A 72,089-nucleotide genomic window follows, 5' to 3' on the forward strand; every position below is an offset into this window, starting at 1 on the left:
TAGATAACATGCATGAAAAGTTCAACCATGATAATCAAATCACATAATACATTAAATATGAACTGATATAGGGCATATATGAATTTGATAATCATGTATCCATTTATATTGAAGAGATCCTAATTCAAATTTTTCAACCATGGTTTCACTGTGAAGATCAAGTTTATTCTGAGTTATCAATGTATTGTCAAGTTTTTATTTTAATCAACTATAAACAAAGAGTCTAGTTTTCAAACTAGATGTTAGCTTGGTTGCATTCGGATTTTAATATAACTTGAAGAAAGATAAAGTCAACTGGTTAGAATAGGAACAATGTACATAAATAATCTCACAATATGGAGCACCCTTTCGTTTTGGCATTTCACCTTTTAGTTTTTAGCAATTGGTGTTAAGGTGAAACTAGAGTTCGAGTGTGGATTCGATTGTAATAAAAGCCTTTCATATTTCACATTATACTATAGCTTTCAGTTGGTTTGGTTCAGTTTTAGTTGATGATTGGACTAAGTTAGAGGAAAGTTCAAAAAGTAGGATACAGTTTTCAGGTAAGAAGCTGGAAATAGCCCAATGGAGCAGGCCTCTAGTCTATTGGGTTCTTGCTACCATCTATGATCAATTGCATCCTCGTGAAGCCAGTTGTTATCACAATTTGTAAAAACACATTGTTAAAGCGTTGACAATGGGAGTGCCAACGTTGATTTGTAATAAACATGAAAAATGTTTATAATGAGAATGTCAACACTTTTGTGAGTTCAATAAATTTAAAAATGTGCTAACAAAGGAAGTGTCAGTGTTATCATGTGTTTGAAAATAAAAAAAGGAAAATGTGCTGACAACAGAAGTAACAGTGCATTTCTGTAAAAATGGTCAGTTAAAACTCTATTTTTTCTGTACAACACAGTAATTTCGTGCATGCTTTCCCAACAAATTAGAATGCAATTTTCAAAACTGAAAGAGGTTTTTGTTCGAAAATGACCTATTTAAAGAAACCTCTCTCGATTTTCTAAAATATATCACAATTTTGAATTTTCAAAGGGACCACTAGACCTTATTTTTTCAGTATTTCATGAGGAAAAAGCTAATGCATAGTTGTTGACTTGGATTCAATGTCACCAAATTTGACTTAATGATCCTTATATCTATCCATGACTCCAACAACAACATGATATTTCGATGCATATAGGTTTGGAAAGTTTCATATGCATGTACCTAAGATATTTATACTTCTATTGTTGGATAACTTTAATTATTTTTTAGCTATGAACCTGTTTCAGTTATTGTATTATTTATATAAGAAAATACTACAGAAGAAGAAAGGATTGGAAGTTATTTGAGGTATATCATCCCTTGTGTATTTTTTAGTAAATCATTAATGAAAACAGTCTTCATGAGCATTTATAGTGATAAGATATTGATCCATAACCTAAATGATATCTCAAATTTCAAAGTGTTCAAAAGAGTGCCGAACCTGAGCGACCGGATAGACCTCGTCTTCTTGATTCTGGCATCGTGAATGGTTTGAAAAACCGATACCGAATGAAGGAGTTATCGCAATTTGAAAAGTCCAGTAAATTGCAATTTTTGGACATTTGACCAAGATTAACTTGGTTTTTGAAATATTAAAAAAAGTATATTCCAAGGAATATTCCTTGGAATATTCCCTAAAATATTCCCTAGAATATTCCTTTTTTGGGTAAGCACTAAACCTTTCCTTAAACGTCTTTCTTAAGTTTTGTATTGAGCACGTGGGTAGTATTCGGAAAGTGGGAAACGGTATCTTGCGTGGACAAAAAGTTGTAAATGGTATTCTACAATTTCACGCGATTAACCTTAGCGGTCGACATGTAGCATGGGAAAACTACTTTTCTCACGCGCTCTCGACCTAATATCAGTTGTGCAAGAATCTGCGCGACATCCATTCGATTGGACGGGTCACATCGACGGTGGAGATTGTCTGGGTTAGTTGGTGAGTGGACGATGCGATATCCGTTGGATCGAGCGGGATAGATCGACAGTGGAGATTCCGCTATTTGAAATGCTTCCGATGTATACATGGGCCCATAACCCACAGGTCCACACGTAAATTGTGTAAAGATGCAGCTTTGTTGCATCAAAGTGGTATCAGGTGTCGATGCCAACGTAACTACCGGTTGCAAACGGTTGACACGCGGTTGCATGACCGCCAACTCTACGGAGGATTATCCCTAACCGCTAGGATTATACTGCCTCATATGCACACCCAAATAGTTATTGTAACGGTTCACCTCCGACGGTCAACTTGGTGGAGCGGCTAAACTTAGGCGCATATGCCAAGTTTAACTGGAGTTAGGTGTAGTTCACCAAATTTGGTGGAGTATCCCTAGGGGATATTGACTAAATGCACTCCAGGAGCAGTTTTCGACCAGAGAGAGAGTGAAACAAGAGGCTAGCTAGGCTAATTGGAGCCTTTTGAAGCCAATGGAATAGTCCAGAGAAGCTGAAGAAGTCATCTTCATAGAGATTTTCATCCAGGGAGATTTTGGAGCTTAGGGCCACAAGGGGTTGGAGGTAGTTGTAGGAGCTACTGGTACTTGTTCTCAGTGAACCAACAGTCATTCCTGACTATAATGAGCCCTCTGAATCCATTGTAGGGATTTGTAGAAGCATTTGGAGACCTCTAAAGGTTGAGATGCTACATGGAAGTTTTAGGCTGCTCAATGCCAACCGTGGAGAAAGGCCTAGTTTGGGGATGCAATGCTCAATTTTAGCAAATGATTAGTGTATTTTCAGTGTTTTATATGTGCTGGAGACAGTGGATGATGTTTCAGTGACAGTTAAATAATTCTAAAGGAGTCAGTGCCTTCAAGAAGCTTAGGGTAGCTAAGAGCACTGATTGATGGAATCAAGTCTAAGGGAGCTTAGATCTGTTTGCAGAGTGATGACGGCCATGATAGGGATATAGATGGTATTCTCAGTGCATTGGTTCGGTTCAGTAACCTTTGGAGTTAAGTGTGGAACTTGTAAAAGAAACTTTACCATAATCCCAAAGAGCCAAGTCAAGATGACAAAATCTCAAAGAGACGTAGCCCACGCTATTCGGGTGAACTCCTAGATTAAATGTGTTGTTATGTGTGATTTTTTATTTGTTGACTTATATGGCTATGATATGTGTTTAATATCAGTGGAAAAAAATGGACTTAAAGCACTTAAACAGTTAAAAGAAAACATACACCTATTTTAAGTATTTAATTCCGCAAATGTCATATATAAGCTAGATCATTTATTTGTTTAACTGAGTGGGAGGTTCTTGTAAGCATAACAAGTAATCAAACCCCCATTTTAGATCATATAGAAATTCTTGTGATGTATTTCCGTGTCTGTCTTTTGCTTTGTTTTACATTACCTCATGTATGAAAAAATGAGTTTATGAGATTCAAATTCATATTTTATGGTCATGTTTCTTTATTTCTCAGGAATTAATAATTGTTGTTCACTTAACCCTTACACTAATTTCTTTCATCTACCTCTAAATCACTGAAGTGTCAAAGGAATTGTTGCTACCCTGCTTTTGTGTTTTGCTCATCGAAATTGTGTTTGTTTGAAACTTGATTGGGTTAGAATCCATGCCCAATGGTAGTATTTTCACATAGCCCAACCAAATTTAAATCATTCTTCGGTAAATCTGACCATAGTACTCAATTGCAAACCTTATACTATAGTGACCTTGAGTAGTTGAGTTTTGAGGGAGAGATCCCTATCTAGGTTGAAGTGCCAGCTTTCAAGCTCAAAGAGGTTCAAGGTTATCTTAGAGGTTTTCCTGCAACCAGGGTTCCTATAAGAGATAACGGGTTAATTTATATTACTTCAAAATAATAGATTACAACATTCCAGCCATTACCGATAAGAACAATATAACAAACTACATTTACTATATTCTTGGTATCAAATCCCATGATTAATCATAGATTTTCCATTTTTCCATTTTCTCTTGTGGACGTCAACCCATCCTACCGAATTATCAAGAATAGTTGTAGATGGAACAATGACATCATTTCTTTGAGATATTTCCATTATTGAATGTTCTGCCATATTTGTCACTTCCTTGTAACTATCCGAGTGATATGACTTGTGGGTAAAAAATTTCTCACTCATTGTAGAAGCCACATTTATGGCTGAGTCCCTTTCATTTCCATTTAAGGGGTTGGTCTCCGCTGAGGAATGAGATGGGGCCATCTGAGATTGAGCAAAATTCAAAGGATTTGATTCGGTGGTAGATGTATTATGTTGTTAAGGGTTATCCTGTTTTTGACCTGAAGTATTCTTGGGCCCTTTTTCTCCCTTTGGATCTTGCCATCCATGGCTCATTTTCTTTGTATCTTGGGGGGAAGCCCCCCGTGAAAAGGGACATGAATTTTGAAGATGATCAAGGTGTTGACAAGTCTTGAAACAAAAAACAATATTTTCATAATCCAACTGTTGTAAATAAGTATTACCCCTCTTTTGAGTAGTATTTTATCTAGCAACCCTTTCGTGAGGTCCACTTCAACACATGTGAAAAAATGTGAGAATGCCTTTAGAAATATTTTCAATGTATATTTTGATGAAGAAGTCTATTAAATATCCTATGGCTTCTAAGATATCTAGTGTTATCAAATGAATGGGTATGTTAGGAAGCCTTACCGAGACTAGAGTTGCTAGAGATGTCATGGTAAATGGATTAAAATCGAGTAACCATGCTTGCATTGATAGACCAGATTAGCCCCAACCAGGGTCCCTAGTAAAAAAACCTTTTGTTAGTTGTCTAATTTTTTGAAGAATACCACAAAGAACCTTTTTGAAAATAATTTTGGTGTACCAAATCCATAACAATAGATGCCTAGGACCAAAATCCAATAAAACAACAAATAATCACTTGTTGTTCATAATTTGAAGCCCTGAAATTAGTTATAGCGATCTCCACTTCAAGAGATTGAGAAATTGTAGCATAATCTGCAACAAATGCTGACCCTGAGTGATATTTATGTGTTTGAGCATTGGGTGTTGGCTTGAGGGCATCCTTAAAGGACTTGGACTTAGAAATAGAAGGAACCCTCCACCCATGGCACCACCATTTAAGCATGTAGCAAGAGAGGTTGAAACACCCTTGGTAATGCCATAATCACTAAGTAAATGCCCCTCCTGAAGTTTCCATCCTTCGTGAAGAAGTTGCATAACACTTACAGGGATTCCTATCATTTCTTAGATTATGGAAGTGAATATAGATACTAGAACTACTGCTTTCACGTTGATGAAAAGATTCCTACTAAAGAAAGTGATCTAGGTGGATATTGGAGGCCACCCGCCTATTCCACTTCGACCCCCACCATTGTTTCTTTCATTTTTTCAGTTTCCTTAACTGTAGCACAATTTACTATTTTTGCTAGTTTTTTGGACCCTGAACTTCCGAAGCCGTTTTGAGGGCCTGCACGACGTTTTTTTAGCAATATTCATTTCAGCAATTTTATTGAAATTTCATTTTCAGTTGTAGTCCTCGGAGAGATCTTTCCAACGAGGTATCATGTGCGTCAAGCAGAGATAATATGACCAAGTTACGACCCCGAGAAATTCGTTGGGCAACTAACCCCAACGGGGCCCATAAACTCTTGGTGGTACATTTGCTCGGGTTAGGGTTTTGGTTGTTTAGGGTTTTCTCTTATTGTTCAATAATAAAAAGGCCCTTGAACCTCATTGTAACTCAGTTCAAAGGTATGTAGCCGCTACATCTCTTCGCAGAGATAAGCTACCATTGCCCGAGCTAGTCTCATTTCCATTATATTTGTAAGCATATCTAATTATTTGGTATTAATGAAAAGAAGTGTTATTTCTGTTGCATCTCTGTATTTATGGTTATATTGTAATTTGTTGCATTCATGTTTAAATTTAAATCAGAAAAACCTGACAAAAATAAAAATAAAAAATAAAAAACTACAAAAACTCAAGAGATAATTTTCATCTTGGAAAATATCACGAAAAAAATCTTTTAAAAATGGTTTCCCCTGTTTTACAACATCTAGAGATTGAGGAGGGTGGATTCGTAGGCATAGAATAGGAGCCTACACCATGGTTGAAACCCTAAAATTATCAGCCACTGGAGCAAAATATGGTTTAGAAAACCCGATCCACTATATATGAGATAACTCTGATTGCCCAGATCCATGTCCTCGGCTTCCATTTCCCTCTGAGTAGACGTGTGTGCTTCCTCAACTTCTTGTGTCATATTCTCAAATTACACCCGTAGCTCGTGTTTTCTCCTCCGTATGAACTAATTTCTTGGCAATCAAAATTGTACAAATCTTAGGACCGGATGATCAGGGGTAAATGCCTTCGGGTATATGCACAGAATATTGTACCAGAGTTACAGAGAGTGTCAACCATGGTTTTTACTACAAAAAGAAATTAAAAACAGTTTAATATTAAATATTTTTATTATCTAAAAACTATAAAAAAAAAAAAATATGGACAAATGTCATACTTTACTGAACACAGTATCTGTAAAGTTTTATTTTAATATTAATTTACGAGTAATATTGAAATTTTACGCTTAAATGGAATGTTTTTATTTATTTCAAAAGCCTTTTACATGTGGTGATGGAGAATACCTCATCATCATTTTTTTAACCAAAATTTGTTATGAATCATGTGATATGTCTATATATGTATATTTATTTTTAAATGTTTCATGCTACTTTAGTTTTATAAATTTTTATATTTAATAAAGATTTTTAAAAACCAAAAAGATATATTAAAATAAATATAATTTTAAATGTGATATGTTTAGTTTGTTTTATAAAAATTTTATTTGTAATTTTTTAAATATAAATATGATGGTAATTAATGTATATTAATGTAGCCATATAAATTAAATGACAAGTAAATATTGATAAATATTAATTTATAAGTATCAAAATACTTATTCCATAATATATCGGAAGTTGTTAAAATAAATAAAATAAATTTCAATTTTTATTATTATTATTATTATTAAGAGAATTAATATATAAGTTAAAAATATGTACATTTGAAAAAATATGGAACAAGGTTCTCATTTATGGAGATTTATCCTCACTTTACAATGGACATTCTTAATGTGTAAATATATTTTCTTACAATACTATGGCTTATCAATACCACACGCCCAAAAAACATAACTCTTTTAATATGGCACTCGATGTTATTACATATTTTTTAAAATTAATTAATTTAATTAAAAGAGAAATTTTTTATAACTATTTTGGAGATAAATTTTAATTTTAATATTTGCTTTGTGTATACCTCTAAAAATAATCTACAATATTGCATTGAGGTTAAATCCCTACCATCCTTCTAATAGTTATCGATAATTAAGATTCTGGTAGCCCAATTCCAAAATAAAGATGTCTATTTGCATGACTAAATATAATGAAAACTAAATATGTCTATCTCAATGACTAAATATAATGAAAACTATTAAAAATGGAAAACCCCTAGATCAAAGGTTCATATTTATTATAGTTAAATATTCTTTTTTTTAATCGAAATCTTTTTAAAGGTAATAAACTATATTCTCTATTTGAAGGAAAAATTAAATATAAAAAATAAAAAATAAAAAAATAAAAAACAGTTTTTAAAACTTTATTATTTTATTTTAAAACTTAAACATTTTAAGATTATTATGATTAGCTTAGTTTTAATTAATTTGTATGGAATAATTTTAGAAAAGAAGATTAGTGTGTGACTTGAAACTTGTGAAAAATAAGTAAAAAGTTGAAGCTTGTGAAAAATATAGGACATATGATTGCATTATGAAACATTTCATTACTCTTAGAATCATTGCAGAGTGTTGCTATAATTGTAAAAAGAATCACGGGTGCATCTCCCTTTCATCCAGGGGACCACTGACAAGATTGCGAGAATCCTAAGGAAGCATAATGTTCCTTCAACCTTTAGACCCCTTAACAATATTTTTAGCTCGCTAAGATCTGTAAAAGACCCATCTGACCCCAAGGATATGAAAAGTGTTTATGTTATTCCATGTTCTTGTGGGACCCCCTACGTTGGTGAAACCGGGCTCTCTATTAATCAGAGGATTCATGAGCATGCAGCCAACATCAAGCATGGGAGGACCTGGTCTTCAGCTTTGGAAAAACACGCGGAGAAGACTAATCATCATATATGCATTAAGGAGGCCTGGTTTATTGCTAAGATTTCTCATTTTCATCACCGTAAGTTTAGGGAAACCATTGAAATTGAAAGGAGATCGAGTAATCTTAATAGGGATGACGGCTGTAAAATTAGTAGTTGTTGGATCCCTGCCCTTTACTCTTATTCCCCTCCACCCACCTTTTTTTCCCTTCTACATTCTTATTTTGACTCTTTTCTTTTCTAGTTTTAATTTTAGTTTCAATTTTATTCCGTCGACTTAAGAATTGTTTGAATTTCCTGGAATATGGATCATCTTTGTTCCCTTTTATATTTATGTGTTGTCTTTTTTGTTATTTAATTTGTATTTATCACCTTTATTTATTTATTATTATTACTATTATTTTGTTAATCCTAATTTATCTCATCGTGATTCCACAATAGTATTAATTTTATTTAGTTTTAAATTAAAAATAAAATAATGATTTATCCCTTAATAATTATTTATTGGGTTTAATTCCTTCATTTAAGTATATAAATTTTACTCATATATATTTTTAGTTTTATTTAATTGAAACATGATATATTTAAATAAAGATGTTTTATATATAAACATAGATAAAGGAATTTTTAGTTATATATATATAAACAAATTAATTAATAAACTATCCCCTAACTATTGGTCCAGTCAAAAGTAGTCGTTTCTTTCTAGTTGTTCGCATGATGGTCTCTCTATTTAACTTGTTGCTATGATCTGATTCTTGATGTTGTCCTGACGATGAACCACACTTGCTAGTTCGAAACACGTCGACAAATGAATTTCGAAAACATGTCTCAAAAATCAATATATTAGTTAAACAAATATATATTTAAGAAATATCTATTTAAACAAATATGTATCAATATTTTTAACCATGGAGGTTCAACCTCAATTTGTCACTGAGATTTTTAACATGTAAATAGGTTATGTTTTGATGCTATGGGCCAATACCATGGCTTATTACTACCACATGCCCAAAAACCCATAACTCATGGGCATATAACACATGTTGATATGACATTTTTTTAATTAATTAATTTTGTGACTACTACTAAGAATATTCTAGAATATTATGCTGATGAATCCCTACAGTCCACCAAATAATTATTGATAATGAAATTAAAATTTTGGAAGCCATGTTCTAAAATAGACATGTTGATTGAGCACAACCATAGAAATCAAATGGTTGGTAAATGCAATAGGCATGAATCCACCACAAATATCAAAAAACTTACTTCATGATACATTTCACATTGCCAAGATTTAAAAAATAATAAATAATAAATAAATTATTATTGTTGCTAATTATAAAAAGAATTAGCTACGGGCCTGAGGATTTCGATCTAGGGGAGGAGTGGGCGAACAGCTAGGGTTACAGACTTCAGCAAGCGGGGATCTCCATGGAAGGATGCAAAGGAGGGAGCTCCACTCCCTCCTATAAGCAGGTTGTGGCCAGCAGAGGTAAGAAACCATTAGAAAATGACAGAGAACCTTCAGAAGAAGGGAAGAGGAACATTGAAAAGGAGCATGATTGTACCAAATCAAGGGAGAATATTAACACAAAAGAAATGGAGGAAGAAGACAAGGAACAAGGAACAAAAGACAAAGCACAAAAGGGACCATGCAAGCCCAAAGTTGTGATCATACCTAGAGTGGTTTTAAATGATCCTGCTCTGCAAGCGCACAGGGACCACATGCGGACATATGCAATCATATGTAAATTCATGGGATTATGGCCCACTGAGAAAGCTTTACAGACATGGATTAAATACCACTAGAAACCAAAAGGAAGCCAAGACTTACATCTTGGGTCAAAGGGATTCTTCACAGTGGTCTTCAAAAATATTGAAGATAAAGACAGAGTGTTTGAAGGAGGACCCTACTTCTATGCAGCAGCAGGCCTCTATATACGACCATGGATTATGAATTTTGTCCCGGAGCGGGAGATGTTCACTTCGGTCCCGGTCTGGGTAAGACTCTACTCTCTACCTCTTGATTACTAGCAAATGGAATCGTTATCTGCCATAGGAAATAAATTAGGGCGTTTTGTTAAAGCTTCTGAGGCAACCAGAAGGGGAAAATACACTTCCTTTGCAAGAATATGTGTGGAGATGGATCTCTCAGGAGCTTTACCAGATGAGGTAATCTTGGAAGTTTTTGATGAAGAATGGGTGCAAACAGTAGACTATGAACATATTCCTTTCAGATGCCACAGATGCCATGAGCATGGGCACCTATTCAGAGATTTCCCTCTCAGTAAAATAGAGAACAAGAGTAAAGCTAACACTATGAAAGATACTGAAAGCTTTCACAAAGTGGTACATAGAGGAAAAGGGGGCAAAAGGGGGCCAAAGCAACATCAAACAGAAGGGCAATAGGTCAATCAGAATAGGTTCCAAGTACTAGAAGAAGAAGAAGAGACAACAAAAGTAGATCAGGCAATGGGAGGAAGTCCAGTGGAGAAGGAAAAAGAAGAAGAAAGTGAACAAATACAGGATATTAATAAACAGAAAGAGACCATGATGAGCGAGGCAGAACTGGAAATGGACCAGGAAATGACCCAGAGCGAGATGGAAATGGAGGACCACGAATTACAGGATATTCTTGATAGAGAACACCTAGATCTGGAAGGGTTCTTGAAACAGGGAACCATGGGAGGGGTAGACTCGTTACCTCAAGAAGAGTTCAATAGAGTTCAACAGTTGTTCATATGGAAAACTCAGGCTAAAGGGCTAGAGAGGCAAAGCAACAATGAAAGGTAGAGTAACGAACGTGTGAAAACTATGAAAACCACACTAGGATTAGCACCTAGAAACCCAGGAAAGAAAAGAGGCCGGAAAAAGCAGAACGAGCTATTGATGGAATGTGGAAAGCTAATGATTGATTCAGGTAAGATGAAAGACCTAACCAGCTACTCCTTTACAAATCTTTAATGATGAAGTTCACATCTTGGAATATCAGGGGTCTAGGTAGTAAAAGAAAACAAAGATTACTTAGTAACAGAATGAAACAAGCAAATATTATCTTTATCCAGGAAACTAAATGTTCCATTCAGAAAATAAAAGAAATACATAGAAAATGGCTCAATCGATTTGAGTTTCTAGAATTCAAAGCAGATAATATAGCAGGAGGCATACTCACTCTTTGGAACCCCAAAAAGATTGATATAATAGATGCTGAGGCATCGAGGAATTATTTATCAGTGGTTATTCAGCCTGTGGGAGATAGGGAGACCTATCTGGTCACAAATGTCTATGGCCCTCAAAGAATGGATGATAAACTCAGGTTTCTAGATTCTCTTGTGATGCTCAGAGACAGACATGCAGGAATACCATGGATCATGGGGGGGGGGGGGGACTTCAACATGATCAAGTCACTTTTAGAGAAAAAAGGAGGTACCATAACTCTAAGCAAAGACTCTCTAGCATTTCAATCTTTTATAGATAATATGAAGCTAGTTGACACGGATACGAGTAATGGTCTCTTTACTTGGAACAACAAAAGAGGAGGAGAGTCTCAAGTAGCCTCAAAGTTAGACAGATTCATAATCTCATAGGACCTTATGCTCATTGACAAGGAAATGATAGCGAGCGTTCTCCCCTTTGGAGGATCAGATCACTGGCTGGTTCAACTGGAGGTTCAGGGGATTGGTACCCCCAGGAACATACCTTTTAGATTTTAGAATATCTAGCTCACTCACCCAGATTTCATCAACAACATTGCAAATTGGTGGTCAGAAGATTTGCATATTCAGGGCACAAGAATGTTCCTTTTACACAAAAGACTAAAGCACATCAAGCTCAGGCTCAAAGAATGGAACAAGAATGAATTTGGCAATATTTTTGAAGCAAAAAAATCTGTTGAAGATAAAATGCAGGAACTCAATCAAGCCCTTATCAGGGATGGCTTTGATAAAGTCACCAATTATCATCAAGACTAGGAGAATTTATGTAAACAAGAGGAAATATTTTGGAGACAAAAATCTAGAGTTCAATGGCTGAAAGAAGGAGAGTGAAATACTAGATTTTTCCATAGATCCACCATGGCAAACAGAGCTCACAATAGGATCTCCTTGATCAAGGACGAGGGAGGGAATCTTCTTAATACCCATGAAGATATAGAAGCTGTGTTAGTTCAGCACTTTCGAGGTATAGCAAAGGAAACCATTTCAGACAGAGAGAACTTCATCAGGGATTTAACAAGACATATACCTAGGCTGGTGTCTAGAGAGGATAATTTCAACCTCAATAGGCCAGTGACTGAAGAGGAGGTTAGTGAGGTCCTCAAAGAAATGCAGAATGGCAAAGTGCCTAGCCCTGATGGTTTCAATGTGGATTTCTTTAAAGCTTGCTGGAATATTGTTAAACATGATATTCTGAATGTAGTGGAAGATTCCAGAATGAACAGAACTGTTTTGAAGGTGCTCAATACCTCCTTCATCTCCCTGATCCCTAAACAGGATAATGCTCAAACTCCTGATAGGTTCAGACCCATAGCTTTGTGCAATGTGGTTTACAAGATAATATCCAAGGTTGTGGCCAATAGACTCAAACCTCTTCTTCCTACACTAGTTTCTGTAGAACAATCTGGTTATGTGGAAGGCAGACAAATTCTCAATAATATCATTCAAGTGCATGAGGTGGTGCACTCATTGACTAGCAATAAGAAGGCTGGAATGATCATGCAATTGGACCTTGCCAAAGCTTATGACAAGTTGAATTGGACCTATATCAGGAAAGTTCTCATTGCTTTTGGGTTTGATCATAATTGGGTTAGATGGGTCATGGCCCTGGTAACCTCTTCCAGCTTTTCAATATTGGTTAATGGTTCTCCCTCTGAGACTTTTATTCCTTCCAGAGGCCTCAGGCAGGGAGACCCGCTCTCTCCCTTTCTTTTCATCCTCATGATGGAAGGACTTGGTCGGTCTATCAAGCATGCAAAAGAAGATAGTAAGATTCAGGGTCTCCAACTCTCTGAGAATGGACAGGCCTTGACTCATCAACAATTTGTTGATGACACCATGTTGTAGGGAATCCCCACGGTCAAAGAAGCTCTTGCGTATAAACAAATCCTGAATGAATTTGCCATAGCCACAGGTATGGAAGTTAATCTCTCCAAATCTAAGATTTTTTTTCTTTAATACCAATATCGCTATTCAGAGGAATATCTTCATAATTTTGGGCTTTCAAAGGGATTTCCTCCCTTCGAAATATTTGGGAGTTCCTCTAACTGCTAAACCTTTGCACAAGAGAATTTGGGAGCCTGTGATTACTAAGATGCAAGATAAAATCAGGAAATGGACTACTAGATCTTTAAACTTGGCTGGCAGGTTGGTGCTTACAAACGTTGTTCTTCAATCTATCCCAGTCTTTATGCTATCAGCTCTCCCAGCACCAAAAGGAGTCTTGCAACATTTCAGAACCATCCAAAGAGACTTTCTTTGGGGTAAGGGGGAAGAAAGAAAGAAATGGGCCTTGGTAGCCTGGGAAAAAATCTATAAACCTAAAAACCATGGGGGTCTTGGATTGGATGATCCAGAGATTCTAAGCAAGGTTTTAGGGGCAAAATTATGGTGGCATTGGGTAAAAGACCCAGAGGCTCAGTGGGCTAGTATTTGGAAAGAAAAATATGCCAGCACTTGGAAAATTAATGATCACATCAGGATGTCTGGAAATATAAAGGGCTCACACATTTGGAATAAGGCCTGGGAGAATAGGGGCTTAGTTCAAAAAAACAGCTTCTGGGAAATCAGAGAGGGAGATTTAGCCTTATTTTGGGAGGATAAATGGCAACAAGAACCTCTACTGTTAATAGAGGACTTTTTGGACCTCAAGAAAGATACAGACACCAAAGGGTTATCTAAGGTAAAAGATTTTTGGGATCAAACCAATAATATAGGAAAATGGAGAACATGGAGGAACATTGAGTATAGGGATGACAGCCCCTTGAAAGATAAAGCAGAGGCACTTATGAAAATGTTAGAACAAAGGAAGATTCTAGTGGCTGGTTCTGCTTAAGAAAATTTTGACTTGGGATAACATTCGGAAGAGGGGTGTTTTGGGGCCTTCCAGATGCCAGCTCTATGAAGCCCAAGAGGAAATAATGGAGCACCTTCTCAACAATTGCATTTTCACTTCCAGGTTGTGGGATTCTTTTGCCACCATCTTCCATCAGACCGATAGGGACAAAGGGAGTATTATCAATACCCTTAACAACTGGAGGAGAAATTTTTCTGATTATGAATTTCTTAACTCAGCTTGGGCTCTTATGCCAAGCTTCATTATATGGAATATCTGGAAAGAAAGGAACAATAGAATCTTAAAAAATGAAAAGAAGCCCTCCCAACGCCTTTTTGAACAGATCTTAAAATAGCTTAAGGAGACGGTTGGCACTATAGTGCGAAATCCCCCTAAGAACCCACCTTCAGAAGCTGAATTGAGGATTCTCCATCAGCTGGGTTTGCAGGGACTTATTCCTCAGGGCTTGGACAGGAAGGTTTTGACAATGGATTCTGAACAGGATTTCTAGCACCCTCCCCCTAAGGGTTTCTTGAAATACAACATTGATGGGGCTTCAAAAGGCAACCCGGGTACTGCTAGCTATGGAGGGGCGTTAAGGGATGAACACGAAGGTATTATTTTCATCTTCCATTTCCATTTAGGTAGAGCCACTAACAATATGGCAGAATTAATGGCTCTGGAACAATGTTTAGATTTCCTGGAGCAAGATAACTGCCAAAATGTGATTGTTGAAGCTGATTCTGAGTTAATCATTAGCTCTGTCACACGGAATAAGTCGATCTTGCGGACAAGATAGACCTTCCTAGAATCTAAAGAAGACCTAATGACAAGCAAACCAACCAGACGCTATCTTTCTCTAAGTATGCTTTAATAAACAATAGCAAACAAGTGCTTTTAGGGCCTACCTTAGGTCCAACGCTAGCTTGTGGATGCCCTCGCTCCTTCGATCCAAATGAACTTCTTTTCGCGAATCTGCAAGCACAAACAAGGCAAACAAATTAAATAGCACCTGAAAAGCCAATTGCATAAAACATATTTAACATGAAAGTCAAGGAGTCCATGAAACAAATAACATAAGATACTTGTTGAGAAAAATGAGTTTGATTGTATTAATTCAAAAGAAGAAGAACCTTACAACCTTTGCCTTGACGCTGTACAAGCTCCTCCCAGGGTCCAGCAAGAAGTCTCCTCTACTTTGACAAGTTTCACTCACTCCCCAATGAAACCAAAAAGGTATGTGATCTCTCCTCTTTAGGCTTAACTAGGAAGTCTTGATTTCACCAGCATTTACCCTTAAAAATGTTCAGCTTCTAACCTCCCTAGCAACCAGCCCAATGCCTGTATTTATAGTGCAATGGAGGGAGGTTACTAGGTCCTCCTTCAAAGGGATAAATCCCTCCTTCAAAGGGATAGCTCCTCTCCTCAAGGGATTAGCTCCTTCTCTTTTGGGATGCATGAACCACCTCAGAGCGAACAATCCACGTCAAAATTCCTTCTAGAAACCTCTAGAATTAACCCAAAGTGAGTTTTTTAAGATAAAACTTGCGCCTTTTGACTTTCACAGGGGTCCGCACCTACACCGTTAGGGACAGAGCGGGCAGGTCCGCAGGTTTTGTACACAGAAGGTGCGGGACCGCAGGTGACCATGAGAGAAAGTGCGGAACCAGAGTTACATTGATTTTTAATGTCTTTCTCTCATTTCCAAAGCTTGATTTGAAGAGCTGAGGTCTGAGACTTGCTTAGGAGGACAGTACAAGTGATGATAGACCCATACTGACTGCAAATAATCATGATGACGATATTTTTGTGTAACAAGCTCGGTCAAGAGAATCAGCTGGGGTATGATGCCGGAAAAAGTATCAAAAAACTGGAGGTTGATCTAGGTCTTTGAACGGATTCTGCTTCACCTTCAAAGCATTAGAACAGTAAGTTTTAACCATGTGCGAAGAATAACTAATAAATTGGCGGATATTCTGGCCAATCAAGGAGTGATCTGCACTAAAAGCAGGGTAACGATGGGTTGGAATGGGTTGTTTGAGAACAGACTAAACGCGATTTGTCATGATTATGCGGATGAAGACAGGATGGTGTATCGGAATAGAGCCTTGGAGGCGGGGTCCAGTTGACTGGGTTTCTTCATGTATTACCATGTTTTTCACAGTCTGGTCTTTTGTGGGTTGCAGGCCACTGTCGGCCTCCGCAACCCTGGTAAGTTCAATCACAGAGGATCCAGGTGGAAGCAGCTCGGCAAACTCTGCGTATCGGAGGGTCGGCTGGATGGTTGGAGTATCATCTTACAGGGGTTCATGTACAGGCGTAGAGGGGACGATGTGAGAGGCCGAAATCCGGGCTTTCTCGGCGGCCTTAATTACCTTGGTGTTCCTTTGATGAATGCAATACCGCTCTTGGAGTGGTTTATGGTTTATTGCAAGCCTCACAAGCAGGAAGTGGTTTTTCCGGAATGGGAGCGATTCCATTCACCGAGCTACACGTGGCCAAGGGGAGGGACTGAATACTGCCCTCATCGCACGCTATTGTTCGGTGCTGTAGACCCGTGCGATATGATCCTCGGCCGTTGGATCAAGCAAGGCGGATCTACGGTCAGGATCGATCGTGCAGGTAGGTGGGTCCGGGTGGTTAAGTGTCGTGCTTCTAAGTGCGACGAAATCTTCTACTGTCGTTGGATCGAGCGAGGTGATTAGACGGTTGAGATTAAGGATGCTTGTTTCGTTTCTTGGCGGGAATCATTGATTTCCGCTCGTTCTACAGGATTTTTGTGGGAAGAACATACAGCTTCAGCAATGTTAGTCTTTTGAGGATTTTGAGGTGTTGTTGGTAGGGTTCGGGGTTTTTGTCTTTAGTTCTATATCCTTGGCAGTTAGAGAATAGTATTTCCAAAGTCCACAGTTCCTTGCGGGTTGTTGTATTTTATGTAATTAACTTTCTGATTTAATGAAATAGAAGGTACGACTCTTGCTTCAGTGAAGAAAAAAAATTTATAAAAGGAATTAATATGGAAATTAAACATACATGCATTTAAAAAAACATGTAATTAACCATGGACATTCACTTCCACTTTATCATCGAAATAAAATCGTGAGTCAATACCACAGTTTATCAATACCACATGCCCAGAAAACCATAATTCATTTCATATAACATTTTTTATAATTTATTAATTTGATTAAAAAGGTAGAAAAAACACGACTACTTTTGAGATAAATCTCAACCTTTCATATAGGCTACTACTAAAAATATTCTAGAATATTTTCTGGACTTTAAATCCCTAATGTCCACCTAATAATTATTTATAATTAGATTAAAATTTTGGGATCTATATTTTAAAATAGATACACTATATAATAATTAAAATATAGATGGGATTTAACAATAGTTAAGGAATATTTTAATAGTAGTTAGAATAAAGGGTTGAGATTTATTTAAAATATAAATATGAACTTTTTACTTTTCAAATTAATTAATAAAAAATTAATTAATCAATTTTACATATATATAATGGATTTTTGGATATAATTGTATTGAGAAGCTATGATTTTAGTCCACAATATTGTAACACATTTTATTTGCAAATTTATAATGTTTATGTTTAATAGTTTTGCTACATAATTTTTTAAATGTAAATATGTCTAATTCATATATTAATTCATTTTAATAATAATAATTTATAATAAACTAATAATTTTTCAATTTTTTTTTTAATTATTATTATTTTTAAATCTTGGCAATGAGATATTATGAAATAAATATTTTGATGCCTATAAATATTTGTTAATCATTTAATTTATATGATTGCACTAGTAATTATTGATAATTGATATTTTGGAAGCCAAACTTGATACACCTATAAAATTAATAAAAATATTATTATTGCCAATTAAACTATTAACTATAAACTAATTATAACATTAAATAAAAACTAAAAAAACACCATTAGAAACACTTAACCATTATCAAATTCAATTGTTTATTTTTAAGAATTAAAAATACATTTTGATTCATGATTGAACCTTTCTAATTTATTCAATTGTTTATTTTCAGGGATTAAAAACACATTTTGATTCATAATTGACACCTTTTAGGGAATGATATTTTTGCGAATGGATGAATCTTTCTAATTTATTCAATTGTTTATTTTCAGGGATTAAAAACACATTTTGATTCATAATTGACACCTTTTAGGGAATGATATTTTTGCGAATGGATTTTTCAAAAAACTTATTTCAGATTTCAAAGATAAATTAGTAAGTAAAATAAAATGATATGATAATCTTTAAAAAAAAATGAGTTTAAAATTTATTTTAATTTTCTTACGAAATAAAGAAACATGTTAACCACCTAGCAGCTACCCACTAACCTCACTACTCATTTTGGAAACTAAATCATTATATTTTTAATAAAAAAACGACACAATAACAATCCACAGGATTAATAAAACGAAGGGGGAGTGTACGTGGATAGATTTTTGATTCATGAGATCGAAATTTGTAATTGTAATAATCTCGCAATGGTGCCATTGGGTTCTACTAGCAGCTTCCCATCGGCCATTAATTCCCATATACGAATGAATATCGTCCCACCAAACCACCACCCCCAGCAAATATTGAAGCCTTCACTCGTACTTCAGAAAATGCCAAAATTCGGTACGGCTAGTCCAGGGCAGGAAGCCGAGCTTTTTTCCCAAAGAAAAATACTTTTTTCTATTATGGAAAAGAAAGTACATACTTAAGTGAGAATAAATTTCACTCGCTATACATGTGTATAAATTAAATATTTTTTTTCGGGTGACACAAATTGCAACATAGAAAAATAAAGAAAATATATTTATTTAAACCATAACATTTGTGAATCAAAAGACACAGTGAGAGAAAAACTCTAAGTCCAACACAGTGTAAAAACAGGATTCGCTCCAAACAAAGAACCCTGCAGTCGAAGACCCATGTTATAATGGAATAGAACCTTCCCCTGTCAAAAAACCAGAGCATAACCGCTGGAAGATGATTTGGAAACCAGAGTATAATTGCTGGAAGATGATGTGCTCCGAAATAGAGCAGCAACCCAATTTTGATAATCGATCTGCTTCACTATTTTGAGATCGATAGATGTGCAAAATGGGAAGATGAAGAAAACCCACTAAAAGATCTCTAATTCGAGATTTCCAAGTCTCGAGAGAAGGAGAATTTAGGGAACCCTTGTGGTTAGCCCAGTCAATAATAGATTTAGAGTCACCAAAGACAGAGAGAGACCAGATGTCAAGCCAGTGGGCACAATGGAGGACCCCCCATAGTGCAAGAAGTTCAACTCGAGTATTAGATCCCAAGCCATAGTGCCAATAAAACCTATAAAAGAGGTCAGGGCTGATATGAATGGCCATTCCACATCCACAAGAGTTAAAAGAGGATGCACCATCGAAAAAGCCTATTGGATAAGAGGACCAGAGGTCTCTAGGAGGGGGACGAAGAGAGTCAATGGAGGGCAAGGGAACCAAAAAATCAAAGTAATATGAGAGGATACTATAGCAGGTTCTCCAAATGTTCGGCGGAACATGGTCGAAGATGAAGGCATTTCTAGACTTCCAGATGCCCCAGATGATGAAGAAGGCCAGTGAACGATGTGATTTGTGTTCCAGAGACCACCGACCAAGACAAGTGATAATGTCCAGACCTTCCCAAGTAGCAGGGTATCTCATCATGTGGAGGACCCCATTCCAAACAGAAGAGGCAAAGGGGCAGAGAATGAAGAGGTGAAATATGTCCTCTCCAGATGAGAGGCAGTGACTGCATCGACCCAGACCCTGGAAACCCTTCTTGCATAAAATTTCCCATGTGAGAATGCGGTTATGGGCAACAAGCCAAGAGAAGCATTTCAATTTCAGGGGAAAATTCCATTTCCAAGCCCTCACCAACCAAGGGTAAACTGGAATTTGTCTTGTGGGCTTGGAGATTAAATTGTATGCTTCCTTGACAATAACCCTCCCCTACTGTGAGCCACCAAACTAGATCAACCTGTCTACTTTTGGAAGGAGGACTATCCCAGACAGTTTTAGATTGGTTATGTAATTCTGTCATTCTGGTAACAACACCTCCAGAAGTTCAGACTGTAGATCCTCTTTCCAATGAGTATAGAAAGGAGTTGATAGGGCCGCATTTGCTAAATCTTTGATCACAAATAAACCCATGTTATTTAGGCAGATGATGAGATTAGGTGATAGGATATGAGAGCCTGAGAGCGAGTCAAGGCCTATTGCAAGAGTGGAGCCGGAACCAACTGCCCACCTAAGATTACCAAAAAACCAATATATATATATAGAGAGAGAGAGAGAGAGAGATTCCTTGGAATAAGTACTTGTCTATATATATATATATATATATATATATATAGATATAGATATAGATATAGATATATTCCTTGGAATAAGTACTTGTCTATATATATATAGATATATATAGATAAAGTCCTTGAAGAAGTATTTAGACAACAAGACTTTAAGAAATTACAAAAGCACTCATTATGAGCTCAACATTACATACGCATGAATTGAACCTAATAAAAAGGATAACACTATTTCTCCCCAACTATCTATACTAAAACCAAATATATGTGCAAAACTAAATAAGTCTCATTTAAATAAAATTTATTAAAATTTATATTTATAAAATGGTTTTTTATAATACATAAATTAAATTGGATAATATAATGATTTAATATTTAATTTCATTATTTAAATTTTAAAATTAATTATAATAAATAAGTAAATAATTTCATTTGATTAAATTAACTTGAATTTCTTATAATAAAATGATAGATTTATATATAATCCAGAGGATGATTTTCCCTTCATAAATATATATACAAAATGAATTTATAAAAAAATTCAATATAAATTAATATTATTATAATAATTTATATGATTTAAATGAGAAACAATATATAAAACCAATCAAATAATATCCATTATCATTCTTTATTAACATGAAAGACAATTATTTTCAAAGTAACTATTTTAAAAATTATATATATAAAATAATGCAAAATAAACAATTATCAAAATTGCAAACTATTAAAATTGTGACAAATTATCTAAAATCGTTATTTAAATGTGAAATTGGTTATAATTGAAGACTAACCATGGCCTTTAAAGGTGTAAAGGTATATTGAAGGGATAGAATATTTGGGAAGATCGTATAGACAATTAGAGATATGAGAGTGGTCACCTCTTTTTTTGTCATTTATTTGTTGTTGGGAGCTCGAACCTGTTTTGTATTTTGATTGTACAAATATCAATACTCTGTTTTTGGGTTTTAGTATTTGGATCTATCATGATGCATTTCTAGATAGTTTAGTTGTCATTGTTGAAAATCCATAGATGGAGGTTTTATATTATATTGTTTCTCCTATTTTTATATTCTAAAGATGGGCGCTTGGTGGGAAATAACATTGAAAAAACCATATGTAATTGCAAACTTTAATTAATGAAAAAATTGTTTTTTCTTCTAGAAGAAAAAAACAACAACAACAACAAAACAAGTAAACAAACAAACAAACAAAAACAAAAACAAAACAAAATTGTGGCCTGGTGTCCACGGTTACAAATAGTATTTTCAAAATCCATAAAAAAATCATGTTGACATCAAATTTCAAAGGACCCTAAATGATCCAAACCAACCTATGTGGGCATCCTTACATTGGTCCATGTATGGAGGTTGATTGAGCAAGGCATCTCTAATAGCCTTACTAAGAACATGCAAACAACATCAACAACAATAGAGCAAGAAAATGTGGATGTCGATTTTGATGGAATATCTGAATTTTTGGAAGTGCAACTTTGTAAACTTTCGACATATAAGGTTGATCAATTTCTTTGGTAGTATCTATAAAGTGGTCACGACCAAAGGAGACTTGGCCGACTTCAAGAATATTTTGTAGGTTAAATAAATTCTTGTCAAAAGGAACAAACGATGTTTGGGTTGTGCGTATTAAAACTCTTCTTATGGTTGCGGATATTTTAGAGTGATTTGAACATGTTCCTACCAACCGAATTGAGTGTCTATTTTCTTTTAGACAAGATGTTAAGGTTGGCTCAGCATATAAATCAGTTTAATAAAAAAATTGGTTGCGGAGAAGGATTATGTTTATCGCAATGGTATGGATACTGATATGCTCCATCGCGTGTTCTACTCTAATTAATCCATCCAAATTTTCCTTGTGAGTACTGGACACTTCAATGTATAACAATAATGATGTTAGAAAATATTTAAATGTCGCGGGTAGAAGGTATATGCTCTACCTAATCAGAAATAATTATATTCTCTAGATTTTTTACTCTAATTTTTCGTGAACGACACAAGCCACGTGATAAAAAATGATTGTATTGAGTACTATGAAAATTTAAAGATTTTATTGGTCGAATATACTCAGCTAGAGCTTGTAGAGGAACACCTTTGGTGTAATTATAATTTAAATTGAGATTCATCAATATGAATTATGTTATCCCAAAAATATCAAAGATGCAGTCTTTCTTTCCCCCGATGTAGCTTTCTTTTTTCAGGTGTAGTGAACAAACATGTGTTTTTGGTATTACGACAACTAAGGGAGACAAGATCCAGATCGAAAAAGGAGGCATACCTTCGAGTTACTTAATTAACAGTCTCAAAAACTCGCTTAGAGGTTTTCAATATTTATTATATGTAGATATGTTGTTTAGTTTTAAGAGTGGATTTGAAGCAAGTAAATATAGAATGTGATTTCAAATGATTTTGATCGCTTAAATAATCTTATTCCAAATTTTAAGTTACCTAACGTAATTTTGAAATAATTTTGATGTTTTAAATATTTTTCATCAAAATTTAAACCATAAGTTAATTCAACCAATTACAAACATGTCAATTAACTATCATTCTTATAAAAGAGGAAATTTCAGCCTAAAAGTGACCTCCTAAGGAAAAATAATAAAATAATAGTTAAAATAATAAAATAAGAGATGAATTTTGGAGGGAAAAAAAAAACTTCTTTTTAAATTGTATTTTTAGCTTATCTCCTTAAAATTTTACTTAAATTTCAAGTGTAGACACTCGTTGGATGCATAATTAAATTTCGCATCCATTGAGTACCCATCGTTCATACTTTTGAGAAGACCCACATTGACAACAAGTAAAAATATATTAAAAGAATGTGTTGAACACAGTTTTTAAATGTATCTTCAGTTTTTATCAATGTGGGTCTTCGCAAAAGTATGCATGATGGGTACTCGTTAGATGCAAAATTTAATTCCGCATCCAACAAGTGTCTTCTTTTCCCTCCAAAATATTTACATGTACCTCTTTTTAAATTTAAAGGACTTTGATTGGCTTACATATTATGATATGGAAATTACGTGAAAATTTCATGGGCACTTTTAGGCAAATATATATATATATATATATATATATATATATATATATATATATATATATATATATATATCAATTGAAATCATGCATGGAGTAACTCCCAGGCATACAAATTCATGCTCAAGATTGGACCACAAGACCTGTGGGGACCAAATTTCTCCACCTAACCATTGGACCATATCCTCACGACTAAGATTCATATCAATATATATATGAGATTGAAGTCAATTGGATTTATCTAGGGTGGGTGGGAGGAATGATTGGCATCCTCCCTACTCTAATTCAATTCCCTCGAAGTGACATGATGAGATTATATATAATGATTTAAAGCCTCTTCGATGAGAATAAATAGTCCCTCAAGGACCCAAACATATATATTCCTCTTATAAAATATGCTATGACATTTTACATGTCAACATTATACTTACACTTATAGCTAATACCTATTAATGTTAATATAAATATGTTACATTTTCCTCTGTAAATTGAATATCATTGTAGGTATATCATTTATATATATATATATATATATATATGAAAAAAAAAAAAATCTAAAATACAGCTTAACAATGTGTGTAAAACTAGTCTACCACGGTGGTGCATTGTTATTTTCACATGTCAACATTATACTTACACTTGTAGTGAATACCTATTAATGTTAATATAAATATGCTGCCTTTCCTAGTAAATTGAATATTATTGTAGGTGTATCATTCATATAGATAATTGGAAAAATAAAAATTGATAAATAAATAATCGAAAATTACAATTTAATTGTGTATAAAACTACCCAACTAAGTTTTAAAGGCAGAGTGGGATAACCAAGAAACACAATATCCCTAAAATCTAATAATATCCATGAAATAACATTTTGAATATCTATTAATATGAATATGAACATATTACTTTTTCCTCTATAAATTGAACATTAGTGTGTAATAATGTTTATAAAATCACTCTATGAAGTATAAAATCACTCTGGGAGGTTTTGAAGGTATGGTTATTTGGGTGCAATGTTATGGTATTTTTAACCTAAAAACAATGTTGCTAGAATCTAATAATATCTTTGTAATAATATTTTAATGTAAATAATGTTTTTTTAATGAGAAGATCTAGTGGTTACCACAATGGGATGCTATTTTTTTGGTTTCAAATGGGGGACATATTTGGCTAACTCAACGAGTAGGCTACCCTACCCTCTTGTAGTCTTAGCATTCATAGTATACTTGACTTACTAGATGTTGGATACAGTCTTGGTGTTATAGTGGCAACATCTATATTTGATCTTAAGCTTTGCAATATTACTCTAACTCCCCTACCCTCTTGTAGTCTTAGCATTCATAGTATATTTGACTTACTAGATGTTAGATACATTTTTGGTGTTATAGTGGCAACGGCTAAATTTAATCTTAAGCTTTGCAAAATTACTCTAATAAATTACTAATTCACCAAAATATATATATACATATATATAAATAACTTACCTAATTTTTAATAATAATTTATTTATATTTTATTTAGTAGAAATTAGATTTGTTGATGGTTATTGAAAAACATTTTATTATTATTTTTACTCAAATTTAATATATATATATTTTATAATCCTTTAAAATCAAAACATGTATATTTTATAAAAATAGTATGTATAATTTTTATTTACTGCAAATTTATATAAATAGCAGAAACTACAAAACGTTCACTACATCTATGATCGAAAGGAATTGTAATTAAAAGTTTATAATATAAAACAAGCACCACCCCCTCCCCCACATATATATATATATATATATATATATATATATATATTTCAATGACTTATCAAACAAGCATGAAAGTGTTATATGTCATACATTATCTCAAGCATGAAAGACTTAACAACATTCGTAAAAATTAGCATGCTTTTTGTTTTAGTGTGGTGTGACGTTCCTCGTTGTCCATGTACCTCAGATTTAGCTGGAGTAAAATGTCATCCCAAATGACTGATATATTTGAGTTACTAAGCAGGGCCAAAATTGAAGTCTTATGGTTTTTCAAGAGTTTCCTATTTTTTTAATAGGAGGAAATACAATTATTTTCTTATAAGTGAAAATTAAAATAAAATATTACATTATTTAGTATCTTTTTAATGATTTTTTTCCATAATATATTTTATTTATTATTTATCATTAAAGTTAAGCATTTTTTAATATAACAGAACCATTAAAAGGAAAAAAAATATTATTTTCAAAGTTAATCATTTTTTATATAACATAACCATTAAACGAAAAAAAGGAAAAAGAAAGAAGTTACTAGAGCTCAGGTAATATTATTTAATTATTGAAATTATATCTCAATACCATATGGAAGATTAAAAGTTTTAGTTGTGATGAATTTTTTTTGTTATTCACAAAGGAAGAACAATTTTATTATAAATCAATTCATGGTCTCATTGCTATTTAGACTTACAAATGGTACTTATTAATTTTCCATGGCTCTACTTGAATATCTTTTTATTTCCTACTCCACTTGCTTGTATTCTTTGTCTATTTGGTATGCTTGTATTTACTACTTGTTCTGCTTGCTTGGATTTATGAATATTAACTTCATGTTTTTTTTATGTTTTGTTGACAAGTTTATATTTATATATATATTTCTTTATGTTTATGTCCGCTTAATATGAAAATATCATAATGCATTTGTATATCAATCATAAGCCTATAATTATTATGGAAAATTATTTTTTGAAAAAAAATTGTCAAACAATTTTATTATATGTAAAGTCCTCGAAATGAAAGAGTAATTGGTGCTATTGAATTCCATATGATTTCTACAAAAGAAAATTTAAAAATTGTATATTAAGATATAGAAACCAAGACAATTTGAAAATTTTATTTTATTAATATATAAAAACCAAAACCATTTGAAAAAGTTATTTTTATTATATTCCATAATAAGAAAATATAAAATTTCTCATATAAAATTACAAGCAAATCAAGTAAATCCACTTTATAAAAGTGAAATACATTATAATAATAAATAAATAAAAACCACACAATAAATTGAAATAAAACCTAAGAAAATAAAATAACCTAAAACCTAACAACTTTATTAATTCCTAAACTTCTAATATCTATTTAAATATTATAAATTCAAATTTATTTGGTATTTCTTTTTCCTATTTGGTGTTTCACACCTCATAATAACTCAAGGAAGAGATTGGGGCTTTGAACTTATTTACTTCTTGATTGTTGGGTTCTCACTAATCCAAGGTAGAAGTTAGGTTTTGAACTTATTTGCATCTAATCCGTTAGCTTGGTTGACTTTTCTTTAATGTTAGGAACTTTGTTGTTTTATTGTTCTTGATTTCACTATCTAGTAATTTTATTAGATTTTTCTAAATCCTTTGTATAATGGCGATATTCTTCGAACAAATTACATTTAAGTGCACTTCATCCCTTATCGAATAGGTTTACTTTAATTTAATTCATATTTATTTTAATATAAAGATAGTAGTTTTTATTATTATTATTATTATTATTATTATTGAATAATACATTTATATATATATATATATTTAATACTATTTTATTTTAGAATACCAAGGTGAAAAAATGATCATTTGATTTAAATCTCAAAAATAAAATATAGAAATTCTCTACGAATATGATAGGCATTTTTTTAGCATTTTAGAAACTCTCTAAGAATATAATAGGAATTTTTTTAGCATTTTTAGATATTGTTCAATTCATTTCAAGAACAAATATAATACGTAGTGTTGTTGTTTAGTACCTACTTCTTATGCAAAAAGTAATCGATAGAAATTATTGAATACTTAACAAATTCATAAACTTAATAATGAAACACACTTGAATAAGACCAAGGGAAGTAATGGAAGTAATTAATGGACTAGATAACCTTGGAGCAAAATAAAGATAGGTGCATAGATAATTTTGGATGAAACATTAGCCCCAACATCATAGTTTGTTACAAAAGTTAAGAGTTTATTGTAATGTGATTGTGCACATTTTATTACATCTTTAGTATGGATCAAATATGAAAGAAAAATTACAATGTCAAGTATCTTTATATTAAATAATGTATATATACGACATAAGTAAAATAAATAATTTAAAAAAAAATGTGTTGTAACAAACTATTTATTTAACTTTAAATTTATATTCATCATAATTCAAGGGCAAATAAATAATCTATGTAGAATTTCTATGTAGAAAAAATCAAATTAAATTTGAAGTATGGTGCAGCAAAAAAAATCATATGCAATAAATATCTAATATAAAAAATTACAATGTCTACTAATTTAAAATAAAAATTTTCTTACACAAAGGCTTAAGTGTAAGTGCAAAAGATTCCTTAAATTTTATTTTATTTTTTTTTATTTTTTTTTTAAGTTATGATTAAAATTGTGGAGACAAAGGAGAAAAATATATTATATTATGCATTGAATTTGTATTAGTTTGTCTTTGACCAAAAATTTATACTGTTTATTCATAGTTTAACATTGGGAATTCATTTATTTTTATTTTTATTATTATTTAAATTTATTTATTTATAAGTTGATTGGTTGAAGTAGTTGTTTAGTAACTTCCATTTATATTAGTTACTAATTTTTTGTTTTATTTTTTGTTTTATTTAATTATAGTTCTTTTTGTCCATATTTTCAATTTAAGATAACTTATTATTATATTAAAAACTTATTTTAAAAAATTTAATTATAAAAAACTATATATATATATATATATATATTAAAAAAAAAAAGCTCATATGTGTGTGTTAATATAAATAATATTATATTAGTTAATCATATTTCTTAGTTTTTGGTAATGGAATTCAACAATACAATATTTTATTATTTGTTTTATTTTTGTGATGAAATCTTTGCTTTATTTTTTTTAGTTTAATTAAGCTATATTTAAACTCAGGGACAAGTACTAACTACTATATAACCTTTATATTAATTAAAGCTATATTTAAACTCAGGTACTAACTACTATATAACCTTTGTATTAAGAATATATTTTAATAAATTAATTATATATGTGTGTGTGTTTTTAATATAAACAATATTAGTTAATCATATTTCATAACTTTTGGTGATGACATTCAATAATACAATATTTTATTATTTATTTTATTTTTGTGATTATTTTTTGTCTTAATTGTCTTTTAGTTTAATTAAGCTATATTTAAGCTGAGATGAAAGTACTAGCTACTATGTAGTCCTTGTGCATCATGATTTAAAAATAAATTGTGAAATATATAATATAGGTAAGGTTTATTGAGAAAAATGATTGAACTAGTCCATTCAATAATAAAAATCAGCAAAGCAAAAATAAGAAGGGAAAAATCAATGTATTTTGTTCTTTGAAACGGAAGTTCCATGGTGATGCCCGAAATGTAATGGCAACTTTTTTGGAAAAGAAAACATTAATTATGAAAAAATCTATAAATTTGTAAATAATAATAATAATAATACTAATAATGGATAATTAATTTATGATAACATTTTTTATAACAAATTTTAATTCTGGAAAAATTGATTTTAATTTTATTTTAAATCACGTAAAATTAGTCATCCACCAATCAAAAATTAGAAATTCAAATTAATAATAATAATAATAATAATTAAAATGGGCATTTTGATGAGAAATTGATTACAATTTACTTTTAAGGAATAAAAATCTAGCAAACAAGATGTTTTAGTTAACCTTAACCTTTAACAAGTTGTTAAACATGTAGCATATTTCTAAATTGAATAAATAAGAATTAGGAATCTATTTTCCCTTAAAAAGACTATTTCTGTTATTATTTTTTCCTTTCCACATGTTGTAGTGGCTACAACCACCCTCCAAAGTTTTGCCTTAACCTGTTTTGGAGCTTCCCTACCAACCTTCACAGTAGCTTGCCTTGCTTCATCAAGTCCTCAAGCTTCAGTGTCTTTCTTGCTCAAAGGCAGCCTGTTGATCACAGTTTGATCTTTCCCCTTCACGGGATGCTCACCCGGACTAGGTCCAGCTGCAGGCTGAGCAGCTTCCCAGTGAAATTTGCGCATTTCTAGAGGGAAACCAGTCATTCCATCCAAAAATTGCACAATTCCCTCTGACAGCATACTGGGATCCAGGACTGTGCAATCTTGCCAACCAACCCTCCCAGCAGGAATTGTGCAATTTTTCCCATCAACAGGCAGTTCTGCCCAAGATTTGTGCAAATTTGGGTAGCAGTCAACTATTGGGCCCTGAAATTGTACAATCCCTTTGGGTAGTCAGCCCAAATTATAGTCAGGAATGCGCATTTTCCCCAAGCAGTTGAGCACTGGCATGCATGGACAGTCTGGTTGACTAGTTCCACTTCGGACCGAGGAAACTTGACTTGCATGCATGCATGACTTGATCTTTCTAGAATAGCAAGAGATAACATGCAAAAGGAATCCCATGATTCAGGGAGCTATTTTTAGCAGTCGGGGGTTACATGCAAAGTTGTTTTAGAAGTTTCCCTCCAAGTGTCGCTTTTTCCTAGATTTGTGGCATGCGCGTCCTGAAACCAAAATTATCTATTCGATGCATCAGAGCTCATTCATTCACATTGATCTTGGAGCTCTGACATCCCATAGCACATCCAGGACTCTTCGACACATCTGGCTCAGCTATTCACGGGTAAGTGGCCTCAACTTGTCTTTTTTAGCATTTCTGTCGCTTTTTGTGTATTCGCTTGTGTGAGTGTTGTTTTCTTGATTTATTTGAACGCCTTTTTTTGCTTACATATATTCTAGCTTATCCTAGCTCTGTTTCAATTTTCGTTGCTATCTCACTATTGTCGCATGCATGAAACTGTTTTTCACGAATGTTCGCCCAATCGGCGAACGACCTCACCCACATGCATGTTGATATGTTTGCTCAATCTTCCATTCATGTTTTGTATGCATTGTTTATCACTTCTGCTATCACTTAGTGTCGCCATGCACTTCATCGACTTACTTGCTTTCAGTTGCTCGTTGGCAATTCAGGCCAACCTTGGCCCAGTCTCTGCCTTCACCAAGGCTGCATTGCACAATCTGGATATGAAAGGATCACATTCCCCTCCAAATTTGTGCATTTTGGCCCAGCAGTGACCTCCTGGACTGAATTGCTTATTTCTGGAGGTCAGTGGCTGCTTGGCCCAAAAATTTTCGTAAATCTGTCCTTGGGCCAACAATCTTTCCCAGCTGGAATCACACATTCTGCAATCCCAGCAGCCAACTGCCCAACTGGATTGTGCATTTTGCAGTTCCAGTAGTCAGTTAGTCTCCCAGCAGCCCGAATTGTGGCTTGTACAGTCTTGACAGTCGGTCTCCCGACCTCCCGGCCGAAATTGCACAAACTTCATGATCATTCACCCAAGTATGTTGCAAGTCATTTCCCATGTTCATTTTGGTTTTCCACTGATAGATTTCTTGCTATGAGTGTTCCCATGTCTCCAGTTATCACAGGTGTTCATTTTCCTCTCAGCAGTACAGGTACAGTGGTTTCCAAGAGAGTAGAGATGAAGACACCATTCAGAGCACGCTTGAGGATGTAGTCGATCAAGTGTCCATGGGCTTACCTACTCATGAAAACATCAAGTTTTTCATTGACAAGGAAATCAAGCAGTAGCATCATAGCGAGCAGCATCATGAGTAGCAGCTGAAGGCAGCATACCAAATGCAGTGAACACAGCAAATAAAGTGAATGCAGTGAATGCAAGAGGAAGGTTGTTAACAACATAGAGGTGGAGCAAAGTTTCAAGATCAAGCGGATCCACTGATAATGAAAGCAACTTTGGAGACTCATGCTATGAAGTGACGGCGTGACATGAAGATCACGTGAAGGCAGAAGATGGAACAAAGAAGGAGTTGCATGTGTTGAAGAAACAACTCTGGAAGAACATGAAGCTGCATGAGTTGTCGCAGGGTCAGGAACAACAACAGGCGCAACATGCACTCACGGATGAAACTGAGCCACTACAAGTTAAGGGTCCATCCCAATAGCTAACATAGAGCAAACATGGTGAGCAATGTTGTTGATTGCATGCAAAGGATCCAACAGCATACATGCAGGCAATCCAACCCATTCAACACACTCACCAAGGCGAAGACAAGAAGCAAGTCCAACTGGGGTTGAACATGTACTTTGAAAATTTGATGCACATGACTACTAGCACGCACTTTGAGATCAGCATGGACACTATGCGTCAGTGTGTTGTCGGTTCAACCATACCCAAGAAGACCATGTGCATGTTAGCAGACAAGTTGGATGAAGGGGCCAAACCAATGCACCGTTGCAACAGAGGCAAGAGTTCACTTTAGCAAGATGTCACCATGAGGTGCATGCACATCATCACGGATGACCAAGCTTGGCATCATCTCACCACCTTCACCATCACAAGCATGTTAAAGAGTTGGTCTCATCATAACGGACCGAGTGTCAGTGATGTCTTGCAAGGCTTACTCAAGCCATGTTGTCTCACATGAGCACATGTGCATTGTAATGTTGAGTCATGTCAAGTGTAAGTCAAGTGTCAACAGTTGGATGTAATAGCCATAGAGTAGGTGAAGAGTCATGAGGGTAGTTGAGTTGTCACAAAGGGGAATGTCAAGGGTCACCCCACCCTTTGCTATAAATAGTCCCTCATAAATCATTGTATAGGCTTTTGGTTAGCAAAGCTTCTACTAAGACTCTCTTGAAGAAGGCTTGGACAGTGTTGTAACACGCCTTGGCTTCTCCACTACACAGAGCTAGTACATCTCTTTAGAGGAGCAGACGGATGTGGTTGTAATGTTCTACTGATAGGGCTAGCAGTTTACATGGTGTATTGTATGATTGTGACTTACACTTCTTTATATAATAAAAACCAGCACATTTTCATGCATATGTTGTTATTGTAGTTAGACTACTCTGGTTACCTTAATGATATATGTTTTTTAACTTACATACTTGTATAAGAACTGATTTGTATGCAATTATATGAATCTTGTTGTTAATGTGTTGCATATGTTATTAATGTTGTCATCGTCCGTGTCGACTGCTCTGTTGGACATCAGACAGACCCTTCTCTGAACCTTGTTATATCAATCATCACACTCGTCTCGAACTGATCTGTGAGTGTTGTTCGTGTTATATTACTCTATATGTTGGTACTGCCACATCTGTGTCGACTACTCTGCCAGAAGTTGTGCATGTCCTTTGTGTTGTTTGTTCCTAGTTGAGTTGGGACTGATCCCTTTCAACCTGGAACTCACCTTCACCTTCCCTCCCTTTGAAGTGTTGGAACCTCTCCTACTCATTCCTTGACTCACTGCATCAATCACACCCTTACTACTGACAGAGTTATCTTACTTGCCTCTATGCAACATCGTGGGCAAGGTATTACCTTACGACCCACTGCTCAGACTCCTACACCAAACGGTCTAAGGTCTAATTAGGAATTCTTACCGGGGAGATCCCCTTGACATGTTGGCGAGTCCAGCACCGTCAACATTTCTAGCACTAGAAGGAGGGCCTGATGACAAGCAGTGTCCTCTCATCCAGTTTTGAACCTTTGCATATCTTTCATGGAATCTTGCATTCTTCTTCCCCCGAGGTGTTTTTCTAAGTGTGAAGATGTCTCTATCTCGGGGAAGCTTTTCAATCTCTTGTCCACTCACACGTACGATGGTAAAGGCGAAGTGGCCTGGCTTGAGCACTTACATAACTTCCTTTCCATGATTTATGAGGAAGATGAGTTTACTGACGAAAAAGTTAGTCTGTTGCTTGCATTCACACTTCACGAATCCCCATTTTGTTGGGTACTCAGCCTACCGGCTGACACCGTGCACTCATGTGAGCACTTCTGTGATCTTATTGAAGACATGTTCCATCATTTTGATCCATACCATCTTGACCGGAAACTATTACAGCAATGGAGGGATCCACATGAATCCGTTGAATTATTTTTGGCAGCGCTTTCATGACTTACCGTTTCAAGCTCCAAAGATCTACATGAAGTTCGCTTATCTCTGGGACTAGTTCAAGTACTGTCTTAAGAAATCTGCCCATCCCAAGAGAAAGCTTGATGTCAAACCTCGCTCAACCTTCTCCATTGATGGAACTGCGCAATCCCATGTGGGAGCAGGCATTGTCTTAACAGACTGTCTGCCTCCCTCCTATTCAACAGTTCCACCATCGCCCAGTGATGCTGAGGATTGTAATTACCTATCTATAAATATAGAGAATGCAAGAATAATAGAAGGCATACGATGCATGCATATGATAGCTACATATGCATGTGTCGTGTACCCCGCACTAGTATTTATATACTAAATTAACTATAAGTAGTAAATATCATGACACTTCTTCGAATAGAGATTCTACTTATCCATCAACACCCATATTGCTTAATGTATCATGATTAATGGATAAAAACTAAAAGAGGGCTATATAAATTATATATTTCAGATTATTAATAAAAAAATTATATTAATAAATTAATAAAATGAAATATATATCTATATATATATATATATAAGAAATTAATTAAAAGGGCACTTAGTATAATGTTATAATCTTAATATTAAAAAGTACTTTAATAAATCATAAAGAAAATTAATTAATTAAATTATAAATGAAATAAACATATACGTGACCATAACAGAGATATGTGATACGTGACATGGGAGGTGTCACCAGAAGGCTGAGCGGTGGTCTGCTGGTGGAAGAGCGGCCACCGCCAAGAAATCAGATAAAACCACCGAACAGAAGTTTAGAAGGGGGCCGAGAGGAAGGTAAAGAATGGAAGAACTGAAGGAGGAAGAAGATCATAAACTGAAATTATCCACAAGAAGGGCGAGGATTGTTCTGAGGTTCTAGGCATGGGAGAATAGTCTGCTTCAACTCAGAAGCTTACTGGACTGAGTAGCCAGGTTCTGCTCGGTTTGGCTGGGTGGATTCAGTCTTTTGGTAACCTAGCAGAGTAGCTAGAGACATCAGCAACCGCAAGTGCACAGGTAAGTACCTTCATTAATTCTATTAGTTAATTCTGCAAAAAAAAATCAAGAAATTAGTTACAGGTTCATGAATCTGCTTTAATGACCCTTACAAGGATCATGTTCGCACATATGTTCATCCTTCACACCCTCCCAACATCACTCCACTTAATTTTCGCGCAAAGTTGGTTGTTAGTCCTTCGAGATCCCATATGCATTCTTTTCTTCAACCTCCATCTTCTCACCCAGGTGTTCCTCCGGATGATGTTGTCTTGTGTTCGTCCATTCCAGACTCTTCACTTGTTGTGAATGAGGAAAAACCCACTAACAGAGTTGGTGTTGCACAACCAACATGTGTTGTCATTCATGAAGAGTATGAGTGGGAGCTTGAGCATCAACACTCGGTGAAGAAAGACTCCCTTCCATCCAATCCCCCTCCATTCCTTCCTAGCTTCTTTGGTGAACCTGCCATCCATGATTTTGTATGTGTCTTCATGCAGGACTCATTGGATGCGAATCCATCATTCGAAAATGGAGAGGATAAGTTATTCATTGAAGATCCACTTGATCCTTCATTTTTCTTTTCCGGAAAAACAGAGGATGAGTTCGTTCGCTTTTCGTCTACCGCTCTGTTTCATTCATCTGATCATGAGGATGCCGAAGAATTCATTGATTTTTCTGATTGTGGTGGTCGTGATTCATTTGCTTCCGTTTTTTATCACGATCATGAGTCTATCGCAATTGATCTTTCGAAGCCACCGGTTTATGATGATCTACCTGATGATGAAATTGAGACACCCAAGACTGTCGAGGCACTTTAGCCTAAGCTTATCGTTATGTCAGGTCCTTGTTCTCTTGGGGTTAGTCTCACTTCCGATCATGAAATTGTTCAACCACCCAAGGCTCCTCATCACTCATCTATATGCATTGAAGATCCATCTCACATACAGGTCACACTTCCTCCACTCAAACTGCACGATCCCATTTCTCATGCATTGGAGGAGTCTTACATTGCAAGCACTCGTGCGCGATGAAAATTATCTTTGTTTCTTTTGTTTTCTTGCATGTCTCAGTCAAGAGTTTGCTTTTGTTTCAAAGTTGCACATAGTGTCACACAACACCATGATAAATCCCCGGATTGTCCGTCATGCACATGCACTCACTTATGTCATGTGGGCACTTTGAAACATGAAGTGTGGTTGTCTTCACTATCATATATTTCTTGTATGCTGGTCTGCACAACTAGGTTACTCGTGGACCAAGCCTTCACCAACATGGGTCTACCAATGCGTCAATGGCTGCATTGGAAATATCACTTCACGTGATCAGGCCCATGCACCGTTAGTGTAGGAGTAGGAGTAGTGTTTTCTTTCAGTTGTTTACTTGCATGCTTGTATTCTTTCATGCTTTGATTACTTGTTTGTTTGCTTGCTTGTTTTCTTACTCATTCTGCTTTCACTTTTATTTTTGCTCTTGCTTTGCTTTGTTGTTTGTTTCATTCGTTTATAGGTTAGTTTGCATGAAACCATGTGTGACTCATGAAACAAGCTGGGTAAAGTACAAGAGGGTTTGTACAGCTATCACTACTTGGTTATATGTCATCTTATCTCTGTATGATGAACTTGTTACTCTTAGTCCATGATACATCAAAGGAAAATATGTACTCTTCGAAGTGAACCTTGGTGTAAACACAACGTTTGTACGCTAATTAGTGTCACCTTCTCTAATCGATTGTTTTTGGGTTAACCCTTGTCAGTTCAGTCAAGTAGAGTAAGGTGGGGGGGGAACTTTAATAGGCACGTTAGAGATATACTAAAATACTTCTCTTTTGGAACAACCTCCTATGCTCTCAATAAGTCGGGATCCCTCTTCCACCTTTGAAATGAATAAGTGCTATGCACAGTAAAAATGAAAAATTCAGAAGTCAAAAAATTCAAAATGAAAAATGAATAAGGTGAAAGAAGAGAAAGGATTCTTGCACAGGGAGTTGATGCAAGTAACTCTACCGGGGTACTGACTAGGCTCGCTGACAGTGGAGCCATGCTTGTGTTCCTATGTGACTCCGCCGGGGTATTGTCCAAGCTTTTTGGCAATGGAGCAACACCAGAGATGAAACTAAGACTCTGACGACTATACTGCTTGTGCACCTATATGCCCCTCAACCCTAATCAAAACAACTGTGTTTCCTTGGCTTGGAATGTGTGTCAATCGACCAAGAGTCTGTCAAATTCTACATCTTACAATCAAGTTAGTGTGAAACCAAGATGAGCTAAGAAATGAACAATACTTCCGGAGGTGTTAGACTTGCTTTTCACAAACAAGGTCCATTGAGAGAGCTGGAGTTCTACTAGTGTGTCTCCAAGTGTTGTAGCGGCTACAACCACCCTCCAAAATTTTGCCTTAGCATTTTTTGGAGCCTCCCTACCAACCTTCACAGTAGCTTGCCTTGCTTCATCAAGTCCTCAAGCTTCAGTGTCTTTCTTGCTCAAAGGTAGCATGTCGATCACAGTTTGATCTTTTCCCTTCATGGGATGCTCAATTGAACTTGGTACAGCTGCAAGTTGAGCAACTTCCTAGTGAAATTTGCGCATTTCTAGAGGGCAACCAGTCATTCCCTCTAGGAATTGCGCAATTCCCTCTAAAAGCCTTTTGGGCTCCAGGATTGCGCAATATTGCCAGCCAACCCTCCCAGCAGGAATTGTGCAATTTTTCCCATCAACAGGCATTTTAGCCTAGGATTTGCGCAAATTTGGGCAACATTCAGCTGCTGGGCCTAGAAATTGTGCAATCCCCTTGAGAAGTCAGCCTATCTTATAGTCGGGAATGTGCATTTCCCCCAAGCAATTGAGCACTGACATGCATGGACACTGGACAGTCCAGTTGACTAGCTCCACCCACAATCAAGGAAACTTGACTTGCATGCATGCATGACTTGATATTCCTGGAATAGCAAGAGACAACATGCAAAAGGCATCCCATGATTTAGGGAGCTATTTTTAGCAACCGAGGGTTACATGCAAAGTTGTTTTAGGAGTTTCCCTCCAAGTGTCTCTTTTTCCTAGATTTGTGGCATGTGCGTCCTAAGACCAAACTTATCTATTCGACGCATCAGATCTCATTCATTCACATTGATCTCAGAGCTTTAACATCCCACATCACATCCAGGACTCTTCGATACATCTGGCTCAGCTATTCACAAGTAAGTGGCCTCAACTTGTCTTTTTCAGCATTTTTGTCGCTTTTTGTGTATTCGCTTGTGTGAGTGTTGTTTTCTTGATTTCTTTGAATGCCTGCTATCATTTATAGATATTCTAGCTTATCCTAGCTATGTTTCAATTTTCGTTGCTATCACATGCATGAAACTGTTTTGCATGGACGTTCGCCCAACCAGCAAACGGCCTCACCCACATGCATGTTGATCTATTTGCTCAATCTTCCATTCATGTTTTGTATGCACTATTTATCACTTCTACTATCACTGAGTGTCACCATGCATTTCATCGGCTTAATTGCTTTCAGTTTCCTGTTAGCGAGTCCAGCAAACCTTGATCCGGTCTCTGCCTTCATCAAGGCTACATTGCACAATCTAGATAAGGAAGGCTCACCTTCCCCTCCAGATTTGCGCATTATGGCCCAGCACTGGCCTCCTAGACTGAATTGCGTATTTCTGGAGGTCAGTGGCTACTTGGCCCAATAATTTGTGCAAATATATCCCTGGGATAGTAGTCTTTCCCAACTCGAATCACGCATTCTACAATCCCAGCAGCCAACTGCCCAACTGGATTGCGTATTTTGCAGTTCTAACAGATAGTTAGTCTCCTAGCAGTTCGGACTATGCCTTGTGTAGTCTTGGCAGTCGGTCTCCCGACCTCCTAGCCGAAATTGTGCAACCTTCATGATCATTCACCCAGGTATGTTGCAAGTCAGTTCTCATGTTCATTTTGGTTTTCGACTGACAGATTGCTTGCTATGAGTGTTTCCATGTCTCTAGGTATCACAAGTGTTCATCTGCCTCTCAGTAGTACAGGTACAATGGTTTCCAAGAGAGCAGATACGAAGATACCGATCATAGCACGCTTGGGGATGTAGTCGATCAAGTGTCCATAGGCTTACCTACTCATGAAGACATCAACACTACAACAAAACCCTGTGATAAGCATCCCTTTTCGCTTCCTTTTTTTGCATATGGAGCCCATTTTTGGTGTTATTTGTGTCCATTTATCAAATATGGTGCAAAACTTGATGCAAATTTTGCACCAAGTCTTACACCAAGTTTAGCACCAGGTATTGTAATAGGATTTGCACCAGGTTTTACACCCAGTTTTACGGCGGGTTTTATGCCAAGTTTTGTGCCATCATTTTCACCATGTTTTGCATCAAGTTTGGAACCTAATTTTGTTTCACCAACTTTTGCATCCACTTTTTGTGCCTATGCTTGCATCAACTTTTTCATCATCTCTTGCATCCTCTTTTGCATCATTTTTTGCATCCCCTTTGCGCCAAGTTTTGCATCAAGGTTTGTGTCTAGTTTTGCATATACTTTTGTTGCATCCACTTTTTCATCTGGTTTTTCATCCATATTTACATCCTCTTTTTCATCTATTATTGTGTCCACTATTGCATCCAATTTTCTTGTGCTATAATTTGCACTTAGTTTGGCACCTCCCTTTGCACCCATTTTTGCTTCTAATTTTTCATCCATGATTACACCCTCATATACATCTAGGTTTTCATCGACTTTTATATCGATTTTTGCATCCCTTTTTGTATCCACTTTTGTTTCAAGATTTGCATCAAGTTTTGTGTCTCATATTGTATCTACTTTTGCATCGAATTTTGTTGCATAAACTTTTGCATCCTATTTTTCATCCATTGTTGCACCCATGTTTACATCCACTTTTTCATCCCTTTTTTCATCTTCTTTTGCATCTTCATTTGCTTCTTTTTTTGCATCTATCATTACATCCACTTTTGTTGTGCCACAATTTGTGTCATGTTTTGCACTCACTATTGTACCCACGTTTTCTTCCAATTTTGCATCCATCTTCGCATCCTCTTTTGCATCAAATATTGCATTTATTTTTGCATCCACTTTTGTGTTGGGTTTTGTGTCTCTTTTTTTATCTTATTTTGCATCTACTTCCATTACATCCATATTTTGCATCCAATTTTGTTTCTCCTTTTGCACCCATGTTTTCATCTACTTTTACATCCCTTATTGCATCTTGTCTTGCATCTAAGTTTGCATCTTTTGTTGTGTCTGTTATTACATCCACTTTCTCATCCATTTTTTTTGTTCCATATCTTGTGCTTATAGTTGTAACCCCCATTTTATTTCCACTTTTGCATCCTCTTTTGTGTCCAAGTTTGCATCAAATATAATTGTTTATGTTTTTTGCATCCCATTTTGCATCTACTTTTACATCCACTTCTGATGCGTCCAATTTTGCATCTAATTTTGTGTGCATTGTTGCACCCATGTTTGGTCCATGTTTACATCCCTTTTTGCATCCAAGTTTACCTCCTTTTTACATCCAAGTTTGTGTCCTTTTTTGCATTCGTTGTTGTATCCACATTTGTTTCACCACAATTCATGTTAAATTTTATGCCTACTATTGCACCCATGTTTTCTCCCACTTTTTCATCCACGTTTACATCCTATTTTGTGTCCAAGTTTGCATCAACTATTGCATCTACTTTTTCGTCCACTTTTGTGTTAGTTTCTTTGTCTTGTTTTGCATCTACTTATGTTGTTTCCACTCTTCATCCAATTTTACGTCTATTGTTGGCCCCATTTGTTTTCTTCACTTTTGCATCCCTTTTCCAACACTCATCATATTTTTTGCATTGATGATATTTCTTATGACAATGACAATTATGAACAACTGATGACAATGTCAATAATTATGATGACGATGATAATGAAGATGATGACGATGACATGGATTGTGATTACGGTGATAATGACAATCATGATAAAGACAATGGGGGTTACAACGACAATGATGATGGCGATGACATGAATTTTGATTATGGTGATAATGACAGTGATGATAAAGATGATGGGGGTTACAATGACAATGATAATGACGACAATGATGATGACGATGCTAATGACCTTTTCCAATCTTCCCAATTTTTAAATGTTGTCATGGACATAATCATAATCATTATCTTTGGCGTCGTCTTCCAAGTCATCATCATCTGATCATGATTATCATTATTTTCATCTTGGTAATCATCAACAACAATAATGGCATGAATGATGATGATAATGTCCATGACGGCGATGACAATAATGATGATAGAAATTACATTAATTATGATGATGGGGATGATGAAAATTATAATGACGATGATAATGGTAGTGATGATGATAACCATCAATCATCTTTCAAAAATAGAGTTGTTATTTCTCTTGCATATATCATGTGTCCTAACAACCCTTTTCTAGAAATCATAACATTTCTTGGGTTGATGATATTTCTTACGAAACCTATAATTATGAATAATTAATGACAATGTCCATAATCATGATGATGATGAGGAGGAGGAGGAGCAGGACATGAATGGTGATTATGATGATAATGCAATGATGACAATAATAATGACAATGATGGTGGCGATGATGACGATAATGAAGATGATGACAATGATTATGATGATGCTAATGACCTTACAGTCATGGATTCATGAACTTACTAGTTTCAAGATCATCTTTTGCATACGTATTACTATCAGACTTTTTACATTTTTTGTCTCTCTTGGGATATTTTCCTCTTCTCAATAATATCTATTATCTTTTCCATATACATGAGATAGAGTTAGAGGGTCACCTCATCTGTAGATGCCCCATTTATTATGAGATTCAAGGAATGTTTTATTGTCTTTATCAATACTCGGAAGGATCATTTTTTACTCTCTTTCAATACATGTCTAACTCTATTTATGAGGGAGGTCCTTGGATTTAGATATTTATATAAGGCCTTATGTGGCCTTACCCTTTTCAACTATTCCAAGGGGATCACCTCCTTCCATGTTTTCTTTCCTACATAGGGCCAAAACTAAAAAACCAAGATTTAAACTTCAACTATAAAATTGGTGATGCCACATACCTCTTCTTGACCCCCTCAATAGGACATCTTTCTTCAGAGAGTACATTGAGGATTTCCCATCATAGATTGCAGGTTGGATGTAATAGGACCTATTACCCTACTTCATGTTGAGAAACCAAGTGTTAGAAGAAAATGGTTGATTTATCTTAACTTGATAATTACTTATGAATGATTTTTGGCTTCTTATTACTTAGATTGTCTTCGTCATCAACTAATTACACAAAAATGCAAAACATAAAGATCACAAGGAAACAAAGAACACCAAGAATTAGGCTCTGATCTAGGGAAAAACCCCATAAGGGGGAAAACCCAAAAATACTTCTCTTATAAAATTAAATCAAAATGAGATATACAAGACCCAAGACCAAGACCAATATTGCCACAAATATCCAAGTCTCCTCCAACCAATTCAAAGTCAAAGAAATTCAGCTTTGATTAAACACTCTAAAATAAGGTCAAATAATAGAAGTTTTGGACCTGTGGTGAAGGATGAAGTTCAGACTTGTAATTTTTGTAGAGAATCCACAAAATATTCACACGTGTGTGCAGAAACAGGCTAGAAAAATCATAGTTTATCTATCCTTTAATTATAATTGTCGTTTACTCTTGTTTGCCACAAGAAATAATCTTTTGTGATGATAAGTGATTGGTATTCCAAGTGATTGATTTGACTGATATATAGACCTATCCAAGAGGGTCGAATATATGCCTCTCAGACCGACTTGTACAAGGAGGGCCGAATTGGTCTTGTGTTGATTCTTTGACTCAAAAAAAATCCCCTTCTCTTTTTCTTTCGAAATTCCAAATGGGACTTAACTTAAATACATTTATCTTGATTCAAAATAATTTACTTTCTGACTCTATAAGCATGAAGAAAATTCTTTGACCAAAATGAAAAAATAATAATAATGAATATATTAATAAGCATTAATGTTAAAAATTACATTTTATTGCATTATGAAGATCGACACTAGTTACATTTTTCAACACTCCCTCTAAACTAGCGAGGTACTCATAATGAGACAAAAAAGTACTCTCAAGTTGAAATATTCATATAAGAAGGGCTCTAGATTGATAAGCATCAACGATGATTTACATCGTAATATACAACATTGTCAAAATAGCAAGGCCTTGACTAACAAGTTCTATCTCTCCATTATATCAGAGCACAATGTTGGAAGGCATAAATTTGGACACCACTACCTCTCTAGGAACTTACTCCACCAGGATGTTCACTAGGTATGTCCTCACATGATCATTTCCTAATCCACTTTCATAATATTTGACACCATGAAATGATGATCCTCATGACTATTCTTATCTTGGATTAATGTACTTGACTTATGGTGGTTATTCCTAGTCAAAGTACAAATTCTCAAAGAATATTGGTCCCATATGTTTATCCAATCCACCATTCTCTCTACTGGTGTCTTTACTAGGCTTATGACTATTAGTCTTAGCCATAGTACATGACACATGGATAATATGGTGTCCACCCTCACTCCCTCTCAACCAGGGAGGAGACATCCACAAGCATAATATTTTCTCGAGAATACTCATCATTTTGATAGAGAATAACATCATTAATTTATTTTCATCGCATGATGCCTTTATGATTAATCATCCATAGATTTATTGCAAAATATTTCCCCTTTTATCATTTGTGATGAAATAAAATAAAAAAGTGAAAGCCAAAATCATTAAAGATACACTAGAATGATTTATCTAAGTCTAAACTCTAAGGTTGAAGTGAAAATTCATGTAAATATTGTATCTATGAGTTGTGCCAAACTTATGAAAACCTCATTCCCTAAGTCCTATATATAAGAAAAAGAAAAGCAAATAAAAATAAGGCCCAATGAATGGTAACTCATGTATTCACTCCCTCTTTGGCAAACATATGATTATATACACTCCTAGTCACACTTGATCACATGTTTATAATGGTTAAATCATGAAGTCCTCTTTTCCCCTTGGATTTTCGCTTCATCATTTAAGAACATAATTGAGGATATAGGGAATGTTTGTTTCCTAATAGTTTTATATCTACTCTTGGTTTACTTATGTCACAATACGGTCAATTTATGTGATGAAGTGAAATACTTAGGTTCGTCGACTTATTATAACAGTGTATTAAGTTAGTCACCACACACACATGTATTACATCTCATTGATCCATATGTGTGGGTTGGAGACTCATTGCTTGAAAACTTTGATGGAGACTACTTTAGGGATTTTATGGTATAGCATACAAAATTTCTTGGTAAACATTGGGATTCATCCTTTCTTTTCCTCGAGACACTTGATAATATTAAAGTCACTCCCAATAATCCATGGACATGGGGAGTATAAATTAATTGTGCTAGAAATAAAATTGAGAAATAGAGGGTTTCCATTTGCGATATTGGATTCATAGACATTGGATACATGGTAATAGTCCTTAATGTCAATTAACTAAAATTTTATTGTCATAATGCGAAAAGAGGTAAACACATTGGTAACCTTGATGTCCTGATCATTCCAAATAGTAGTCATCTCACCTACGTATCTCTAAGCATCAATCACTACTACTTGGAAATTCCTCCCCCATTTGCTAATTATATGAGGTAGAACCTGACTTAATATTTTTGTTCCTTATATCAACATTATTGATGGGTGCTTTTCATACCAATTTTCTTTTAGGAGTATTTGTTTTCCTTTACTATTGAGGCCCCTCATGTTCCATGAGACTATTTTCATGGAGAATTTACACAGAAAGGAAGTATAATGTGACTCAAAAAAATTGTTTCAAGATTTAAGTGCTTGGACAATGCCACTTCAAGACTCCTACATTTCCTTAACCCGAGACCGAATGGTGAACTTGATGGCCTTAAGGGAAATTGACCAATGAAAATCTCAAAAAGAGGTGACTTTTGACTTTATCACATACAAGTTAATATACTAAAAAAAAAATCCATAACAATTTAATCAATCAATGAATCATTAAAAAAATAATCCAAAACAATTTCATCAAGCAATGAATCATTACATTATAAAATAAAATCTATAAACCTTTTGGGAACTTTTTGCTAAACCATGTTCAAGCCCGACATATTTAATATTAATATTTAACAATAATATGGACAATAACACATTTTCATAAATTAAATAACATATTATCAAGCCTAAGAAATGTCACTAACAAAAAACTAAAAGGCATGCAACTAATGGGAGTGACCACTCAAGGCCACCATAAGATAGTGAATCTATTAAGACCAAGATTAATGGGGACAAAGATCTACAAAGGACAAAGGCAAACCTAGTTTAACTTTATTGTTTTATTAGGTGTAAGCTGAACATCTCAAGATATAATGAAGAGCGGAATTAATTTTATTGCATTAAGAAAACCCAAGCACATTCTACAACTTAGCAAGGAAGAGATGTATAATACCCATCTCAGTGACACAATGCATGGCCTTGAGTTACTTTTTTATATATAATTTAAAATTCTATCATAAAATCACAAATTTAGCTTGAATGGAAGGTTTTAAATCCATTTTAATAAAGACAAAATATACTTTTTGTTATAAAAAAAAAAAAAAAAAACCAAAAACTAAATATATTTATTTAGAAATAAATAAATAAATACTAAAACTAAATATATATTAAAAAAAAAAAAAAGCAAATAATTATTTTCTTATGTTTTAGTTTTTTTAATATATATTTAGTTTTAGTAAGAAGATAATAATTTACCAACCATGCATGGACATCATAAGAAATATTGACAATATAATATGAAGAACAAATGGGTACCTACTTCATATGCATTAAAAAATGCTTCTACTAGTTAATGTGAATTACAAGTGTAATCTTAGTTGGATCTCCAATATATCTTAAACCATATTTTCATTTTATTTTTTAGTACTCTTAAATGCTATTATGTCATACCTCATTTTATGGTTAGAATTGTAACAAAAATACACATTGTGCTATAGAATTAGTACTAACATGTAATATTGATTTTTTTTCTAGAACGCTATAGGTAATGACCGCGAAGATGATGAGACATACTATGTTTATATCATATCATATATCAGAGGCTATGATGATGTGGATGGCGATGGAATTGGTGATGATTATGTGGATGAGATTATCAGAATGGTCAGGATGATGATAATGGAAATGATCATGAGGATGATCTTGACTATGATTTCTGTGGTGCTAGCTAGCCATGCATTATTTTTTTATATTTATTTGGGATGTCTTAATGTGGTAATCATACATTTGACTTTTAGTTGATTCGAATAATGATGATGATACTTGTTGGGTTGTGTTATATTCTTTCCACGACTAGCCCACGTAGTTAACCGAGGGGTTAGAGGGGGGGCAAAGCCCCCCCCTTCGTTGCGCCGATTGCGTAGCGGGGGGATCATAGGGGGTTTGAGGGATGCAAGTAAGCCTCCTCTATGGGGTTCGGGGCAGCGCCCCGGAAATTATTTTTTTTTGGACTCTATATTAGATTGGGCGGACCTACCTATGGTTTTGTGCATGATTTTCGCACATGGTTTTGGACGCGATGGTTTTCGGTCCATGGTATTGGATGCTTCGGCATATATAAATATGTATTGTAACATTGAAAGGAACATAATGAAAAATCAAGCTGATAGTCCCAGTTTTGGGATCCAGGGGAAAATCTTTGTGTATATGTGTTTTATGTGTTATGCTCTCGCATTGTTTATTTTATGTGTTTTAGAATTCGTATGCAGGTAATTTTTGTACGGGGTTAAAACCTACTTTTGGTATCGAAGTTGTTTTGGCTTCAAGGGGACACCTTTGTTGCTGAGGGGTTTTGCTCAAGCCTGTGGTAGACCCTGTTCAGTGGGAGATCTGCGAGATCGATTCTGGTGGTGAAATAAGATGGCGAGCAGTGGAAAGATAGAGATTGAAAAATTTAATGGTCAAAGTTTTGAGTTGTGGAAACTCAAGATGGAGGATCTGTTGGTGGATAAAGATCAGTGGATCGCAATAGATCTGGGTACTAAACCAACAGGAGTGTCCGATGAAGAATGGAAGAAGTTGGATCGAAAGGCATAGAGCACAATATGATTGTGTGTCTCAAATTCAGTATTGCTGAATGTATCAAGGGAATCTACAGTGAAGGCTTTGTGGGACAAGTTAGGGACTTTGTACCAATCTAAGTCTCTGGTGAATAAACTATTCCTGCGGAAAAAGTTGTATAACCTGAGGATGAAAGAAGGAGACTCGATAACAGAGCATTTGAATGCATTTAATACTGTGGTAAGTCAGTTATTATCTGTTGATATTAAAATTTCAGATGAAGATAAGTGCATCAATTTGTTGTGTTCTCTGCCAGATTCATGGGATAGTCTGGTTATTGCAATCGGTAGCAATACAACTACCTTGCAGTTTGATGAAATAGTCTCATCCTTGCTGACGGAGGAGATGAGACGGAAAAATATGGAGAGCTAGAATGGTGATGCCTTATCTGTACGAGGATGGTCCCAGAATAGAAACAAAAATAAGTCATCGAGTGGGAGATCTAAATCTAGAGGGAGATATAAATCTCCAGGAAAACCTGTAAAGATGGTGTGCTGGAAATGCGGAAAGAAAGAGCACTACAAAAGTAACTGTAAATCTAAAGCTCCTGATAAAGGAAAGGGATCTTATGATGCTCCTTCTGCAAAGGCGTAAACCACCTCAGATGAAGGTGGGGATGTGTACTTGGCTTCTTCAAGTACACATGTAGATCATGAGGCATGTTTGATTGACTCAGGTGCATCCTTTCACTTCACTCCACATAGAGAGTGGTTATGCGAGTATGAGAAATTTGATGGTGGTGACATCTTCTTGGGGGATGACAGGTTGGCTAGATCGTTGGTTACGAAAAAGTAAAGTTGAAGTTGCAAGGTGAAATGGTTAGAACACTTTCGATTGTTCTGCATATTCCTGCATTGGCCATAAATTTGATTTCCGTAAGAAAGATGGATGATGAAGGTGTAAAAACAGTGTTCGATAAGGATACCTGCAAGATGGTTCAAGGAGCACTGGTATTGATGCGAGGAGTTCGGATTGGAACCCTGTACAAGCTGCATGGTAGCACTATTGTTGATGGGTGCAACAGTTCTATGGTTCCTAAAATAGGAGCAGAAAATCTAGTGGTCTCTAGAGAGAAGACCATGTTGTGGCATCAAAGGCTTGGACATATTGGAGAGAAGGGCCTTCAAATACTTCATGGTAAAGGTATGGTAGAAGGTATGAGTAATAGCTCTTTGGATTTTGATTTTTGTGAAAATTTTGTATATGGGAAGCAGAATCGAGTGAGTTTCCCCTCTGGTGGTAAGAGGGCGAAACAGATATTAGAACTTGTGCATAGTGATGTGTTTGGACCTGTGAAGGTTCCATCACTGGGTAAGTCTATGTACTATGTATCATTTATAAATGACTTCTCAAGGAATACGTGGATATATTTCCTTAAGAAGAAATCTGAAGTCTTTGACATGTTTAAAGAATTTAAGGCTCTGGTGGAAAACCAGATAGAGAAGAAGATAAAGGTGTTGAGGACAGATGACGTTGGAGAGTTTTGCAGTAAGGAATTTGAAGAATCTTGTAAGAAGTGTGGTATAGCACGAGAAGACTACTCCATACATACCTGAGCAAAATGGAGTTGCAGAAAGAATGAACAAGACATTGATGGAAAGGGCAAGAAGCATGCTCAGTGGTGCCAGGTTAGGACAAGAATTCTGGGTAGAGATGATGGAGAAAACATGTTACCTGGTCAACAGATCACCTTCATCATCGTTGGAGATAAGACTCCACAAGAGGTATGGACTGGTAAGAAACCCTCTCTTTCACATCTGAGGGTATTTGGATGTGATGCATATGTACATGTTCCAAAGGAGAAACGCAACCAAGTTGGATAGTAAATCTGAAAAGTGCATCTTTATTGGGTATAGGGATGGTTTAAAGGGTTATAAGCTTTGGAACCTAGTAAGAAGGAAGGTTGTGTACAGCCGAGATGTGGTGTTCAGAGAGTTAAAAGATGTTATTAAACATGAAGTCCAACCAAAGGAACCTGAGAAGATAGAGTTTGAGTTTAATGAGGAAGAATCAGACTCTACAACAGAGGAGGAATCAGAAGATGAAAAGCCACAAAATACGGGTGTGAGAAGATTGGTTCAAGAAAGAAGGCAACCAGAAAGGTATAGTCCATAAGGGAGTAGTAGATTCAGAGGATGGCAAACTCTGGAAAGAGGCCATGGTTGATGAAATGGCATCTCTGCACAAAAGTGAGGCTTGGGATCTAGTGGAGTTGTCGGTTGGAAGGAAACCCATTGGCAGAAAATGGGTGTTCAAGAAGAAGACAAATGCAGAAGGAAAGGTGGAGAAATACAAAGCTCGATTGGTAGTAAAAGGTTATTCCCAGATGCCGGGAATTGATTTTGGTGATATTTTTTCTCCTATTGCCAAGGTATCTTCTATTAGATTACTTTTATATGTTGTTGTTGCTTTTGATTTTGAGGTAGAATAGATGGATGTGAAGGCAGAATTTCTTCACAGGGATCTGGAAGAGGAAATCTACATGAAGAAACCTACAAGCTTTGCGGTGAAGGGTAAGAGAGAATTGGTATGCAAGTTAAAGAAGTCTTTGTATGGGTTAAAACAGTCACAAAGGATGTGGTATCAGAAATTTGATACATTTATACGGGGACTTGGCTTCACCAGAAGCAAAGCGGATCACTGTGAGTATTTTAAATTAAATGTTGACCGTGTTATTTATCTAGCCTTGTATGTGGATGATATGTTGTTGGTTGAAAATGACAAAGAAAATATCTAGGATTTGATGACCCAGTTGTCCTCCAAATTTGAAATGAAAGATCTTGGTGCTGCAAACTATATTTTGGGCATGGAAATTAAAAGAGATCGGGCAAAGAGGAAGCTCTGGTTAAACCAGAGGAAGTATGTCGAGACAATATTGTAGAGGTTTAATATGCAGGATAGTAAACTGGTGAAGGTTCCTATTCCTGTAGGTGTGAAGTTATCTGTTGAACAATGTCCCAAGACACAAGAAGAGGAAGAGGACATGTCCCGTGTTTCATATGCAAGTGCAGTCGGTAGCCTGATGTATGGAATGGTCTGTACTAGACCAGACATTGCACATGCAGTGGGAGTATTGAGCAGGTTTATGTCAAAACCAAGGAAGGAGCACTGGACAACAGTGAAGCGAGTTTCAAGTATTTGTGTGGCACTAGTGATTATAGTTTATGCTACCAAGGAAGACCAGGATTGGACAAAGTGTTGGATATTCATGTATTTGTTGATGCATATTGGTTGGAGATCTAGATCAAAGAAGATCTACAAGTGGGTATGTGTTTAACCTATTTGGAGGTTCATTTAGTTGGATGAGTAAGAAACAATCTGTAGTGGCACTATCAACTACATAGGCAAAATACATGGCAGCCACTCATGAAAGCAAGGAATCAGTTTGGTTGCAAAGATTGTGTTCAAGTATGGGGTTAGTACAAAGAGCTATAAGGATAGACTGTGATAGCCAAAGTGCAATTTTCTTGGCAAAGAAACCTGCATATCATTCAAAGACAAAGCACATTGATGTTTAGTATCACTTTGTGAGGGATATGATAGAAGACAAAAAGGTGTTGCTGGTAAAGGTGGACACTTTGAAGAATATTGCAGATGCATTCACAAAATATGTGAGCTCTGGGAATTCTCTTGGTGTAGAGAAACAATGGGCGTTGCAGGGTGGTGAGCTCCAGTATTGCAGCAAGAATGTTGCAACTCCTGGGACTCCCTTCTTTACTTTTATCAACCCGCTAGTTCGTAACAAACTTGGAAGCGACGGTGCTGTATGCACAAGTATTAGCTCTTGCCGCAGTTGTCACTTGGTCAGCTAGCACAAGTCCGATAGGAGCTTAAGCCAACTTCTATGAGCTCTAAGAAGAATTTGTTTAACTGATGGACGAAAGCTAACTCAAAGAAGGCTGATATACTTGCAGAAAGAAACTAGAAAGCTGAAAGGAAACGTAAACCCTAGCAAACCCTAATTTTACCAGCTATCCCTACCGATGCAAGAAAGAGGATGCAAGCTATTGAAAGAAATGCCATTGACTTCTAGGAAGGTAAATACATGTATCTAAGCTACTTCTACAGTAACATCTGAAAGAAACATCTTTTTGTATTTTTGAATAAGTTGTCAGAATTATCATGCATGTGATTTGACTATTTTGACTGTGCAGAGGTGTATTGGCGAGAGGAAATGATTGGATGAGGTCGGGAAGGTTCAGAGAGGGCCTAAGGGGTCCCTAACACCCTTCCAAAGAGTTTCACAGAGTTTAGCTATCAAGAAACCTCATTCGTGAGCTTCTACAGGAAGTTTGCAGGGGTTCTAGAGGATGTCTGTGATTTTCTACAGGATGTCTGTAACTTTTCAGAAATGGGATTTTGGAGGATGGATGGATGAAGAAAGATGAAGGAGTGGGTATGGAGGTAGGATAAGGGTTGGAGGTGGTCCAGGACTTGGTGGATGGAGTTGAGGACGGATGTAGATGGCTGGATTTGTTCAAGGAGGACTGAAGCAATGATGCACAAAAACTAGGGTTATGCGAGAAAATGGAAAATGTAAGGCTAGAAGCTGAGCTGAGGGATGGAGAAGATGGGTTTGATGGAGTATGGGTAGGTAGAGAAGTGGTACAGGTGCTATGCAAGTCGTTTTTCCAACTGAACCGATGAAGACTTGTAAAATCAAAGACCTAGTTACGTTGACCTAATCTGATCTAGCTGTCAGTAAAAAGAATGAACAGAAGTTTGAACTACAATGAAACCATGTATACTAACTCATGCAACTAAGCAAGCAAAGTCTGAACTTGTAACCAACTTCTACAAATGAAAATCAAACACTAGCGATTGCATGGCAAAGCAAAATCAGTGTTTTTGTGGGCAGCAAGGTCACCAGGATCCCAGCTCCTGATCCCACTGAGGGAGAGGTGAAATCAGAGGTGTTTGATGGCCCTTTTTTGAAGATATTCCCTTTTATTAACCTACCAACTAAATCTGAACATAAAAATCATTTTTAATCATCAAAAGCAACTTAAATAACAAAACAAGATTTAAATCTAAATAGCAGATTTTATTCTAAGAATGCAGCAAAGACACATAAAGGTAGACAAAGGAAGTACTGGGCACTTGAGATGGGCCCAACCCCAAGAGCTACAGCCTCCTAAGAGAGATTTAGAGCTGGTGCAAAGCTGGATTCATCTTTATTGATCAAAAAAATAGTTACATTCCAAAAACTGTCCACAAGGAAAAGCTTGAAGATGCGCTGAAATGCAAAGCTAATCTACTGCCTAAAAAAATGACTAAAATCGAACTACAAACTAGCTAACCTCTACCTACAAAGTGACTAACTGAAATCAGGCCCTAAGCCCTCTTATTTATACAAATTACCCCAACAGCCCTCCTAAACTTTAGGAACTTGGCTGCCAAAACTTGTAGTTAACAGCACTTTTTACTAGCACTTGCTCGGCTGCCCTTGTGATAATTGATTTGGTGGCCCTTGAACTCCGAGCTGATGGTGGAGAATTCGAGGTAAGGGCCCATAAATGAAGGGGACACCTTCCTATAAATCCTCTCCCTTGTTCTTCCACGAATTTGGCTGCCAAGTGCTCATTAAAACCTTTGATTTTGTCTCAAATTTGACTAAAAATCTGCACAAAGCACCCATTAGACTTGTTGGCATAATGACTAACCCAATTCACTCTATTAGCATAAATATAATCAAAAACATGCAATAAACTAATGAGAATGGTGGATTAAGTCAAATTAGGAGGTTGAATGAGCCCATATAATTATCCATTTTTGGGGCTCATCATCACCCCCCTACTGAAAGTGTTGCTCATCCTCTGAGCAACCAATCTATCTCCTCATCTTTGATGGACTTGGTGGCCTCCCTGTCATGCCAAGCTTCTGAAGTGATGTCCTCTTCTCGGTCATGAAACCATGCTTTTCTCTCTACTTCTTCCCACTGCCTGTGCTCCTTTTCCTAGAGAATTCTCAGCTTCCGGTAAAACTGTCTCAGCATCTTGTAGAGAGGCCTTTGTGTCCAACATTTTCATTCTTTCTCTGCAAGTGGATGTCTTCGGGCTTCCCCGTTCATAGGTGATGGATGCCTTTGAGGGAGACCTCTCCTTTTGTGTAGCTGGGGTGTCTAAAATCGTGATTGGTTCTTTTGACGATGCTAGGGTCTGCCAGTCTTTATCCTCACGCTCCTTCTTGCCTTAATCTACAGGGAAGGCTCCCTCTTTCGCTTCCCCTTCTGCTTGGGAGATGTGCTTAGGGTGGCCAGCATAGCTGTTGCCTCCCTAGCTAAAATCTCAGGCGATTTTCCCTTTTTGTTCCTCTGTTTCTAGACTTCCTATAGAAAGTCTTGTGCTGACTGTTTTCTGGCTTCCTGTAGAAATGGTTTTAATTGTTTTGGTCTGCTTGGCTGGATGTGGCTCTTCCTCCTTTTTTCCTCTTCCTTTGTCTTCTCTGCCTCTGTTAGCTTGCTTCCTCATGCTCTGCTTTGGCTTTCTTCTCATCTTGTTTAGCTTCTGCTTTCTCTGATGTAGTCTTTTTCTTTTTTGTTCTTCCTTTGTTTTGTCCTCTGCTTGAATGATTTGTGCTCCCTCATCATTGGTTGTTTTCACATTCTTCAGGCCTAATTCTTTCCTAGAATTGCATCACTTCCTTTGCATAAACATGCAACAAATAAAACTGTTTGTTTTCTTCTTCTCTTGAAGCCAGAAATTTTGCAAAAACCTGTGTTTTCTTCTAAAAAGATAGCTCATTGCCCCTCTTGTAAACTTGTTATTGCTCCTGGAATTTTCGTGTTTTTCACAACAACAAATTCCAATTTTTCCTCTCCTCAAACTTTTCCAACCTGAATTTGCTTCTTAGATTTTGAAAAGAAACCATTTTTTTTGACAGATCAGAGAACAAATAACATAGTTTTTTTTCTAGAAAGTGGATAGTCTTGCAAATTCATTCTTTCACACAGGCTTAGTTCCTATGGTTGCATCTCTCTTTTCAGAAGAAGGTGAGAAAGAAGAAGCTAGACTTCGAATGCAGAGGGAAAAAAGAACTGTGTAGAACTCAGAAAATATGCAAGCAGACTTTTCACCTTTTTTCAATGTGCAGGCAGACTTTTCCTCTCATTTTTTAATTTAATTCCATGTTCAATTCACCATTTTGCACCAACAAATCATGCACAACGAAGTTTCCCCGATCCTACCTCGTTTGGAGCTTGAAATTCGCCGAAAATCCCAGGTTTTCTTTCTGCATGGTTGTTTTCTGCGTTTCCTGTAGAAAACTTCCTGTAGAATGAAACTGCGCTTCCTGTAGAGCTCGATAGGCGGGAATTTTTTTAAAAAACGGCATAAATCTCGAGAAATCAAGCAGGAATCTTGTAGAGGACCACTGGTTAACTGATCTGGACATGGTGGACGTGTGCTCTAGTTGTGACCGCAGTTGAACAGAGGGTGGTGAGAGTCAGCCGAGCATTTTTGTAATTGCTGCGTGATTTGTGGTGAGGGATTGAAGTGGCCAGGTGTACATGGCCACATGCAGATGGTAGTGTTGTCCATGAACTATATGTTTTCCCCCTGTAATCACTGCCATCAATTGCATTGAGGTTTAAACGGCCAACACTCCCGGTTGTTTTAATTTTCATGTGAGTCGACTGTCCACGTGTACTGCATGACTTCTGGCTCAGCGCTAGAGAAGGCAATGTCGGGTTAACCTTGCTAGATTCGAGGCTTAATCCCACCATTCCATTCGTTCATGCAGTTCTTCAATTAGATTCATGCAATAGAGGAACAAGTTTTAATCACATACCAGGAAATTGAATGGTTGCTATGAGGTGTTTTTTGCTGCTGCATGCATTTGTTTCGGTGGTTGCATGATGGCTTGGCTGCTGATTCATGGCTGTTTTCTTATGCAGGTATCCTCTAGTCGAATCCACACTGCAGGAGCTAGCTTCCACGTTCAGATCTGCACCCTCAAGCTACTGATGTTGATTTTCCATAGGACAGAAACTTGTTTTCGCCATTGCTCCCGAACAATAGATCGGATCGATCTGAAACTTTCTGAGCATGTTCCTATCATCATTACGCACCTCCCATAGCAAAATTGTGATCAATGGATTCACAGATTTCGAGAAAAATGGAAAATGGCTGAAGATTACAGAGATCAATTTCTCGGAAACCGTGCATCGAAATCGGCTGAAACTGCTTGGGTAGGCTACTATCACCCATATGCATCTTCCCATGAAATAGGTTTTGAAACGGATGCACAGATATGGAGAAAATGCAAAAATGGGTGAAGGTGATGGAGGCTAGTTTCTTGAAAATCGTGCACCGGAATGGGTTGAAATTGCTCGGGCATGTTTCCATTGTCCCTATACAACTCCCCCTGTAACAGTTTTGCAAATGGATGCACAGTTTTCAAGCTATGGAAAAAAACAAATTTTGTTCTATGTATTTTTTCTTCAAAGCATTCTGCAAGTTTTTGCATAGAAAGAAAAACTGAGCTTGGGTTGTGATGCAGGCATGGAGATGATAGAGGAGGAGTTTGAATATTGTAGGAGGACTTCTGGACCCTTGAGGAAGCTATCATATTTGCCAAACTACCTTTTTAAAATCCATTTCTAGCTTCCTTTAATTTCTACAGGAACTTCCTGTAGAAGCACAATGAGGTGGAAAAAATGATGGAGAAAGGTGAGGGATGGAAACAAGGGTGCTTGCGGCCTAACCATCAGATTCCCTTTTAAAATTGAATTTGGTTCGTCCGAAGGTTCTACAGGATGTTTCAGAACTTCCTGTAGAAACGCCTGGAACTTCCTGTAGAAAGCCAAATCCTGACCTGAATGTGACCAAATCCTAGGAGAGGTGAGTGGCCATGGAGGGAGTGTCTGAAGGGATGTCCTGGAGCCTGGTACAGACTCCTGTCCTCATTTTGTGCACCCCTCTTTTCCTGCAAAGTATTCACTGCAACCTGCAATTTTTCACAGAGATTAGTCCTGCTTTCTTTTTTCTTTTTTCCTTTTTTCTTTTTTCTTTTTTTTTGAAAACAACTAGGGCGCCTCATGGAGGTTTTCACCCTAATTGCCTGCCTTGGGCGCCTCCAAGGGAGGTTTTCACCCAGGGATCTTATTCTCTTTTTCTTTTCTCTTTTTTTCTTCTTTTTTTTCAACCCATTGACCGCCTCATGGAGGTTTTCAATCAATGAGCCAATCTAAGGCGCCTCCGAGGAGGTTTTCACCTTAGATTTTTCCTCTTATTTCCATTTTTTTCATTTTTTCTTTTTTCTTTTTTCTTTTTTCTCTTTTTTCTACCCTACCCTACTTGAAAAACAAAATTCTTTTCAAGTATAAGAATACTTCCAATGGAGCCATGTGCACATCGAGATTAGAGACAAAATGATGTGGAGACTTGAAATGCATACTTTGATAGCTATCCGAATTTCAGAGACCAAATGATTTGACTTTGAAGGGATCAAACATAGTTAAGGAAGAGAGTACTGCTGCAACTTAGTGACCGTTTGGAACCATGTCTCAATATAGCTTTGATATCCTTGGTCCTTTTGCTGATCTGGATCATTCTTCATGTCACCTTCTATCATGACCCTCACATCTTCCTCTTTTTGCTGATTTTTCTCTTGACTACATGGAGGGTTTGATGGTAACCATGAGGGAGCTTTCTTGATTTCTGCTTCTGATGTCTTCTCTTCATCAAGTGCAGCCCATGGTGCTTTGATCTCCTCTTTTGAATCTTCTTTTGCCTTTGGTCCTTCAATGTTGTCAATATAATCTCTGCTTTACAACACTCTTCCTGAGCTATGGTGAAGATCATTGAGCTCAATAGGAGTCATTTGGACATGTTGTGTCTCAGCATTGCAATTGTGTTGAGCTACTCCAATGGACAGGTTTGGAAATGGTGGTATGGGTAGCTGAGTGGGGGCGTATATTTGAGATGGATGTGGATGGGGTTGTGGTTGGGCAGGCATTTGGGGCTGCCTTGGTGGAGGAGGAGGCGATGGTTGCGGTTGAGCAGGTGGTGGAGGCAAAGGAGTGGGAGGAGAGCTGTACTGGGGCCTCCACCTTTGATGAGGTGCATTCCACTGAGGCTGTGGCTGAGTATAAGAGTGAAATGAATGAGCAGCTAATTGGACATAATATGGAGATGGATCTGACCAAGGAGGGGGTGTGGACTAGGAAGGATGAGCAGGGGGACCCCAAGAAGGCATGGAAGTGGCTGGATAGAGGTCATAATAGGTTTGAGATGTCCCTTGCATTCCCTGCTGGTAAGGTATGGGTCCATGTGGCCTCCTTTGGTTCAGATAATAGAGTGGTTCAATGGCTCCTTTTGCCCTCTGATATGCAGCTTTGATTCCGGGCAAGGAAGGGCACTGGTTCGTAGGATGGTCTTCTTCACAGACAAAACACGCTTCTATGGGGTGCAATGGACATTCATTCCTAGGATGCTTTCTAGTGCACCTGAGACAAAAGAAGTCCAAAGCTCTCTTGGCTTCCTCTTGCTTCCTTTGGATCTGCAAGGTATCCAGTTGCATGGCAAGAAACTGCCTCATCTCACTCTTGAAATCTTCCATCTGATTTGCAAATTCATTTTTGGATAAGGTACTGCTCCCAACATTTCTCCTTGTAGCCATTTGCTCCAGAGGAATGTTTTCTTCTTCTTCTTCCTTTGAGGTTCTTGAAATATGTCTTGCTGTCCACCTAAGGGTTCTTTAATCACAGCCATCGAAGAAGAGAGAAGGTTGGTTGTGTGAAGTAGTGGGGGTGTTGTGCAATCATTTTTCTGAATTATCTCTACTCCTACAAGGCATGAAAGGAAATATTTTTGGTTTATTTTTGTTTCTTTTTTCTGCTTGTACCTGCAAAAACTAAAATAGATCGAACTGCAACTAACTATCTTGCTGAAATGAAAATGCGGAATTGAAATGAAAGCACGAAAGGACTAATCTATTTTTCTCAAATGAAATTGCAGGAATGAAATGCTAGTCTACGCTTGCAGAATTGAAATGCTAATCTACGCTTGTAGAATTGAAATGCTAATCTATGAAAGCAGGAAATGCTAATCTACTTTTTCAGAAACGAAATTGCATAATGGAAATGAAATAAACTACTTAGCAGAAGGTTGTAGTGGAAAATAGAAGAAAAGCAGCAATCACCAATACTCTGATGCTTCCCCGGCAACGGCGCCAAAAAGAGTAGTGAGCTCCAGTATTGCAGCAAGAATGTTGCAACTCCTGGGACTCCCTTCTTTACTTTTATCAACCAGGTAGTTCGTAACAAACTTGGAAGCGACGGTGCTATATGCACAAGTTCTAGCTCTCCGCAGTTGTCACTTAGTCAGCTAGCACAAGTCCGCTAGGAGCTTAAGCCAACTTCTATGAGCTCTGAGAAGAAGCTTTTTAATTGATGGACGAAAGCTAACTCAAAGAAGGTTGATCTACTTGCAAAAAGAAACTGGAAAGCTGAAAGGAAACGTAAACCCTAGCAAACCCTAATTTTACCAGCTATCCCTACCGATGCAAGAAAGAGGATGCAAGCTATTGAAAGAAATTCCATTGAATTCTAGGAAGGTAAATACATGTATCTAAGCTACTTCTACAGTAACATCTGAAAGAAACATCTTTTTGTATTTTTGAATAAGTTTCCAGAATTATCATGCATGCGATTTGACTGTTTTGACTGTGCAGAGGTGGATTGGCGAGAGGAAATGATTGGATGAGGTCGGGAAGGTTCAGAGAGGGCCTAAGGGGTCCCTAACACCCTTCCAGAGAGTTTCACAGAGTTTGGCTATCAAGAAACCTCATTTGTGAGCTTCTATAGGAAGTCTGCAGGGGTTCTAGAGGATGCCTGTGATTTTCTACAGGATGTCTGTAACTTTTCTACAGGATGTTCAGAAATGGGATTTTGGAGGATGGATGGATGAAGAAAGATGAAGGAGTGGGTATGGAGGTAGGATAAGGGATGGAGTTGAGGATGGATGTAGATGGCTGGATTTGCTCAAGGAGAACTGAAGCAATGATGCACAAAAACTAGGGTTATGCGAGCAAATGGAAAATGTAAGGCTAGAAGCTGAGCTGAGGGATGGAGCAGATGGGTTTGATGGAGTATGGGCAGGTAGAGAAGTGGTACAGGTGCTCTGCAAGTCATTTTTCCAACTGAACCAATGAAGACTTGTAAAATCAAAGACCTAGTTACGTTGACCTAATATGATCTAGTTGTCAATAAAAAGAATGAACAGAAGTTTGAACTGCAATGAAACCATGTATACTAACTCATGCAACTAAGCAAGCAAAAGTCTGAACTTGTAACCAACTTCTACAAATGAAAATCAAACACTAGCGATTGCATGGCAAAGCAAAATCAGTGTTTTTGTGGGCAGCAAGGTCACCTTGATCCCAGCTCCTGATCCCACTGAGGGAGAGGTGAAATCAGAGGTGTTTGATGGCCCTTTTTTGAAGATATTCCCTATTATTAAACTACCAACTAAATCTGAACATAAAAATCATTTTTAATCATCAAAAGCAACTTAAATAACAAAACAAGATTTAAATATAAATAGCAGATTCTATTCTAAGAATGCAGAAAAGACACATAAAGGTAGACAAAGGAAGTACTGGGCACTTGATATGGGCCCAACCCCAAGAGCTATAGCCTCCTAAGAGAGATTTAGAGCTGGTGCAAAGTTGGATTCATCTTTATTGATCAAAAAAATAGTTACATTCCAAAAACTGTCCACAAGGAAAAGCTTGAAAATGTGTTGAAATGCAAAGCTAATCTACTGCCTAAAAGAATGACTAAAATCGAACTACAAACTAGCTAAATTCTACCTACAAAGTGACTAACTGAAATCAGGCCCTAAGCCCTCTTATTTATACAAATTGAGGACCCCAACAGCCCTCCTAAACTTTAGGAACTTGGCTGCCAAAACTTGTAGTTAACAGCACTTTTACTAGCACTTGCTCGGCTGCCCTTGTGATAATTGATTTGGTGGCCCTTGAACTCCGAGCTGATGGTGGAGAATTCAAGGTAAGGGCCCATAAATGAAGGGGACACCTTCTTACAAATCCTCTCCCTTGTTCTTCCACGAATTTGGCTGCCAAGTGCTCATTAAAACCTTTGATTTTGTCTCAAAATTGACTAAAAATCTGCACAAAGCACCCATTAGGCTTGTTGGCATAATGACTAACCCAATTCACTCTATTAGCATAAATATAATTAAAAACATGCAATAAACTAATGAGAATGGTGGATTAAGTCAAATTAGGAGGTTGAATGAGCCCATATAATTATCCATTTTTGGGGCTCATCACAGGGCCAGATAAATGACTAAGCTCTCTTGTGGCCCCCTGTGGAAAGGAAACAACAAGTGGGAGAATGTCAGGTTGTGTTATATTATTTCCACGACTAGCCCACGTAATTAACCGGGGGGTGTAGAGGGGGGGCTCAGGTTAGAGGGGGGGCAGAGCCCCCCCTTCATTGTGTCGATTGCATAGCGGGGGATGTCACAGGGGTTTGAGGGGTGCATGTAACCCCCTTCTATGGGGTCCGGGGCAACGCCCCAAAAAATTTTGTTTTTTGGACTATATATTAGGTTGGGCGGACCTACCTATCATTTTGTGCATGATTTTCGCACATGGTTTTGGACGCGATGGTTTTCAGTCCACGGTTTTGGAAGCGGTGGTTTTCAGTCCATGGTATTGGATGCTTCGGCATGTATAAATATGTATTGTGACATTGAAAGGAACATAATGAAAAATCAAGCTGGTAGTCCTGGTTTCGGGATCCAGGGGAAAATCTTTGTGTATATGGGTTTTACGTGTTATGCTCTCACATTGTTTATTTTCTGTGTTTTAGAATTTGTATGCAAGTAATTTTTGTACGGGGTTAAAACCTACAATACTATTGATACTATCTTGTTACCTTATGAATATGTTGAAAATTGTTTACATTTTTTTTATGAAGAATTATTGTGTATGACGAGATTCCTATTTTTTTATGGATGTTATGAACTTACCTTAGAATAATGATATCTATGAAACATTTTGATTTGGTAATCATACATTCACTTTTATTTGATTTGATTAAATATGATGATGATATTATCATTTTTATCTTGTTATTTTATGTATATATTGAAAATATCAACAATATTTTGATGGAGAATTATTATGTATGATGATATTACTAGCTTTTGATGGATGTTGTGAATTTACCTTAGAATAATGGTGTTCACGAAAGATTTTGATCTAATAAGCACACATTTGAATATTAGTTGATTTGATTAAAGATGATGAGGATATTATTAGTATTATCTTGTTATTGTCAAGCATTTTGATGGAGAATCATTATGTATGACGATATTACTATTTTTTGATGTAATGTTGTGAATTTCCCTTGGAATAATGATATCTGCAATAAGTGTTGGTTTAGTAGTCATATATTTATATTGAAAATTGTCAATGATTTTTTAATGAAGATTGTTATATATGAGGATACTGCTATCATTTTGATGAATGTTGTCAATTACCCTTAAAAAATTTTACAAATATTAAGTTATCAATTTGAATTGTGATATCTTCTTAAATATTTTATACATGAAAATACCTCCTCATCAACACGAAGGAGAATACTATGTTGTTAGTTGAAATACCCATTTCTCCTAGACTATATAAGACTATAATACAAGTTATGTACCATGAGGACCACATTATCCTAATCTATAACAAGTTGTCCCCTTCATCTAACTTTTGTTACCAAAATTCTGACTCAGATACGAGGAAAAAATCTCAAGTTAACTAGAATTTCATTCTCTTGTTCACTTTCGGAAACTCATATAGTGGAATGTGATCTCTTTATCCTCATATTTAGCTTTTTCCTAAAAAAGAAAAGCATACAAAATTGGGAAAGAGCCATAAATCATGGGGAATTTTTTTCCTAAGCACAAAAGCATCTAAAAAGTGGAAAAATCCATTTTTATATGAGGAAACATTATTCACCCAAATGATTTTGCCCAAATTGAACTAATGAGGAATTTGGGAAATATTCATAGCCTTCACTTTCCTATATATTGGAGGCTTGGCCATTGAGAGAAGGATGGGAATTATTGTGTTCTCACGCTGCTGAGATCTATCTTGAGAGGGAGAGTTTTGTAACTAGGATTTGGGGGAGGTGTTGTTGTAACTACATTTGATGGTTGTAACTTTCATCCAACTCCTTTATTAATATAGATCGGTTGTTCTTCCTTCCCTATGGTGCTATTCATTCTTTACTTCTTCTCTTTAACTAATGAATATATGGGATTTTGGTTTATATTTATTTATTCAACAATATTTATATGTTTTTGATAGTTTCGATTATCAAGATATTATGTTGTGAAGGTTTCTTTGTTCTCTCTCTTATGTGTAGGACCAAGCTTTGGAGCTAGCTAGGAGTGCTTCCCATCTACACTGAAAACTCCAACAAGACCTACATGCGAGAACTCACAGGATTCAATTCTCTTCTTCTTAATCTATACTCTACATCTTGATCTACTACGAATCTTAAGCCATAGAACAACCTTTCTCTTACTCGGTTTGTCCTAGGTTTCTGGGATAAACTGAGAGGGTTTTATGTTCATCTAACCGTGCATTAAATCCTACACCAAAATGATATTTAGAAACTATAATATATTTCACTATGTAATTGAAATTAGTAAAATGAACCCATAAAGGGGCCATAAATGGAAATAAAAGTAAAACTCTAAATAAGAAGCCAAAAGTGGATGTAATCATGGATGAAAAGTTGGGAATAGAATTGGATGTTAGAATAGCCATCAAAACAAGATGAAAACAATGACACAAAAAGGGTTTTAAAGTAGAATTAAAAAAGGGTGCAACACTAGACACAAATAAGGGAACAAAATAGGGCATACAAAAGGATACCAAATTGGGCACAAACAAGGATGAAAAAATGGACACCAAAATGAGGATGCAAAGAATGGTGTAAAATCAGGATGCAAAATGAGGTGCAACAAATGATTGAAAACATGATGCAAAAACAAATGCAAAAGTAAACGAAAAAAATGGCTCAAAATTAAACGGAACATTAGACACAAAATGGGATACAAAGGTGGACGCAACACATGGTTCAACATAGGATGTAAATTTAGATGCTCAAAAGGATGCAAAATTGGATCCAAGAAATGGTGTTAAAAATGATGCTAAATTGGATTCAACAAATGATGCAAAATATGGTGCAAAATAGGATTGAAAAAAGGGAGACAAATAAAATGCAAAAATGGATGCAAAATTTGACACTAAATCAGATTCAACATATGGTGCAAAATAGGATGCAAAAAATGGTGCAAAAAGGGAAGAAAAACTGGTGCAAAAGTAGATGTAAAAATAGGTACAAAATTAGAAGCAAAAAATGGCATAAGACTAGATGCACAAACTAGCACAAACTGGATGCAAAAAAAGGCACTAAATCATATGTAAAAGATGATGTAAAACTCAATGAAAATTATGACACAAAACTAGAAGGATAGAATGACACAAAATAGGAAGAAAAAAATGATGCAAAAATAGATGCAAAAAATGGCACAAAACTAGAAGAAAAACTGTTGTAAAACCAAATGCAAATCTTGGTGCAAAATATGACGCAAAAAAGGATGCAAAATTTGGCGTAAAAAAAGATGCAAATTTTGATGCAAGAATGGATCCTTTAAAAATTGTACAATAGAGCCAGAGTTAGCACCAAATTAATCATCCGAATTGAGAAAAAAATACACTAAAATCTGGTGCTAAATCTGGCGGAAATTGCTTTTTTTGTTGTAGTGCAAGTTGTTCATGGACAAGGACATCAAGCAGCAGCGTCACAGTGAGCAACATCATGAACAGTAGCTGAAGGCAGCATACCGAATGCAGTGAATGAAGCAAATAAAGCGAATGCAAGAGGAAAGTTGTTAACAACATAGAGGTGGAGAAAAGTTGCAAAATCAAGCAAATCCACTGATAATGAAAGCAACTTTGGAGACTCAGGCTATGAAGTGATGGCGTGACATGAAGATCACACGAAGGCAGAAGATGGAACAAAGAAGGAGTTGCATGTGTTGAAGCAGCAACTCTGGAAGAACATGAAGCCGCATGAGTTGCCGTAGGAACAGGAACAACAGTGGGCGCAACATGCACTTACAGATGAAATTGAGCCAGTACAAGTTAAGGGTCTATCCCAACAACTGACACAAAGAAAACATGGTGAGAAGTGTTGTTGATCGCATGCAAAGGATCCAACAGCATGCATGTCATTGAGCACACGCATGAAATCCAACCCATTCAACACACTCACCAAGGCGAAGACAAGAAGCAAGTCCAACTGGGGCTGAACATGTACTTCGGCAAGTTGATGCGCATGACCACCAACACACACTTGGAGATCAGCACGGACATTATGCATCAGTGTGTTGCCGGTTCAACCATACCCAAGAAGACCATGCACATGTTAGCAGACGAGTTGGATGAAGGGGCCGAACCAATGCACCAGTTGCAACGGAGGCAAGAGTTCGCTTTAGCAAGATGTCACCATGAGGTGCACACACATCATCACGGATGACCAAGCTTGGCATCAACTCACCACCTTCACCATCACAAGTATGTCAAAGAGTTAGTCTCATCACAGTGGAGCAAGTGTCAGTGATGTCTTGCAAGGCTTACTCAAGTCATGTTGTCTCACATGAGTACATGTGCATTGTAATGTTGAGTCATGTCAAGTGTGAGTCAAGTGTCAACAATTGGATGTACCAGTCATAGAGTAGGTGAAGAGTCATGAGGGTAGTTGAGTTGTCACAAAGGGGAATGTCAAGGGTCACCCCACCCTTTGCTATAAATCCCTCATAACTCATTGTATAGGCTTTTTGTCAGCCAAGCTTCTACTGAGACTATCTGGAAGAATTCTTGGACAGTATTGTAATGTGCCTTGGCTTCTCCACTGCATGGAGTTAGTACATCTCTTTGGAGGAGCAGGCGGATGTGGCGGTAACGTTCTACTGATAGGGCTAGCAGGTTTACATGGTGTATTGTATGATTGTGACTTAACACTTCTTTATATAATGAAATCCAACACATTTTCATGCATTGTTATTGTAGTTGGACTGCTCCGGTTGCCTTAATGATATATGTTTTTTAACTTACGTACTTGTATATGAACTGATTTGTATGCAATTATATGAATCTTGTTGTTAATGTGTTGCATATGTTATTAATGTTGTCACCATTCGTGTCGACTACTCTATCGGACATCAAATAGACCCTTCTTTGAACCTTGTTATATCAACGGTCACACTCTTCTCGGACTGATCTGTGAGTGTTGTTCGTGTTATCTTACTTTGTATGTTGGGACTGTCGCATCCATGTCGGCTGCTTTGCTGAAATCTGTGCATGTCCTTTGTTTTCTGTGTTCCTAGCCGAGTTGGGACTAATCCCTTTCAACCTGGAATTCACCTTCACCTTCCCTCCCTTTGAAGTGTTGGAACCTCTCATACTCATTCCTTGACTCACTGCCTCAATCACACCCTTGCTATTGAACAAGTTATCTTACTTGCCTCTGTGCGACATCGATGTCAAGGCATTACCTTATGACCGACTGTTAGGACTCCTACACCAAATGGTCTGAGGTCTAATTGGGACTTCTTACCGGGGAGATACCCTTGACATGTTGGCGGGTCCAGCACTATCAACACCACATAAAATATTTTCCAAACATTATAGTTTTGAATTTTTCTTGCCTTTGTTAACTTTTCTGGGAACCAAGAAATGGTTTCAAAAATAAAATATAGAAACTCTTGGAGAACATGTTAGGCAATTTCTTAGCAATTACAGATATTGCTCAATTCATTTCAAGAAAAATCTAGGAAACAAGACATTTCAATTAACCTTTTACGATTCGTTAATCATGTGACACATTTTTAAATTTAACCCATTATTTATATAAAAATAGAAAATATACTTCTAATTTTTCATATTAAATATATGTCAAAATGGTGAAAATAATAGTTCCTTTTTATGTAATAATTTTCATAAACAAATTCTAAATATGTGTTACTTATACCATAAATATTAAACACTATGTAATATATGAATGATTAGTTCATTGTATGTGGAAAAACTAAGAGATGTACACACAAAGGAACAATTATATTGCACGTTGCAAATCACGCGGATACATCACATATTTATGGTGCTTGTGAGATCCAACCAATTCCAAATATGAATAGGGAGGTTGAGATATTCTCTCAACATCCACCTACAAATCTGCAACCAATTCTAAACTGAGCATGGAAGAATTATCTTCCAAGTCTCTCCCTTAATTCTTACATGCACAATTACAATACATATTATAACAATAAAATTGATCTCTATCTAACTGGTCTTCATTAGCAACTCTACCCACTCTTCAGTCTTCTAGACTCCGCTCTTTTTTTCTCCACATCTTCGAGCTTACCTTTTGACTCATTTAAAGTACACCCACTTCTGACCATCAATGATGAACTTTGCAAGATCAACAATATTGACAACTTGGCTCATTGGGGCTTCCACAATAAGAGTTTTCAAGTAATGAACCATCCTATGGACTAATCACCATCTATCGGATATTTCAGTTTCGTCTATCCATCAGTTGCTAGGAAGACAATCTAAATATTGAATGGGTTCAAAAACTGATCTAACAACTTGACCTGTTTCACACACATGGATCTCATATTATAACCTATAGTCGTTCAGGGGTTTCCGAGTTCCAAGAGCAACAAACCATAACTGTATAAACACAATCTAACTAGTGATGTGTTCAAGGGTTTCTGAGTGCCAACAAGTTTGAGAGGTTCTGAATTGAACTCATCCTCACTGCCATAATCTGAGTTATGCAACATTGTTCAATAGTTAATTCTGACCCAACTATAACTTAGATACAACATACATCACTGATAGCTTAAAAATGTTTGAGAAGTTCTGCAATGAACTCATCTTCACTACCATAATCTGAGAAGTCCTCAAAGTTTTCTTCTGGCAATTCTTCAATAGTAGCTATGTTAGAAGATTCTTTTAATTTCCCATTTAAGAGATCTTTGGCATGAGTCTTATAATACAATGTTGTGTGACCATGTTTTTGGCAATAAAAAAAATTTGATTGAGTTCTTGATTTTATGAACCCTACCCCTAGAGAATAGTGCTATCTCAAGGTGTAAGTTGTCCTCTGCATCACCTATTTTTATTCTCTTTTCTTCCGCTAAAAGAGTTGCTACCATTTCATCTAATGATTTGGAAGAAAATTGACTGAGGGTAAAAATAACATTATCATAATTGGAAGACAAATTGTTTAACAGAATAGCCTTAGCATCTTCATCTTCTATTTTCATTCCAGTGTCCCCCAACTGTCTTATGAGTGATTTTAAAACATTTATATATGTAGACAATGATACTCCCTGATGCATATTAAATTTGAATAACTGTAATTTCAAGGTGAATTTTGCATTCACATCCTTTTCCCCCAAATATTTGGCTTAATTTTTCCCATATTTGCATAGACAAGTTTTCTAGGTCTATAAGATGAAGTTGTGAGTCTGACTAAGAGAGGCCTATAATAAATTTAGTTTTCTCTTCCCTTCTCATCCAATCAACTAATTGTTTTGGATCTTGGGGTGTTGGTTCTTTTCCTTTTACTAAACCCCACAAATTTGTGTGCATTAAATTCATTTGGACTTTAACCTTCCAAGTATAAAAAATGGACCCATTAAATTTCTCAACCACTATTTGCTCCCTTTTTTTTTTAAATAGTTACTGCAGAAGTTACTACATTGTGCACTAGCTCCACTATTTAAGGCTCTTGTAACATATCTGGCGACTAACTCTACTTCTTGATATTCCACATTCATCGCTCCATCGGAACTGATTGAATAAATTACTGTACTACGAACTCCTTGTAGTACTTGTAGATGTGCCAATAAACATGACCTGACTGGCTTTTTCCTTATAAGAATGTGACTCGGGCGAGGCTTGCTGCACTGAAGCTACAAGAAGGTTGCACTCCTGAAATTATTTGGGGAGAAACCATTAATGCATCGAATAATGTCGCTGTTGTCCCCAATTTCATATTTGCAGAGGGATTGTGCTCAGATTTAACCACAAAGGAGTTAATTTCTTCGCTCTTCAATCTGCACATTGTTACCTGTGAACTAATCACGGAGTTGGGCATAAAGGCTCTCAGACTGCCTCTGATGAAATATGCGACTTACAAAGTGCCACTTCTCCAGGCTGTCAAGCGAACAATGTTTCCTCATTTTTGTGGGGGTGACAGCGTTTTAGAGGCCTCTATCACGTTGCAAAGAATGTTCGCACTTGTTTTTAAGGGCATTCTTATTGCAGGCCAAATTCGATGATAGTCGGGTTTGTTGGATTGCTGAAGGAAGTTGCCAACTTTGAGCACATGATATTTAAGCGTGTTGTCTTCCACAGCATCTACTATGTTAATATCATCGACCAGCCTCGTCAGCGTCAGGTACTTATTGAATTTGTTGTACTTGGGATTTTCGGCGAGGATCTTTGTGATATTAAACACATTCTTCTCAAAGAGTCGAGGAGCTCTTGGCGTCAACATTCAAGTTCATGAAACGAAAGGTCGGGATTCTTCTCATCTATAAGACCTACTAAATCAAACTTCAGTGCCAAATAAATTCAAATCCAATCCTTTCATTCTCCTGGGTTTGAAAAGAGTAAAGCCATAACTACCGGTTCTGATACTAAGAAGAAAAACTGAGAAATGCACACACAAAGGAACAATTTTATTACACACCGCAAATATATCACATGAATGGTGTATGGTGCTTGTGAGATCCAACCAATTCTAAATTATATATCACATATTTATGGTGTATGGTGCTTGTGAGATCCAACCAATTCTAATTATTTAATATAAATAAGAAGTTGAAATATTATCTCAACATCCACCTACAAATCTACAACCAATTCTAAACGGAGCTCCTTCAAGTTTTTTCATCATATTCATTGAATATTATATTATTTTTATCTATAAAATATTTATTTACTGCATAGTATTTTATATATATATATATATATAACTGCGAAATAATAAAAAGGGCAAATTACAGATTGCCAATTGTTTGAGTTAGATGGTATGATGAGATAAGTCTGTAAATCTTCCATGAAATGCATGTTATGCTACCCTCTCACATGATCGAGCAATCAACCTTCCATGCTACAGATATGAAAAAACAAACGTGAGCATGTTCAATAAAACGATTAGCATGTCCAACTCACATTCAATTCTCCAGGACCATCAAATTCAAAGGTTGAAATTTGGTACAGTCATGCTATATAAAAAAAAAAAAATTCAGAGAGAAAAAACGACATGTTATTATATTAAGGAGATATAATAGGCGTAATACAATAATCAGACCATATGATCTGATCAAAAAACATAGCCCAGTAATAGACAGATGCTGAGCAGATATGGGAAGATCCATGCCAGGAGAGCAGATAAATACACCGAAGAGGCAAAACCGTCCATCATAACCGTCCCACAAGAGGACCATGGAAAAGCATCAGGATCGATACGAGCAGATCGAATATACAGACCAAATGAAAAAGAGATCCTTGAAGGACAACGGCATATAAACATCAGATTCAAAACTGTTCAGACAAAGCAGAAATAAGGATCGGAATGGAGGAAATGGGATTCTTTGAATCCTGGAAAATGTATGTGTTCCGCCATTTCCACAAGAGCCAGCACGTGTAAATGAAAAGCGATCTCCATTCTGATCGTTGAACGGACCACCATCTGAAGGCATCCTGGACAGAAGCAAACCTGGTAAGGAAAACCAAAAGAAAGGGAAAGATCATACCAGACATGGGATGAAACCGAACATTGGAAGAACATATGGAGATTTGTTTCAGATGCCTGGCAGCACATGGAGCATCTACCGGGCCCCATCCACCCCTTTCTCTGAAGAACTTCCCAAGACAGGTTCCTGTTAGAGAAAAGCAGCCATGAAAATAAAATCGCCTTTAACTGATAGGTAGATTTCCAAAAAATGGAGGGAAAGGATGGGCCGGGAAGCGGCGGAATAAGAGATGAGGCAGCCGTGTATAAGTCCTTGACCCTTGCAGTCAGTTTGTAGAGCCCCATCGACCATACCAACTCATCAATTGAACCAGTTTGAGTGATGCCTTTCCCTTCAAAACAATTTACAGCCAAATCCCATGTCGGCCGCAGGAGTGGGGGCAAACCGAGTTCATCGCTGTCCTTCCAAATTGGTGCAGAAGACGACCATGCACAAATCAGCTTATTCCAAGAGAAGATCCCTTTGGTGTGAAAAAAATCTATAAGGTCAGGAGACAGCGAGGATTCCAGCCCATAAATGGTAGAGTCAATACCGAGAAGAACGTTAGATCCAGAGGAGAAGCGCCATTTCAAGAAGCCTAGAAAGAGTGCCTGAGCCTTTTTGAGGCTGAGCCAGATGGCAGAACCCCTCTCCGAACCCAGGGTATTCCTCCTGTACCAGTGAACCATCGGCTTTCCCTTCAGATATTTATGTTTAATAATAGAGCTCCAAACGCCTTCTCCGTATATGCCTCTGTGCAGAGACCTGCAGAGGAGAGCCAAGCCGAAATACCGCATGTGAAGAATGCCCCAACCGCCTTCCCTCTTCGGACGAGAGATGATGTCCATCTTGACCAGATGAAGCTTGGCTTGATGCGATCGTCCGCCCCACAGAAAATTAGCAGTCAAAGAAACTATCTTTCTAATTATGGAAGCCGGAAGATAATAAAGATGAGCCCAGTATACGGCAAGGGCGGAAAGGACCGATTGGACCAGTGTAAGTCTACCTCCCAGGGAAAGAAAGCGCATCTCCCACTTTGAGATTTTGCTATAGAACCGATCGATTAACCAGAGCCAGTCCGATTTGCGATTCCCTTTTGGTTTGAGGGGAAAGCCCAGATATTTAAATCCTTCGTTTATAGGAGCCAGATTAATGCCAAAAACCTCAGCAATCCATTGAACAAGCGCCTGGTTAGTGCAATTGTGGTACAGCATTGATTTGATTTTGTTTATGACCAGTCCCGTAGCAGATTGAAACCTGAGAAAGATCTCATTGAGACAGAGCCAGGTAGATTTATGAAGCATGGCGCAGATAAGGATGTCGTCCACAAAGAGATTGTGGGAAAGAAAAGTCTTCTTGCAGATCTTGATCGGAATACAGCGCCGGTCAGCAACCGCTTTATTAATTCGAGTGCTAAGAGAGTTCATGACAAGTATAAAGAGCAAGGGAGAGAGGGGGCAGCCCTGCCGCAGCCCTCTTTCTGCCTGGAAGAAAGATGATGGGATGCCATTGATGATAACAGAGTATGAGACATTTTCGACACATGCCATCACCCAATTGATTCCCTGTGCCCTCAGACCAATTTTTGCCAGGAGAATTCTGAGAAATCCCCAATCAACACAGTCGTAAGCCTTTTCGAGATCTATCTTTAGGATAGCAGCATCAGTGTTTTTGGTTAAGACTGAGAATAAACACTCCTGTGTCGTGGCGACTGCATCAAGAATATTCCTACCTGATAAAAAGGCATGTTGATCCCTGGAGATGTAGGCACTGAGAACAGGTTTCATTCTCTCAGCGATAATCTTTGATATGACTTTGTAAAGGATGTTACATAATGCTATGGGCCTGAAGTCTGCCAACGATTCCGATCGCTCCTTTTTGGGAATTAATGCAATGAAGGTGGCAGTGAGAGCACTGTTTATGTTGCCTGACAGCCGAGTGGCATCTACCATCCCCAGCAAATCCTCTTTAAACATATCGTAAAAGTGCAGGAAGAACTCGATCGGCCAGCCATCTGGCCCAGGACATTTGTCCTTTTTAAACTTCTTGATGGCTTTCAGAAGTTCATCTTCTGAAACAGGCTTGAAAAACTCCGAATTCGCGTCTTCATCAAACATGACCGGCACTTGTTCAACCACCCAAAAGACATCAGATATGTCACTCGACCGCCGCTGATATTGTTTTTGAAAAAACCTTGAAGCTTCCATCGATATGTCCTGCTGAGAAAAGAAATAGCCCCCATTGCCATCTTCGATCCTCCAAATGGCATTTTTACTTCTCCTTGAATTTGCGAAATGGTGGAAAAATTTTGTATTTCGGTCGCCTTCTTTAAGCCAGAGAGCTCTACTTTTGAGTCGCCAGGTTGACTCTTCCTTTTGCAGTATCTCATGTTTCCTCTTTTCCAAAGATCGGAAATTGATTTTTTGTTCAAAAGACAGGCTGTCGAAATTAA

The sequence above is a fragment of the Pinus tabuliformis genome, chromosome 3_1 (genome assembly GCF_031772625.1).
Source record: "Pinus tabuliformis cultivar Carrire ecotype Pingquan chromosome 3_1, CPIR1, whole genome shotgun sequence".
NCBI lineage: Eukaryota > Viridiplantae > Streptophyta > Pinopsida > Pinales > Pinaceae > Pinus > Pinus tabuliformis.